General features: G+C 39.0%; 1 protein-coding gene across 2 annotated transcripts; it reads right to left on the reverse strand.

Moving 5' to 3' along the window:
• Positions 1-15,132: 15,132 nt before the first annotated feature.
• On the reverse strand, positions 15,133-55,399 carry LOC107831376 (ribulose-1,5 bisphosphate carboxylase/oxygenase large subunit N-methyltransferase, chloroplastic-like). Of its 2 annotated transcripts, none has more exons than XM_016659142.2 (12): positions 55,249-55,399; positions 51,106-51,219; positions 50,822-50,947; positions 50,114-50,408; positions 47,123-47,241; positions 31,215-31,347; positions 30,615-30,691; positions 16,702-16,899; positions 16,235-16,424; positions 15,966-16,147; positions 15,706-15,806; positions 15,133-15,627 (listed from the first exon to the last, which is right to left on the reverse strand). In XM_016659142.2, exons 1-12 carry the CDS (start codon positions 55,261-55,263, stop codon positions 15,492-15,494), a joined length of 1,686 nt encoding a protein of 561 aa, XP_016514628.1. In that variant the 5' UTR covers positions 55,264-55,399; the 3' UTR covers positions 15,133-15,491. The 2 variants fall into 2 exon arrangements, with proteins under 2 accessions (XP_016514628.1, XP_016514629.1); XM_016659143.2 differs by having other exon boundaries at positions 50,114-50,492; positions 55,249-55,297.
• Between the last annotated feature and the right edge of the window lie 16,690 nt (positions 55,400-72,089).

The following is a 72,089-nucleotide window of genomic DNA, read 5'->3' on the forward strand; positions in this document are numbered from 1 at the left end:
TTCGAATCAAGCCTTTTTATCATTGGTGGAGCCCCTGGGATTTGGTCGACCCTGGCATTGTACGTTTCCACCCTCTTGTCGTTTGCTTGGACTCGTTTTGTGAGTTCTTCGAGCAATTTAGTAATTCCGGGAGTAGTCCCCGATTCCTACTCGTTAGATTTCACTATGGCAGGCTCTGTTCTGGGGGTGATTTCTCGAAGTGGATTGGAAACCGGCCTGCTATGTGCACGAGTTTGCTCTGTAGCTGAGTTATCGCTACTTGTTGGGCTTGCAATATTTCGAAGATCATGCGTAAGCTTGCCCCGATTTCTCTTGGGCTTTGGGTGTCTTGGGCTATGGATCGAGCACCGCCCTAAATGCTTCTTTCTGGTTCGGAATGCTGGCTTGCTTCCAAAGAAATTTATGAATTGACATCCAGTGGTATTTCGGCTCGAATCTCGGGTGCTTAGATTCGAGCCTCGGGTGGTGCCAAGTTGTTGATTTCATCTTGAAGGCCGGCTTCATAATCAGTCGGTGAAGCCATTCGGTTGGTTGATATTCGTAGTCGACCCTGAATTGAAGATGTTTTCGGAAATGAGTGACCACTGTTATCCTCGGCCCCACGGTGGGCGCCAAACTGTTTACCCAAAAAATGGATAGAGTTGAATTTATACGCAGTTCCGAAGATATGTGGTGCAACTTAATACAAAATACAAGGATAAATAAAATGTGAATATAGACTGGGGAGAATGTAATCTAGACAAAGTAATCAAGAATAGTGAACCTTAGGATTTAACAAATAGAATCAATCTAAGAAACTGGAATAACCACTCTTTCTTGTAGAGGAAATAATACTTTCATTATAATGTAAATCTTAGAAAAAGATGTCCTCTACAGAAATGATAACCAAGCCCTTTTATAGTGAAGGGGTTTGGCTCCAAGCATAATAAAAATAAACATTCAGTGGGAGACCCATGATAAATCAGCTTTTCCATAATTTCTGCCAAGATTCCCTCTAGTGGGATTACAACGCCTTTTGTCTGCGAGATCGATCTTGCTTAGAATCCTCGATTTTGGTTCGAGCTTGATCAAGGCTCTTAACCTTGTGACCTTGGTTCGAGCCCGATAATGGTTCGAGCCCTCGAATTGATTCCAGGTCGATGTAGGTTGGTTTTTGGATTATCAGCTCGATAGATCTACCCGCGTCATGGTTCGATCCTTGTTCGAGTTTTATTATGATATCGATCTCAACACGGACCGGCCTCCCCGGGTTCTAGGTTAGTTCGTGCTCTCTTCGGGACCTTACTTTGATATACCACCCTTCGAACCGTACCGGACACGCCAAGGCTGAAATCTATTTCGACCGTATACACGTAAGTGAGACTTTACCTCTTGGATTACTTATTTTTCTTAAAAGGCATGTTATTTGTGATGTGGGTAATGGGCATGCCTTGGGGACTTCCAATAAAAAAAAAAGCTTTTATGATACCTTCAACAACGTATGATATTTGAGATATTTATTTAGTAGTTTGCATTTATAATCATATGCATAGCATCATTTATAGCTTGGGCATACTATGCGACCTGAGTTATTGTATATTTATATTATTAAGTGCTTATCGAGTAAAATATGTGGTTGATGCATCGCGCTAGGCATGCCAGAACAGGAAACTAGCACTCCGAAGATGGGTAAGACATATGGGCTAACGAACCCAATGGCGCCGGGAAGGGTAAAAAGAAGGATTTTTTTCCATTAGCCAAGGAAAGAAGTAGCAAAGAAATATCGGTATCGTGGGAAAAAAAGAAAAACGTAGGATCCATAGTAGTTTAACAGCAGCAACATCAGTTCATTACCAGCAGCAACATGACTTTATTCTTGTATTTGTATTCATGATACTTGTTTCAGTATCATACTTATTGTTTACCCATAAAATGGTACAGTTAAATTTATAACGTGATTTATAGAAAAGCAAATCAACTTGATCCCAAAATGATAAATAAAATATAAGACTTAGCGTTGAAATCGAGATAAGACAGCAAATGACTTGGTTCCGGGAGCAAGGCTTCCGAAGACAGCAAAACAAAAAATAAAGTATTATTGAGCTTAGAACAATGTGCAGCATAAGTTTGTCAGAACTTTCCTCCCTTAAAATGGATGTTGAAGTCACTATTTATAGCTACACCTAGGGAACAAGGTCCTAGGAACAAGCCTCTCTTAAATGACAATTATGGGGGTCATTGATGAATGTGTAACGGCAGGCTATGAATGCCAAAATTCTTTCTAACGGATTGTGTATTTAATGCTGAGAAATATTTTTCATTGAATGTCATCGAGTGGTAAATATTCGTTTGTCCTCGTTAGCAACATTCCATTCGTGGTCTGCCTGGTGCCAACCGAAGCTGTTGTCCCCGGTCTTGATTTCCACATGCCTCATTTTCCGTCTGTCTCTGGTTCTACGTATCGCTCTATTATTCAAGTATTTAATATGAACCGATTTTACTCTATACATATAGTTTCCTTACTTTCTGGTGGCACATCTTTGTGTCATCGGGAAGTTGGTGAAGATTCCTTTCTTGGCGGTAAATTTTCTGATCCCTTCTGAAAAATTTGTGACACTTGATTAGACGCACGTCTCTCCGCATTTAATGCCCCGAACACGCGTCACTCCACGATTTAGTAATATTTTCGCCGGTTCTCGAGGTAATCATGGCCACGATTTTAGCCGCCTATTTCTTTAACTATACGCCTCATTCTTCTTCTTTTACGCTTCACAGTTCTTCAAACTCTCTCAACTTCTTTGCATTTAACCCTTTCTTGCTTTCACTCTTCTTTAATCTTCTTCTTCAAATAACTCTTATTACCTTTTGCTAACCATGGCTTCCTCCTTCAAGAACTCAAGTTCTCTTAAAAATAAAGAAAACATTGATGATGTTGCCCACCCTACAGTGAGCACCATCATTCCAAGAAAACTCAACACGGTCAAGGAATTCGAAGAGAAGTTCCCTTCTACAAGTTCTCGTACATGGGATGTTGGTGTGTACCCTTCTTCCATCTGTCCCTCTAGCATTCCGAATTGAAGGAAGATTATAATTTCCATCATCTAAACATCATCGCTACCGATATGGTGGAGCGAATAACCTTCCCTAAGAAGGGCTTTACCTACGTTTATACGTACCCCTTCACTTTGGGCTCATTCTCATTGAGAGGGGAACTTGAACTCGTGATCTTAGAGTTCTGCCACCGGTATTAAGCCTGCTTGGCACAAGTAGGCCCCTCTGTGTGGTGGACGGTTGCCTGTCTACGGCGGTTGTGCCAGGAGACAAGGGAAGAGCTCACCTTGGCTCGCATGAAGTACCTCTACTCCCCCAAGAGTTTCCGTGGAGGAGTAATAAACTTTAGCAAACGTGGCCACCATGCTTTGCTCACCAGCATGGATGATGACAACGACCATGGATGGATAGAACGGTTTGTTGTTGTTGCCACCAGGGATATCATCCTGGCCACAACTCCATTTTTCCCTGAGTAATGGACTCGTACACGTAAGTTCAACGTATGTCTCTTCTCTAAAAAAGGTTGGTTCATGTTGTTACTGGTCCTTCTCTTTTCGTTATTTTAGCGACTCGGTGGATACCACCAAGGGTGGAAGGCTTGGACCAGTGGGTTCAGAAGTTTTTGAACATTACAATGCTTGAGACTCGCTGATGGAAAGAACTGGCCCCGAAATATGGGTGAAAGGCCAAAAATCATGGTAAGTTGACTCGTGAGATTGATCTTGCCCCCATTGTTTTTTGTTTTGTATAAGAAAATTGGTTAACTTCTTTTTCGTTGAATTCAGGTCTTCCGCAGGGCTCTCTTACAATCCCCGATGAGGACGTTTTGGCTGATCTTGTAGAGGCTACAAGGTTGCTGCAAGGTTGCTGAAGGAAGCCTTCACCCGAATAGGAGCCATCGGATCAGCTTCCAGTGCAAGTGCTTACTCTCGGAGTACCCGACCGGAGAGCAAGCAACCCTAAAGGCGGCGCTCCTCCTCGGCCGAGGGCAAAAATAAAAAGGTGAAGAACGTCGCGCCCGAGCCAGCCGCAACCACTGTGGTGATTGATGATGATGGGGAGACAACGACCTTTATCAGCTCAATAGAATGCTCAATCTGAAGAGATTATAACACCAACTGAGGATGACACCCAAGCACTCTAGGAAGAGTGTGACCTAGTGGAGAATGCCAATTCTCGCTTTCGAACCCCAGTTGCTGCTCACAGTACTATGAGGCTGAGCATCGGACCTCTTCCGACTTCAGTTGATGAGCAACCTATAACCAGCACTGCCTTTGCCGTAGCTGCTTCTCAACCCACAACACCATCGGCTTCATCTCCTTCCACGCCGGTCATACCTTCATCACCAACAACTGCTACATCACCCCCACCGCCGGCAAACACCCAAGAGGAGGATGTCCCTCCTCCCCAGTCCCTAGACCATGGGAATTTGGGGCACAACTATTCGCCCCCCTCTGCAGATCCCAGAGGAGGAGGAGTACCTCCCTCTCGGTTTTTACCGAGTGCCATCTGTTGTCCCGGCCGGTGAAAATCTCTAATTATCTTAAGCCGCTGGCTTCAGAGAAAGACAAGAAGAAGATACACTCTCTTTCGGGGGATTGTATGATAAATAATGCCATGTAAAATGCAGCAACGGTATGGTACTTGTTTTCTTTGTTGTCTTTTTACTCTTGATTTGTTACGAAATGATTTCTAACTTGGGCTTTTGCTTCGTAAGACAACTTCCTTGCTTCCGAGGGCCTTCAGAAGTTGATCCTTGATAAAGATTAGCTTACATCCGAGTGGGATCAACTGTTGGCCGAGAGGGACCAAGTTGTTGCTCGCCTCCCGGTATTGGAAGCACAAGCTGCTGAAGCCGGTGAGTTGGAGTCGGTTGCAGCATAGCGAGCAGGAAGTGATGGCCCTTAGCCAAGAGGCCTCCCAGTTAAGTGTATAATTTCAAAAAGCCAAGGCTAAATGGTGTGAGGTCCAAAATGTTGTACTTGTTGTTGCCGAGCGCGAGGCTGCCTCTACTGATATATTGAATAATTTAGAGGCAGCCTTGAACTATAAAGTTGAAGAGGTTGCTATTGCTGAGGAGAAGTGTGCCCATATGGAGGAGAAGTATAAGAGGGTCATTGAACATAATAAGGTTCATATCTCCACTATCTGTGACCTTGATCTCAGCCTTAGGGCCATGATATCCGAGCGGGATAGCCTTTCGATCGAGGTTGATCGGCTTAAATCAGAACTCCAGCACTGACCGGATTCCCTCACTATTGAGAAAACACATTCTATGTATAACATGAGGAGAAAAACCTTGGAAGAGGCCAAAGCGGGCATCACTGATTTTGATGCCAAGATCGCCAAGGCCCGAGAGCTGGACCCAATCGCCCGAAGGTGCCTCCCGGCTCGATCTGATGCAACTGACTCTTCTAGTTTCGATTCTGAGTTCTCGGGAATTGAGGAGGATTTTGAAGGGGATAATGACGAGGACCAAGATCCCAAGACGATGGTATATCCGTCTACTTCTCCTGGGGGCACAGATGTTTCTCTTCCCCCGAATTCTGGGGATGCAGTAGTTTAGTTTTTTCCTTTCTTTTCCCTTTGTTGTTTTCATTTCATACTTTTGTACTTGTTCTACTTAGCACATTTGTTATAAAAAAAAAGCTTTTTGTTTAAGCATTGCGCAAAGTTTTACTTTTTTGCGTCGAATTATGCAAGGCCTCGGGTGCATTTTTCCCCGATAGCATTTGGGTTTTGTGAGGGTTTCATAAGCTAGGGCCTTCTTATATTTACGGTGCTCTTGAAGAGGATGTCTCCTATTCATTCCAGCACTAGCATTTGAAGTACTTGATTAACTTTCAAATGATAAAATTAATTCAACGTTTGGACAAGAAATAAGATAAAAAAGGACTTTACTTTATTCCTTCCATTTTCAAAAGTATATAAGCATTCGTTTTGCTGAAACGAAATTGCCATTACTTGTGGCTAATTTGTACAACATATTTCTACGAGGCTGGCCGCGCAGTCCCCGATCTCGATGATATATCTTTGTTACCAAATTTCGTAGTCCCGGTTTCTGTGGCAATCAAGTTACCATATTCTCATATCACCACCAACCCCTCCCCCCTCCCCCCGTGTTCGAATGCGAAGAATGCGAATTGGAACACTGGAAGTCTTGTTCCGTTGAAGATTCCACTAGTGAATGGTTGGAGGATAATCTTTGGTCCGATAGCAAACTTTGCTTCCCATTAGGAACTTTGCTACCGAGCAAAAGATTATTTAACCACCTCCCTAGTGGCTTGTAGTGAAGGGGCACTCGTGAACGGTTATATAGCCTTTGGTCAGATAGCAAGCTTTGATTCATGTTAGGAACTTTGCTATCAAGCCAAAGACTATCTAACCATCCCGTAGTGGTTTGTTGTTTCCATGCCTTGTCGTTTAAAGGTCTTATTTCTGCTGATGGCATTTCCTTCGTAGTATGCTTTCCATTGGTATCTCGTTAAAAATCTTGCTAGAAAAACCCAATTGGAACAAAAACAGGACGAAGGGAAAAAGAATGCAGCACATACTTTCAATATAGGTGATGTTCATCAGCAAGAGTACCTTTTGAGGTGTGCCACATTCTAGTTGCTCGGCAATTTTACTCCATCTTGATTTTTCAGTTCATATGATCCTTTCCCGGTGATAGCTGAAACCCGGTAGGGGCCTTCCCACGTCGGACCCAGATTTGCTACGTTGAGCTCTCGGGTGTTTTGAGTCACTTTTCTTAAAACTAAGTCTCCCACTTTGAAATAACGGAGATTGTCTCTTCGATTATAGTATCTTTCTATTCTTTGTTTCTGGGACACCATCCTTCTATGCGCCAAGTCCCTGCGTTCATTAAGCGGCTCCAATTTAACCAGCAATGCTTCGTTGTTTGCTTCTTCGTCCGCTCAAAAATATCTCATGGTAGGTTCTGCCACTTCCACTGCTTGACTTGGTCGTCGTTCGGTATGCCGATAGCACTCCCGGTAACTCTTCAGGCCATTTGCCTTTGGCTGCTTCCAATCTCTTTTTGAGATTTTAAATAATCACCTTATTTGTCGATTTCTCTTGGCCATTTGCGCTCGGGTGGTATGGCGAAGATGTGATTATTTTGATTTTCAAGTCTTCAGGAAGGTTTGTGACCTTTGCACCTATAAATTGTGGCATGTAGTCGCAGGCTATTTCCTTTGGTATTCTGAACTTGCAAATTATGTTATCCCATAAGAAATCGACCACTTCGCGCCTGCCGATTTTCTGATAAGGACTTGCTTCAACCCACTTAGAGAAGTAATCAGTTAGAATCAAAAGAAATCTTACCTTACCAGGAGCCGGCAGTAGCTGACCAACTATGTCCATCCCCCATTTCATGAATGGGCAAGGCGACAATACCGAATGCAATAGTTCTACCGGTTGATGTACTAACGGCGTGTGGCGTTGATACTTGTCGCATTTCTGAATAAACACCTTAGAGTCTTGCTCCATCTGGGGCCAGTAATATCCTTCCCTAACTAACTTTAACACTTACGAGTCCGCACCCGAGTGATTTCCACAGATACCTTCGTGAACTTCTTTCAAGATGTATTTAGCCTCAGCGGCTCCTAAATATTGGGCCTTGGAAAGACTTTCTATACAACTTGCCTCCTCAGAAGCTGTAACGAGATGCTTTAGTGCGGAGTGCCCGGGATGCCTTTGGATCTTCAGGTAGTTTTTCGTGCTCAAGATATCCGATGATTTTGTTTCTCCAGTCCCAGACCAAATTGGTCGCATTTACTTCATAATAACCGTCCACATCCAATACGGGATGCATGAGCTATACGACCGTACCGGAACCTGATCCCTTCATTTCCGTGGACGACCCCAGATTGGTCAGTGCTTCTGCTTCTGCATTTTTTTCACTCGGGATGTGGATGATTGACCATTCCCTGAACCGTGCAAGCAGAGTCTGAACCTTCACCACATATTGTTGCATGTGTTCCCCTTTGGTGTCGAAGATCACGTATAATTGATTTACTACCAGTTGGGAATCGCATTTGATTTCAACGACCTCAGTGTCTAGTCCTCGGGCCAGTTCAAATCCTGCAATCAAAGCCTCATACTCGGCTTCATTGTTAGTCAAAGAACAACTTTTATGGCCTGCCTCTGAGTTTCTCCCGAGTGTGTAATTAATACTACACCAAGCCCAAACCATTTCACGTTGTCGTTTCTGACACCATTGTCGCTTCTTTGGTGGCCAAAGGCAGTAGTTCGGGACTGAAATCGGCAACGAAGTCAGTCAAAACTTGCGATTTGATAGCAGTCCTGGGTTTATACTCTATGTCAAGTTCACTCATTTTGACTGCCCAGTTGGCCAGTCGACCATATAATTTAGGTTTGTGAAGGATATTTCGCAGCAAAAAAGTTGTCACCACGGCTATCGGGTGGCATTGAAAATAAGATCTAAGATTTTGAGCGGCGACTACGAGAGATAAGGCCAATTTTTCGAGGTGTGGGTAGCGAGTTTCCTCACCCGTTAAAATTTTACTAACATAATAGATAGGATATTGCTTACCTTCATCTTCGCGGACTAAAATGGCACTTACCGCTACCTCCGAGACCACTAAGTAAATTAGCAATTGTTCGCCTTTCTCCGGCTTCGATAGTAACAGAGGGCTTGATAAATACCTTTTTAAATCTTTCAGGGCCTACTGGCATTTCAGAGTCCATTCAAAGTTGTTCTTCTTCTTTGGAAGTGAGAAGAAGTGATGGCATTTTTCTGAAGACCGAAAAATGAACCTCCTTAGAGTGGTCAGTCTTCTAGTTAACCTTTGGACCTCTTTCACATTTGACAGCTGGTCGGGAATGTCCTCGATGGCTTTAATGTTATCGGGATTGACTTCGATCCCCCTTTGTGACACCAGGAAACCCAAAAATTTACCGGAGCTGACTCTGAATGCACATTTTTCGGGGTTAAGCTTCATGTTATGCTTCCTTAGGATGTCAAAAGTTTCTTAAAGGTGTTTCAAATGGTTACCTACATTCAAAGACTTAACCAGCATATCATCTATGTAAACTTCCATTGTTTTCCCTATTTTCTTTTCAAACATTTTGTTCACGAGCCTCTGGTAAGTGGCTCCGATGTTCTTAAGTCCTAAAGTCATCATATTGTAGCAATATGTGCCAATGGGAACGAGTCTTTTGGGAATGCCTTATTCAGATCCTTATAATCTACGCATATGCGAAATTTATTATTCTTTTTTGGAACTATTACTACGTTAGCTAGCCAGTCCGGATACTTTACCTCCCGGATTGAACCGATATCAAGAAATCGAGTTACCTCTTCTTTGACAAACATGTTTCTGACCTCGGCAATCGGGTGTTTCTTTTGCCTTACCGGAGGGATGTTAGGGTCCGGACTTAACTTGTGCACGACCAACTCTAGCGGAATACATGTCATATCCGCATGCGACCTTGCAAAATAATCAACATTAATTTTAAGAAATTCTATAAATCTTGACCTAAGCTTGGGGTTTAACCCTGTCCCTAGGTGTAACTTCCTCTCTAAGAACTTCTCGAACAACTCTTGTTCGAGTTCTTCCGCCATGGATTTGGTTGCATCTGTTTATTCCAGTACCTAAAAATATCTTGGTACCTGATAGGATTCTGATGGCTGCCTTTTGTCGACTTTGTCTTGTTCGAGAGAAGTCGTCGGTTCATGTAATTGCAATGTCACAGGTTCCTTCCCTTTATTGCTGGAAATCGAGACCGCGTTCATCTCCCTTTCTACCGATTGATCTTCTCTTATTTGTTTAGTTCTCTCCAGAGTTGGGAATTTCAGGAGTTGATGGTATGTTGATAGCACAACCTTCATCTTGTGTAGCCATGGTCTGCCAAGAATAATCTTTTAGCCCATGTCACCATCTACTACTTCAAATAAGGTAGTTTTCATGACTCCTTCGACGTTTGTGGGCAGCAAAATCTCCCCTCAAGTTGTCACACTTGCTAAGTTAAACCCGATGAGAAGCTTTGTGGACGGAATAATGCTTTCGGTTAGCTTGGCTTGATCCAACACTCTCTATTGCATCGTTGTGCGGTAGTAAGAGTCCATCGGCATCCTCCTCCGTGAAGGTGATATCGTCCTCGGCAACTTCTCGGAGTCTCTTGCTATGATTCACCGATACCTTTGTCTTTTTTGCTGCCAAAAAGGTTACATCATTAATATTGCTCCCCCGAAGATCATGTTGATCGTTAGTCGAGGAGCGTCTTCTCCTATCTTTGAGGGTTCCGCCTTATCCCGGTTGCTACCGTAATTACTTGTTGCCCGGTCGCTTAAGAATTCTATGAGATAACTTTTTTTCAGCAACGTCGCCACCTCCTCGCGCAGGTGTCGGCAGTCCCCAGTCTGATGGCCGTTAGTCCCATGACACTCACAATATAGATTAGGATCCCTCTGACTGGGATCAGATCTCATTGACCTCGGAAACCGTGCTTCCTTAATATTCTTCATCACCGATACCAGCTCCATCACGTTGATATTGAAATTATACTCGGAAAGTCTGGGGTAGGTGGAATCCCAAGAGCCTGATATCTCTTCGTCCTGCAATGACCTGTTATTTCGACCACAGTCAGCTCTCCTATCGGTAGTGAACCTGTCCATCGACCAAAACCTTTTCTACGTCCTTTGACCCTTTCGTAGGGTAGAAACCGACCCTTAGAAGATCGCCGATCTGTGTTGAAATCATCCTTCGACTTCTCCTTGTTCTTTTCTCGATCCCGACCCTTGGTTGATGCTCGGAATCCGAGTTGGTCTTCTTCTATTCTTATCTTTGATTCATAGCGATTGTGGACATCTGCCCATGTAGTTGCTTGGAACTCGAGCAGACTTTCTTTCAGTTTCTGGGAAGCGTCGAGCTCCTCGGGCTCAGCCCCTTAGTAAATGCCCCAGCTGCCCATTCATCTGGCACGGCCGGTAGCAGCATCCTTTTCTTCTAAAATCTGGTCACGAACTCTCGTAGTAATTCGGATTTGACCTTTCGGGTCTGTACCTTCCTGGCCCCGGCATGGGCCTTGATGAAAGAACTCGCGAGCATCTCAAATGAGTCTATTGAGTGCTCGGGTAGAAGTGAATACCATGTCAGGTCCCCTTCGTGAGGGTTTCCCCAAACTTCTTCAGCAGGTTTGACTCAATCTCGTGCGGAGCTAAGTCATTTCCTTTCACCGTCGTTGTGTAGGTGGTGATGTGCTCCTGAGGATCTGAAGTCCTATCATATTTTGGCACGTCTGGCATTTTGAACCGCTTCGGGATTAGCTCTGGTGTCGCACTTGGTTTGATCGACAACTGGGTGTATTTCTTCGAGTCCAAAACTTTCAACACTAGCGGTGCGCCCATAATTTGGTCCATTCGGGTGTTTATTTCCCTCATAAACCGCATGAGCTTGGTTTTAAATGGATTATTTCCGTTATTGTTACCAGATCCGGTGCCATTCCCCCCGGCCCCGTCGAAGACGACCTCACCCCCCGGGGTGTTGTTATCAACCCTTTGTGTTGTTTGATTTACGGGAGCACTGGGAGGAACTGGACCTCTTCCATTCGCGTTGTTGGAAGCACCCGACAATGCTTGCCTCAATTCTGTCATGACCTGGTCTTGTCGCGAGAGATAGCCCATAATAGCCTTTTGTTGTTCTCTCAGGATTTTTACCATTTCCGCAACGTGCTCGTCTTCAGCGTCGTCAGGAGGTGCCTCGCGTACGTGTCATGGATCACCATGACCGGCGTGGCTACGTCCTCCTCGTTACAGGTGTCACTAATCGAATCTTCTTGTTGAGGCGGAGTTCCTTGTGCCTCAACGTTATGTGCGATGTTGACATCATTATCTGCCATCTTTTACGATTTTTTCTAAGAAACAAAGAATCAAACGGATTAGCAATAGATGCAAGGATCAATTCAATTACTCAACTGTCTAAGCCCCACGGTAGGCGCCAAACTATTTAACCGTAAAACGGTACAGTTAAATTTGTAACGTGATTTATAGACAAGCGAATCAATTTGATTCCAAAATGATAAATAAATTAAATAAGATGTAAGACTTAGCATTGAAATCAAGATAAGACAGCAATAAGAATATCAAAAGATAGAAAATAAAGTATTATTGAGCTTAGAACAATGTGCAGCATAAGTTTGTCAGAAATTTTCTCCCTTACAATGGCTGTTGAAGTTACTATTTATAGCTACACCTAGAGAACAAAGACCTAGGATCAAGCCCCTCTTAAATGACAATTGTGGGGGCCATTGATGAATGTGTAATGGAAGGCTATGAATGCCAAAATTTTCTGTAACGGATTGTGTATTTAATACAGAGGAATAGACTTCAATGAATGTCATCGAGTGAAAAATATTTGTTTGTCCTCGTTAGCAATATTTCCTTCGGGGTCTGCCCGGTGCCAACCGAAGATACTATCTCCGGTCTTAGTTTCCACTTGCCTCATTTTCCGTTTGTCTCTGGTTCCACGTGTCGCTCCAGTATTTAATATGAACCGATTTTACCCTATACACTTATATATTATTTTATACTACCTTCGTTCCAGTTTATGTGAACCTATTTTCTTTTTGGTCCATTCCAAAAAGAATGACCCATTTCTAAATTTGGAAATAATTTTGCTTAAACTTACAATTCTACCCTTAATAAGAAGCTTTTATAACCATACAAATACTCTGGACCCCTTTTTGAATTGTTTAGGACCACAAATTTCAAAAGTCTTCATTTTTTCTTAAACTCCGTGCCCAATCAAACAGGTTCACATAAATTGAAACGGAGGAAGAACATGTTTATGCTGTAAATGCTATTTATGCACCACAACAATTTCTAAAAGACTTGTCCCGTGGCTAAGATAAGAGGGTGAGTCAATAATATTGCTGTATCTTTTTGACTCGTTATTTACTGTTTCGTGCAGATCCTGTTAAGGGTGATCCACCAGTTGAGTAGTGAATCTAGCCAGTCCTATCAGTTGAGGTGTGTCATCCACTAGTTAGCGGATGCAGCATCAGCTACTATCTTACATTCAATGTTTTTAATCTCTTTTTGAGTAGCGTCTCATATTAGCTCAGATACTTAGCTGCTCCATGACTTATAGCCTGTTTGGTCAAGCTAGAGAAATCAGATTATTTGAAATGTGTTTTTTTAAAAGTGTTTTTAGAAAAAATAATTTTGGAGAGAAGCAATTTGTGTTTGGATAATCACTCTGAAAAATACATTTGAGCAATAATTTGTGTTTGGCCAAGCTTTTCAGAAAGTGCTTTTAAATATCAAATTATGAATAAGGATATGAATTGATTTACTTAATAGTTAATATTATAAGTAAATAAATAATCTTAAAAATTTGTTATTACAGGCAGTAATTAAATCATTTCATTTTATTTAAGTAAAATATAAAAATAAAATTTAAAAGTACTTAATTCTTTCAATATAAGTTAAATATATTAAAAAGCATTCACCCCTAAAGTCATTATATATTAGAAAGCTATCCTAAAAATAATAAAAAATATTTATACATTAATATCCTAAGTATTAGGTTTAACGGTTATTTTAGTATATACTATATTTTGTTAAGGGTATTTTTGGTAAGAAGAAAAGTCAAAACTGCTTCTGCTTCTACTTTTGGGAAGAAGCTACTTTTTTTTGCTTCTCAAAAACTGCTTCTGCTTCTTCCCAAAAGCACTTTTTCCGCCAAAAAGGCTTGGCCAAACACCTCAAGTTAGGAAAAAAAGTGTTTTTGAGAAAGAAAAAAAAACACTTTTGACCTCTTGAGAAGCTTGGCCAAACATGCTATTAATCTATTTTGAGTTTATGGGATATTGTGTCTAAATAGTTGTATTATCATTTTCGCATTTATCTAGCATGAGACTTCTTTATTACTATTGTGATTTTGTTCATATCATCATTGTGTACGGATAAAAATCGGGCTCATGATACACTCCGACCTCCAACAGGGTAAAACAAACTCGAAATATAATTGCGAAAGATCGAAATCGAAGCAAGGATATCCTCGAGTCAGAGTACGGGGGGGAGGGGGGCGATCATCGACCCTCGATAATAGCGGGGTCATGATTCGAGATCGACCTAAAACCTGAAGGACTTCGGAGAGCGTCGCCGGGCAATCAAGCACGGCCAACAGGAGGTCGTAATATCCGTGACCGGCCGGATAATACGGCATAGATCTCGGCATGTATCTATGTAGAATCGGCAATCAATTAAACAGAAGATTTTTTACTTTTTATAAAGTTATACTAAGAGTAGAATTCTCCTACTATATAAAGGAGCTAAAGTTTGTTTACTATTTGCTAAACTTCAACTCCTAGAGGATGCACTTCAATTCAATAATTGCTGAACTGCAGCAATTTTGGCTCAAGTTTTTGTTTTGTAATTGCTGAACTTCAACATTCTAGGAGCTGAAGTTTGTTTAGTATATGCTAAACTTCAGCATTTTAGGAGCTGAAGTTTGTTTAATATTTGCTGAACTTCAGCTCCTAGAGGATGCACTTCAGTGCTTGGGTCCTTTTGGGTAATATTCCAAGCAGTCAACTTGAACTTCACGTCGTCCATCCTCATACCAGGAAGGAAGGTATCAGTGGGTTCATCAAAACTTTGCCATAGTGGCTTCCCAGACAAATCATCAATTAAACCAAGTTTCCTGAATCCAAGAGCTTCGCTTTATGTGAAAAATAATAATAGAAATAATAATATTATCTAGAAGAAAGAATAATATCACCCGAAGAAAGAGGAGGAGAAAGAGGCATGAAGTTGTTTAAAAAGTGGATACAAGTTAAAACTTTTTTAAAAAGTAAGTATACCCCGCGCAATTTTTACAACCAAACATGAAAAAATTGAAAAATATTTTCCTTCATACCAAACACACCCTAAATCTAATAAAAACATTAATGCTACTTGAGTTGAAAGGCACTAGAAGGGAGTAGTGCCTAAAAATAACCAGTTCTGCCTCCTCTCCTAAGTTTACTTTCTTGTTAAACCTTTACAAGCTAAAAGGTAGAATTAAACATATACCATTACAAATTGAAATATTTTTCTCATAAACATACCACGATTCCAAATAGAGCCGATGAGAAAACTAAGAATCACTGAGATGATAGCAGGTAAACTCTGAAAATTGTGAGAGGATTAAAAAATTTCTACTGGCTCTGTCGCCTAAAAATAAGACAAATAAGAGCTTAAATTTAACCAGCTGGTAGTAAGAAAAGATGGTTACAAACCACTTGCCTAGGTTTCTTGTTAGAGAAAACTATATCATTGTTAGAGAAAACTATATCATTGTTCCATTGGTACGACAGAAAAGGCTAATGTCGCCTTTTACTTGAGCTTCAGTCCGACCTTTGGTGCGGAAACTAGAATGGATGTATACAACAAAACTCTATGAAGCCAAACCTCATATACTTAGCACCGCCTGTCCCTTTCCGTAACGAAACTACAATCTATATCTTTGCAGTTCACTTTCTACCAACTCACAACCTGCCTGGCACGAAGCAACAATGGAGGAGAAAATCCTCCTCTGTAAATATTTGAAATCCAGTGCAAGCTTTGTATCCCAACTTGTGGTTTCCCTGAAATGTAAAAATAAACTATTGCTTAGGTCAATGGAGTTCGTCTCTCTAGAATGACATGTTCATCATGTCTGTTACCTGTCATCAAGTTGACCATCTCCTAGTGCATCCGTCATATCTTGGAACATAGAACAAAGGTCTCTAAGTATTTCGAGTTCAATTTCCAAGTTCTCTGGTGTCTGTAAAGAGTATATGTATGTCAGGTGAAGCATATTCATGGACAATATATAGTTGACATTAGCAAGTGGAAAAAGAACTTGTAAAAACTGAGAAGAAAGTAAGACATAAGGGATACAGGGTAAAGAAAAGTGGTAACATAGAAACTTATGAGGGATTACAAGGTTCATTGTTTGCGAAAAAGGATTCCGAGATCTACGCATATGATCCAGTAGAGGAGGTGGTAAACCATAACGGAAGATGCCAAGATTCTTTGAGAACCAGGTTCCACGAATCATATGGGAGGTCCAATCAGATGTAGGGCCAGTGTCCGCAAAACCTTCATTACTTTCAACATCAATATCTGCCACACAAACAGGCCCTTGTTCAATACTCACCAACGAATTTATTGTACTTAGGTACGAAGAGATTTCACCATAGAGAAATTTACCTAGAGGAATCACATCGTAGTAGTTGTCTAGTTGTGGGAGAAAGCCATAGAACGTCAGTAAATGAGAACTACTGAAGTTCCCATAGCCAAGAAAACATTGCTCTCCTGCATTGCACGGTCTTGACAAAGGAAATTTAATAGAATTCGTCGTGAAATCTACTTTTCCATAGTGCACTATGTGCGGACAACTCTGAAGGAAAGAGAAATGAGCAAAATCCAGAAAGACATCAAAATTTATGTGAAGAAACTGATTTTCAATGTGTTTTGATACCCTTCGAAACTCTCAACACAAGAAGATATTCCAACTTATTGATATTTAAACTTTTGGGGACATGGATGGTATGTCACAAGAGCTTAAATCAGTAAGCAAAGGTACAGCTCCATATACATCAAGCAATTTCACAAGATTAGACTTCACAGTTACCACATAAGGGAGGAATAAAGATTGTCGGGAGGAATACGCTTACCGAGTGATTAAGAAACCCTGCAATCGGAACCAAGCAGGTCCTTAGTTTTCCGTCATTAAACATAATTTTCATGCTATTAGAGTACCAAAGTTCACAAGCCCATAAGAACTGCTCCCAGGTGTACAGCTCTGGAGGAAATACATCCGGGTGATCATTGCATAGGGCTGGAAATAATTCATCATACTGTGCACGCAAGTGCTGCAAGAACATTATTCAAGTCATGCTGGGAGAATGGGACATGGAATAAACAAAATACAAGTTCAGAAATATAGTGCTAAAATAGTGTCACCAAGTCAACTTGCATTGCTCTAGGTTCTCACGTTTTCTGGTAACTTTCAAATAAGTAGAGGAAATTAATATACTAATCGTAAACCAAATTGTTAGTTAGTTAGTTGTTATGTAAAGGCCAAATACATCGACAGCCCCCTAAAGTTGAGACCACTTTCCACTTTACTACTTATTCTTTAGTCCGTTCCATTTAAACATTTTAACCAGCCCTTTAATGTGCCACTTAAACACTAAAATCCCGACCCATATTAAAACAAAAGCTCGTGTGCAAGCGTTGTCCATGTGTAATTTCAGCCCAATAAATGTATGCCATGTGGATCTGTTGTCCACGTAATTTACCTGGGTATCGGGTTGACCCGTCACAAAGTTATTATACCTAATAACTAATAACTCATCCCCATTTTTTACCTCAATCAGTCCGTAAAAAAAAAAAAAAAAAAAAAAACCCTAACCCGACGATTTTTCATCGGCTGAATCGCTTGTTCATGCTCCCACATCCATCGGCTTCCATTCGTTTGTCTTCCTTTTGATACCGGCTAAGTTGCTCGGACACGGCAATTTGGGCGCCGTACCCGTGTCGACACGACACTGACACGGGTAAGGGTGTGGGATCTGTGTCGGATTCGGTCAGACAAGATCGGGTGCGTTGACCAAACAGAGAAGGAAAAGGTTTTATACATAAAAAAAACAGAGACATGGAAAAGGTTTTGTTGGGGAAGAAGACTAAGGAAAGAAGAAGAGGCGAGTGCAGATAGACGAAGAAGACAGAGACAAATTAGGATATGCTTTTTGAAAAGTGATATACTTTCTTCTTGAAAAGTGATATGCTTTCTTGAAGAGTGATATGCTTTCTAGCTGTCATGACCGTGTGCAAACCTTTTTGTCTCGTGCCCACCACTATCTAACTTTTTATATTTGATTTACTCTTATTTATTTGTCTCGGGCCCACCACTATCTAACTTTTTATATTTGATTTACTCTTATTTATACATTTCAATTGACCATAAAAGGACAAGTTTTTCTTTATCCCAAAAAACTATACGTGGAGCTTGCTTTGAAATCTTTTAAGCTTTTGATTCTTTTGACTATGTAAAATAAGAGAACAGTAGCAAAAACACGAATAAAGAAGAAATTCACATTTAACAAGTTATAGGTAAGTACTCCACATAATTTAGAGATATATTTATTTTTATTTTTGAATTATTTTTAGCCGGATCCCCGCACCCGTGTCGGTTCTAGGATCCGTATCCCCGAATTTTAAAATTTCCATCTTAAAGGATCTGACCTCTAGATCCGCACCCGTGTCGGAGCAACTTAGGATACCGGTAAGCAACATTTGTTGTTTATCCTCAGTTATTTGTTGTTTATTTTGGGTGCATGTTAGTAATTTGGGTTTTGAAATGTCACCCATATTCGAGTTTTTTCTCTCTTTTTTTTACGAATCTTTCTGACTTGCCTTTGTTTTTTCTTGCTTCGTCTTTGTCAATGTAGGGTAAAGTATGTCTGGGGACACCTTTATTCTTGTACGCTTTCATCATGATGGAACCTTTACCGATCCTCCAGACGCAAAATATGTCACCAATATAGAGGTGAACGAATTTTCTATTAACCAGGACCACTTTTCCCTTTATGAATTTGGTTATCATACAAGGGGGCCGGGGTACCACACTATTGGGGGCTTTTATGTCTTTAACCCTAATAGTAAAGAATTTGTATTGGTGAAAAATGACGAACAATTATATAATATTGGTTGCCACTGTACTAATGGGGAATTAAATGTGTATATTTTACATGTTATTGATGAGGTTGTTGAGACAGTTGTCCAAGCTGGCTATTTATGTGAGCCAGAAATTACTAAAGATAGTAGTGACTCATTAAATAAGTCATCTAGGGCAACAAGTGAAGGTGGTCCAGATAATATAAATACAGAACAGCCTTTTGAAGAGCCTCCACTTGAAGAGTCACAGGCTGGTGTTTCTGATGAAATTCCTGATGAGGATGATAGTCGGGTTGATGAAGAGTTGAGAGTCATAAAAATGAGACGAGAAATAAAAAGAAGGCTAGCAAAAGAAAGAAACAACCTGAAACTACTGGAGTACCAATAGGAGAAGCTGGAATTGATAGAGGTTTTGAAGATATAGGGGTGAACAAACGACAGAAATATGTTGGCAGATTAGGAGGTGATGAGGAATTCATAGATAGTTCAGATGCTGGAAGTGATAACACTAGTGAAGAGCTGGATGTGGACTTTGAGCCAGGTGCTGACATTCCAAGTAGAAGGAAGAGCACAAAGATTAGATATGACCCAGACAGTGTAGTTTCAATATTTGAATTGGGCATGATATTTGAGAATGCTAAGGTATTTAGGAAGGCAGTGACTGATTATGCAGTTGAGTACAAGGTTCAATTAAAGCTTAGACCCAATGAGAAGCATAGAGTAAGGGTAAGGTGTAAACATAAAAGATGCAGATAGGAGTTGTTTGCTAGTATTGATAGGGATTCTAATGACTTTATGGTGAAAAAATATTATCCTATTCACAAGTGTCAACCATTGAACACAAACAAGTTGTGCAATTCCAAGTACATTGCTAACAAATTCAAAAAAGAGCTAACTGTTGCACCTTATATGAGGATCTGGGAAATTCAGGAACTTGTTAGAGAGAATTTGGGATTGTATGTAGGAAGAACAATTGCTTATAGGGCCAAACAAATAGTTCTTAGAAAGTTTATGGGGGATTTGAAGTTGGATTTTGCTAGACTTTGGGACTATGTTGACAATATACCCGAGCCTCCTTTCCGCATAGTGTTGAAAGTCATGCAGAGTCTGTTTTCTTTTTAGTTCATTCTGATATATTCAAAAAAGAGCTAACTGTTGCACCTTATATGAGGATCTGGGAAATTCAGGAACTTGTTAGAGAGAATTTGGGATTGTATGTAGGAAGAACAATTGCTTATAGGGCCAAACAAATAGTTCTTAGAAAGTTTATGGGGGATTTGAAGTTGGATTTTGCTAGACTTTGGGACTATGTTGACAATATACCCGAGCCTCCTTTCCGCATAGTGTTGAAAGTCATGCAGAGTCTGTTTTCTTTTTAGTTCATTCTGATATATGGGGTCCTAGTAGAGTCAGTCCAACCTTGGGATTTTGTTATTTTGTTAGTTTTATGGCACAATAGCCTAATAAATACCTCCACTAGTCCTATTTTGTCATCCCGATCCTTATACTCCACGAGGTTTCATCTAGACACTCGTAGTTGTTAAAACACACTACTGTAAACCTCTCTAACCTCGCGTGTTCTTCAAACGCACGATGTGGATGACACATCATCCTCCACATCAGATTTATTATGACACATCATCATTTTTTCTCTTTAATTTAAAAAAATTTAATTTCTTTTTCTTTTTCTTTTTCACTCCACTCATCCCCTACCCTTGACCACCTCTCTCTATTTTCCACAACAGAAACAACACCTCAGCTTTCTGCCTGTACCAGTGACACTACAGCCATGGACAACTAAAAACCACCATTCTTCAATTTTACATCTTTCACATCTCCCCTTCAGAGATTTTTGTCCAACGCCATCACTCACTACTGCAATCAACCATGTGAACCACCTTGAACTCCTTTCCTCCATTGATGCTAATGAATCACCACTGAAATTCCTCAATATCCTCATATGTCCATATAATTTTACAGTACACCCCACCTAATTCTACAAAGACCTTTGTCAACCACTCTTTACCCTCCAAAACCGCCGCATCTCCGGCACCTCACCTTAAACTGCCAAAAAAAATTTAGATATTCAGCGTCTCTCCATCAAATAAATCCACTATTAAATATCAACTCCACCACCTGAAAATCCGTTAGTCATGAGACGATCCTTACCCAAAACAGATTAAACACTACAATAGCCATAGATCTAATTTATCTCAAAAACACTAATGTTGGTTGCTCTTCATAAAAGGGTTCTTAATAATATTTTTTTCAAATATTGATTCGAGGTTTATGAAAATGGAAAGGAGGAAGAACGGGAAAGGAAAAAGGGGAGAAAACGATGGAGGAGGGGTGGGAAAAGAAGGGGAAAGAGGAACGGTAGAAATATAAAAAGAAATGGGGGAGAGGATGGAGAAAGGGGTGTAAGAAAGCACGAGAGAAAATATATTATTGATATTAGATACTCGATACAATACAAGAGGTTATTATTTGTAGTTATACTTTACAAGGACATATTACTCATATTGCAATGTGGGACAAAACTACATTATGTACATATGTGTAAACTAACACTCCCCCTCAAGTCGGTGCACACAAATCATATGTACCGAGCTTGTTACATATATAACCAATACGAGGACCAGTGAGGGACTTGGTGAAAATATCTGCAAGTTGATCATTCGACCTCACAAACTTTGTAGCAACCTCTCTAGCAATCTCTCCTGAAAGTATCTTTTCTCTGATGAAGTGACAATCAATCTCAATGTGTTTAGTTCTCTCATGTAACACCGAATTTGATGCAATATGAAAGGCAGCTTGATTATCGCACATAAGTTTCATCCGACTGATTTCACCAAATTTCAACTCCTTGAGCAATTGTTTGGTCCAGACTAGCTCACAAGTTGCCATAGCCATTGCTCGATATTCTGCTTCTGCACTAGACCGAGCAACTACATTTTGTTTCTTGCTCTTCCAAGACACCAAATTTCCTCCTACTAAAACACAATATCCAGACGTAAGAACGTTTATCAGAAGGTGATCTTGCCCAATCAGCATCTGAGTATCCAACGATCTGCTCATGACCTCGATCCTCAAACAGTAATTGCCTGGAGCCGATTTTATATACCGAATAATGCGGACAACTGCATCCCAATGACTATCACAAGGAGAATTCATAAACTGACCTACAACACTCGCAAGATAAGAAATGTCGGGTCTAGTCACTGTGAGATAATTTAATTTACCAACCAGCCGCCTATAGCTTCCAGGATCGCTAAACGGCTCCCCCTGCCCTGGCAGAAGTTTAGAATTCGGATCCATCGGAGTGTCAACAGGTCTGCAACCTATCATCCATGTCTCCCCAAGAATGTCTAAAGCATATTTTCTTTGAGAAATAACAATACCTGAGCTAGATTGAGCAACCTCAATACCTAGAAAGTACTTCAATCTGCCTAGATCCTTAGTTTGAGGTGCTGGAAGAGATGCTGCTTCAGATTGGTAATATTATCCTGATCATTGCCAGTAATAACAATATCAACATAGACTACCAGATAAATACAGAGACTTGAAGCAGAGTGCCGATAAAACACAGAGTGATCAGCTTCACTATGAGTCATGACAAACTCCTGGATAACCGTGCTGAACTTACCAAACCAGGCTCGAGGAGACTGCTTTAGACCATAAAGTGACAGACGCAAGCGACATACAAGGTCACAAGACCCCCCCTGAGCAACAAAACCAAGTGGTTGCTCCATATAAACCTCATCCTCAAGATCACCGTGAAGAAAGGCATTCTTAATGTCCAGCTGATAGAGAGGCCAATGACGAACCGCAGCCATGGATAGAAAAAGGCGGACTGATGCTACTTTAGCCATGGGAGAGAAGGTATCACTGTAATTGAACCCAAATATCTGAGTATATCTTTTGGCAACAAGACGGGCCTTAAGTCGATCAACCTGGCAATCGGGACCAACTTTGACTGCATAAACCTAACGACAACCAACAGTAGATTTACCTGAAGGAAGAGGAACAAGCTCCCAAGTACCACTTGTATGTAAAGCAGATATCTCGTCACTCATAGCATGTCGCCATCCTGGATGAGACGACGCTTCACCTGTAGACTTAGGGATGGAAACCGAGGACAAGAAGATATAAAAGCATAATTGGGAGATGACGGACGATGATAACTTAAACCGACATAATGGGGATTAGGATTAAGTGTGGTCTGTATACCTTTCCGAAGTGCAATTGGTGTACTAGGAAGAGACAAGCCCGCAGTAGGAGCAAGGTCAGGTGCAGAACGAGAACCAGTTGGGCCTTATGTAGGGCGCGGACGACGATGATAAGTCAAGAGTGGTGTTCCTGTGGCTGGGGATCTAGGAGGAACAACACTAGACTCCTCAACGGTTGGTATGGGTGAAACTTCTGTGGTCGAAGGTGGAGGAGGAGCTATAGTAAACTCCTCAAAGGTCGGTATAGGGAAGACCTCAGATATATCATGGTGGTCAGCAGAGGTAAAGAAAGGTTTAGACTCAAAAAATGTGACTTCAGCTGACATAAGGTACCTACGAAGATCAGGGGAATAACAACGATATCCCTTCTGAACACGAGAATAACCAAGGAAGACACACTTTAGAGCACGAGGAGCTAACTTATCTTTCCCAGGAGCTAAGTTATGAACAAAACACGTGCTCCCAAAAACACGAGGTGGAAGAGAGTATAAGGGTGACTGGGGAAACAATATTGAATGCGGAATCTGATCCTTGATGGGAGATGAAGGCATCCGATTAATCAAATAACAAGTTGTGAGAACTGCATCGCCCCAAAAATGCAACGGAACACGAGATTCAATTAGAAGTGTGCGAGCAGTCTCAATAAGGTGCCTATTCTTTTTCTCTGCAACCCCATTTTGCTGAAGGGTATAAGGACAAGATGTCTGATGAATAATTCCTTGAGAAGTCATAAACTGCTGAAACTGAGAAGATAAATATTCTAAGGCATTATCACTGCGAAAAATGCGAATAGAAACACCAAATTGGTTTTTGATTTCAGCACAGAAACTTTGGAATATAGAAAATAACTCAGAACGATCTTTCATTAAGAAAAGCAAGTACATCTTGAATAATCAATCAATAAAACTAACAAAATAACGAAATCCCAAGGTTGAACCGACTCTACTAGGACTCCATATATCAGAATGAACTAAGTATCTGTGATGAGATCACTGGGTGACTTGGTGCTGCAGCAAGACGGAGTAATCAAGAGAATAATTCATCAACTGTGGGGACAGTCGCACAAGCAAAAATCTGGTCGCGTACTGAATCAAGATCATTAGGAAGTCCAGCGAGGGTAAGAACTAGAAACATCTTCTGTCGTTGCTCTTGTTGTTTTTCAACACTAGCAGAAACTGGCATCAACTTCTCAAATTCCTCCATGACTGCCTGTACTTGACCCAAGTAAGTAGACATATCTAATTCCTGCTTCTTTAAGTTTGTCATCCGCGATATCACATCATAGAAGCGAGATATGTCATTAGTGTATAAGGTACGAGCCTTTGCCCAAACCAAATAAAATGTCTGGAATGGACGAAACAAGGGCATCAACTTAGAATCAATAGATCGCCACAAGATGCTACATAATTGAGCATCGATCTTTGCCCAAAGTGTTATCGCCTTTTCATCTCCTTCGCTAGACTGTTTGATTAGATAATCTTGAACACCTTGACCTTTACACCACAACTCGACAGATGAAGCCCAAGCTAAGTAGTTTGAACTTCCCATTAAAGGTTCCAAGGTAATTATAACACTAGAGCTTCCAGAACTCATGTTTTTAGACCCAAAAACATCAAATCTCAAAGACATCGTTGCAAATTATTACCAAATAAGAGAAAGAATCAACTGTAATCCACTGAAACAAAGTAAAAAAATACTATAGTCGTAGGAATCTTATTGTAGCTGCCGGAAAAAAATACTGTTCACGCCGGAAAAATATAAAAGTGGTCGGAATTTGGTGTAACCTGGATTGGTAGGCTCGGAATTCCCTTGCGAACAATCTGTCCCAAAGAAATTTTTTTCCAAAAAGTAACCGGAAAGGGCCCCATGCGCCGGTGCGCGTGACGTCTTCTAACGGAGATATTTTTATGGGTTGGTCGCCGGAGGCCGATCTACTTCGTGGTGGTGTTGGTTTTTGCACAACACTGACGAAAAATGGCTTTTTTTTTTCTGCGACAAACCTGTGTTTTCCAGAAAAAAAGACTTCCGGTTGACTGATTTCTCTTCCCGGAGTTGCTGGAATTTATGCACAGCGATAAATCTCTCACGATTGCTCTGATACCATGTGAGAAAGCACGGGAGAAAATATGTTATTGATATTAGATACTCAATACAATACAAGAGGTCCTTATTTATAGCTATACTCTACAAGGACATATTACTCCTATTTCAATGTGGGACAAGACTACATTATGTACATATATGTAAACTAACAGGGACATATTTTGTTTTTTATTATTTTATTTTTTTATATTTTACTCTTCCTTTTTTTGTTCTTATTTTAATTATTTTTAGTTTAACTTTTTATATTTACGCTCATTATACGCGTGAAGTTCACGTATTTTGTCCAACTCGGTCATCAAGTTGTCACATATGCTCGGTCAACGGTCAGAGGGGTTTAAAGTAGTGTGTTTTAATATTAACGGTCAGAACCTCAAATGAAACTTGCTTTTACCACCATATTAATGCTTGTTGATATGTACTAATCAATACTCATCAACCATTATAAAATGAGTCCATTAGAATTGTTGAATGCTAGAAAACTTCCAGGAAGATATTCTCCATATCAAGATCAGATCCTCCAAGATTCTAGGGGTAATTGTAATCTAGAATATTAGATTTCACATTCTTTTTGTATTTTATATGATTCTGTAAAATCCTAATCCCAAATTTTATGGGATTTAGGTGATTCTGCTTCTCAACCTCTCATGTATATAAAGCCATGTACATGACATTTAAAGATATGAATGAAATTATTCAAGAACCTTACTCTTTCCACATGGTATCAGAGCTTTAGGCTTATTCCTGACCTATTTTTTCATTCATCGGGTTATATTTTCTTCTGAAATCACATTTGTCCTCTTTATCCGCCCAAAGGTCGAAACCATTTGAAAATCATGTCCACAAAGAGTATTGTTGCAAATATTCCAGCCTCTGAAAATGTTTCTGCCACTATAGAGCATAGCTCTGCAGTTTCAACCGGAGATTTGCAAAATATTCACGCCTCTTATCGGTTGAATGGGAAAAATTACCTAAAACGGTCACAGCTTGTTCGTACCTTTCTAAAACGTAAAGGAAGCAAGCACATATAGCTGCCCTCAGATTGATGAAAAAAGTCCACAAGTCCCAGAATTCAATAATGGAGATATTGACAAACTGAAGGCATTGTTGAAATCTTTGGAGATATCATCTTCGGCAGGTACTTGTTCATTGGCCTTTGCGGGTATTTCTTCCACTTTTGTTACTAATATCATAGATAAATTTTCTCCAATGTGGGTGGTTGATTCCGGGGCAACTGATCATATGACTTGTTCCTTTCATCTCTTTATATCATATTCACATTGCCCTAGCTATAAAGAAATAACTATAGTCGATGGTTCAGTTATTACTGTAGCTAGCCAAGGAGATATACAATTGGGAAAGTCTTTGATACTTAAGAATGTTCTTCACATCCAAAATTATTTGCAAATCTCATTTTTGTACACAAAGTTACCAAAGATTCCAAATGCCAAGTAACTTTCTTCTCTTCATATTGTGCAATTTCAGGAAGAGAACACGAAGGAGATGATTGGACGTGCTAGTGAGAAAGGTGGTCTTTATTTTCTAGATTTTCACATTGGTGGAGATACAACTAAGAATTCCTTATCTAGTTCATTCGTGTCTGAATCTGTCATGTCCAATAAAGAGAAAGTTTGGCTCTATCATCGTCGCTTAGGTCATCCGTCCTTTCGTGTAATCAAGTTGACGTTTCCATCTTTGTTCAAAGATTTGGTTGTTGAGTCTTTTCATTGTGAAGACTGTGAAATTGCAAAACATAAATGTGTTTTCTTTCCAATAAGTAACAAAAGATGTCAGACTCCGTTTTCTCTTATTTATAGTGATGTTTGGGGACCTTGTTCCATTCCTAATATTTCTAGTGCTAGATGGTTTGTCATTCATCGATGATTGTAAGAGAGAAACGTGGATCTATTTGTTAAAGCAAAAATCAAATGCCAGCCGGCAACCATATCCTTCCCACCTTTTTTAATCTGGTTGAACGATAATGCCAAGTTCTACTTCAATCAAAGCCTCTCTGTTTTCTTCCAAAAAGAGGGAATTATTCATAAATCTTCATGTGTCAATACTCCTCAACAAAATGGGATAGCGGAGAGAAGTAACAGAATACCATCAAGAATTCTGAATTTTAAACGCCCACTTGATACTCTTAGGAGTTTCTTCCCGAATTTTGAAGTTTCCAGCAAATTGGTTCCTAGAATCTTCGGGAGTGTTACCTATGTTCACATTCATTCTGATAATAGAGGCAAATTAGATCCACGTGCTCTTAAGTGTATTCATAGAATATTCTCCTACTCAAAAAGGCTATAAGTGTTACCAACCATCAACCAAGAGATTCTTTGTTTCAGCCGATGTCACATTTGATGAAAATGAATCTGTTTTTAATAATGTTTTCATTCAGGGGGAGTCACTGAATGTAGGGATGGCAATGGGACAGGGCAGGGCGGGTGTAGCTCTTATGCGGGGCGGGGTGGGGTGGGGCGGAGCGGGTTACAATTTCTGAAATGTTATTGTGGGGCGAGGCGGGGCGAGTTGCTATAGAAAACTTTTGGTTTCCCGTAATAGCTATCGAACTAAATAACAAACGAATGTGAAACAAATCCACCCCACCCGTATTGGAGTTCAATCCTTATCTTGTTGGTTATTCTCTCTTTTTGACGAATTGATCTAGGTTTTCCTTCTTTCCTTTTTTAATTTCTTTTTGTTCTCCTGTGTGATTATAAGTGTATTTTGACAAGTGGATTCTTTTTTGAATCAAGGTTAATTGCAAGAAAATTTTACAAAACATCAGATATTTTTATAAAATAATTACAACCAGTTAATGTAACTTTTTACTAAAATAAGTGGATGTTCCTAGTTTCAGTTTTATGAAACAGTACAATAAACTGTTACTGGAATAAAACTATTATATTGGAAAAGTAACGAACTCCCAATATAATTAAATTTTCCACAAAAATACTGAAACGTTAAACTTTTTTATTTTAGCAAAATAACAAATGGAAAAAAACTAAAGAAAACTTAAATGGTGCGGGGCGGGGCGGGTTGAAAATAGGAAAAATTTCTATGCGGGGCGGGGCGGGTTGAAATTTTGTGGGGTAAGCCTCAAACCGCCCCGCCCCACTGCCATCCCTAATTGAATGGAGAAGGATTTCTAGACTTATCACTACTTGATTTGTCTATTCCTAGCCGTGTCGAATCCTTATCTAAGTCCTTGCATGAGTCACCATCTCTTCAGTCACCTGAGCCTCTAAATCCCAATGAACACATTGAGTCTCCTAATCCTGATATAGACAAAGGAATTCAAGAAAATAATCCACCATTACAGGTTTATTCCAGAAGAAAGAGGCTACTGATCAAACTACTCAAGCGCAATTATCTCCTCGGATTACTTCTCCTAATACCTACCCTGAACCTGTTGAGCCATCAGAAACACCAAACTAAACTGATCATGAAGAACCTAACCAATCAAATGACCAACCAAATGACCTTGACCTTCCCATTGCAGTCAGAAACCAGAACCTGCACACAACACCCTTTGTGCCTTTCCTTGACATATCAAAACCCATCCACAAGTCATAAAGCTTTTCTCAGCAACCTCCACACAATTCCTATTCCAAAAAATATTGTCTGAAGCGTTAGGTACAAGGAGTGGGAACAAGTTATGAAGGTGGAATGGAAGCATTGGAGAAGAATAAAACTTGAGAAATGGTGGAATTACCAAAAGGGAAAAAGTCGGTAGGGTATAGATGGGTGTTTACAGTGAAATATAAGTCAGATGGGTCTATAGAAAGATTTAAAGCACGTTTGGTAGCAAAGGGTTACACACAGACCTATGGAATAGATTATTTCGAGACTCTTGACCTAGTGGCAAAAATTGAATACAGTGAGGATCTCATTGGCTGCAATTTTTAATTGGAAACTACAGCAATTTGATGTTAAAAGTGCTTTTCTACATGGAGATTTAGATGAGGAGATCTATATGGAGGTACCACCTGGTTTTGAAAGCAAGAAGGGAATGGTGTGTATACTGAAGAAGACGAAGGCACTCTACGGACTAAAGCAATCACCCTGTGCATGGTTTGGAAGATCTACAAAGGTTATGATCAAGCTAGGCTATCGGCAATGTCAAGGAGAACACACCTTGTTCATAAGGCACTCAAAAATAGGAAAGGTAACAGTGCTACTAGTCTATGTAGATGATATTATAGTAACAGGTGATGATTCAGAAGAGACACAAAATTTGAAGAATTGTTTACGCAAGAAATTTGATATCAAGGATCTTGGGAAGTTAAAGTATTTTTTGGAAATTGAAGTAGCACACTCAAAACAAGGAATCTTTATTTTCCAACAAAAATATGTGCTTGAATTGCCGGAAAAAAACAGGGAAATTAGGGTGTAAACCAGTAGCCACACCAATTGAATATAATCATGGATTGTGCAATGCTCCAGAAGATTCTCTGATAGATAAAGGCTCGTATCAAAGGCTTGTAGGGAAATTGATCTACTTGTCCCGTACAAGGCCGGACATTGCCTTTGTTGTAAGTGTCGTTAGCCAATTTATGCATGACCCTAGAAAAATGCATCTCCAAGCTATCAACAGGATTTTACAATATCTTAAAGGAAGTCCAGGAAAAGGAATACTCTTCAAAATAGGAGACATGGTTTTAGAGGCTTATATTGATGTGGATTATGCTAGTTCATTAGTGGATTGAAGGTCAAGTTCTGGATATTGCACTTTCTTAGGAGGAAATCTTATGACTTGGAGAAGTAAAAAACAAAATATTGTGCCCAGATCAAGTGCATAATCTGAGTTCAGATCTATGGCGATGGGAGTTTGTGAGTTGTTATGGTTACAGATAATCCTTGATGATTCGAAGATAAGATAGGAAGGACCTATGAGACTATATTGTGACAACAAATTAGCAATAAGTATAGCTCATACTCTTGTACAGCATGATCGCGCTAAGCATATTAAGGTAGATAGACACTTCATTAAGGAGAAACTAGATAGTGGACTCATCTATACGCCATATGTATCTACAAAAGATCAGTTGGCTGATATTTTAACAAAAGGACTGCCAAATAATGTGTTTCAAGACCTGATAAGCAAGCTAGGAATTGAAGATATCCATTCACCAGCTTGACCGGGAGTGTCGAATTTTAGAAAATTTCAGGAAAATATTCTTCATATCAAGATCTGATCCTCTAAGATTCTAGGGATAATTGTTGTAATCTAGAATATTAGATTTCTGATTCTTTTTGTATTTTATATGATTCTGTACAATCCCAATCACGGATTTTATGGGATTTAGGTGATTATGCTTCTCAACCTCTTTTGTATATAAAGCCATGTACATGACATTGAAAGATATGAATGAAATTATTCAAGAATCTTACTCTTTCCACAAGAATGAAATAGAACCACCTTACTTATATGTTATCACAATCAAATTATCGAAAAAAGAAGCAACAAGAACACCTGACCTTTTTCTACTGATTATGTTTATGCAATTTTTGGGGAACTTTACTGTTCGATGATTCAATCAGCATATCAACCTAAAACAAAATGGATTAAAGATTCAAACCTCTTTTGCTTGGACAATCTCTTCTAACAGCAAGGTTCCGTCTAAGGACATTATAGCTTCAATCCCAAAACTCAAACCTGTATAGTATACATGACCAAAAAAGGATGTCATAGAAGACATGAAGCTGAACAATAACTCACCCCTGAGGAAGATAAGAAAAGTGCAAGTACATTAAAATAGAGGAATATGGCTTCAAATAAGTAACAACGAGATATAGAGCATATTGTACTTTAATTAATCATGTCAAACTCTTGAAGAATTTTCTTTCTTTCCATTGGTTGGGTAAATAGACTGGATGGAAGGAGCAAGAGGTATACGTTAAATAATAAGAGGATGTTGGTAATCTGTACAACCAGAAGGATACATGCAATTTCAACCCAACTCTGCACCTAAAACACACACATACATATACATAAACATAATTACGTGTAAACACACACACGTAGATTATACACTTACGGGTTAGCGGGCTAAGGTCGATAAGTGATCACAAGACAGAGACAAGTACAGAGGAAGGATTAAACTCCATACTAAACGGGATTGCAAACCAGCAATACCTTATTCATTTCGAGAAAAAAACATCATTTCAAAGAGACAAACCTGTTTTAAATTTCTCTGGCAGTGTATCAAAGTACAACTTAAATTTGGAATCAGGATTGTGCTTCTCCTTCATGCTCCACAACAATAACATTGTTTCTGCTGACATACCCTCGACTTCTCCCAAAATGGAGTGCTGCCACATAAATAAGACGATTGTTAGCTACTCTTCTTATCAAGAATGTTAGTGGTATCAGTATAAATCAATACACTGTTATCAGCTTTTCATGCCAATAAAGCATGGGAAGAATGGTGTTTTGATCAACATAAGATGCAATTTCTGATGCAGGTTTGAGATATTTTATAATACAAGAAGATGAACTATTGCAGACATTACTTTCAGTGCTTTCAGATAGGATTTTATCTTGATCATTTCTCGAATTAAAGATGGAAGTTTTAAGGCAGCGACACTCATTGTGCATTAAGAATAGACAGATTTTTTATTTTAAATAGATGGGATGAATACTTCAAATTTATCAAGTAAATAGTGCCTTCGAAGAGTGGCTTCCGACCATTGCCCAATTTTATGGGAATGTGGTGACTAGAATAGAGGCAAGAATTATTTAAGTTTGAGAATATATGGTTTGAACATGCTGATTTTACTGAAGCATTGGTGGAACTCCTATGAAGTAGAGGGTCAGCCTGATGTTGTTTGGGCTAAAAAATTAATGCTGCTGAAGAATGATATCAAAAAGTCGAACCGTGAAGTGTTTGGCAGCCTTGAAGAAAGAAAGGGTAAGGCTATGGCAAGACTAGAACAGTTAGATCATAAAAATTTGGAGATACAAGGAGAAGAAGAGAATAACAACAAAAGAGACTCAGGGAACTTGAAGATATTGCTAAAGCTGAGGAAATTTCATGGAAATAAAAATCAAGATGCCTTTGGATAAAACGGGGAGATAAAAATACAAAATTCTTACATAAGCAAGACAATCCTCATAAGAGATATAACTGTATTGATAGAATTGAAATTGATGGAATATTGGTGGAAGAAGGATTCAGTATTATGGAATGCTAGTAATGACAGAAAGTTCTCAGTCAAAAGCTGTTATAATTTGTTAAGGAAAAATGCAAGTCACTGGGAATCTAATTGGCCTTGGAAAGTGATTTGGAGGAACAAAGCTCCTGTAAAGGTTGCATGTTTTGGTTGGACTGCAGCTTGGGAAGCTTGTCTTACCCAAAATAATCTTCAGAAGAGAGGCTTTGTTCTTTGTAGCAGATGTTATTTGTGTGAAGAAGAACTGGAGACTACTAATCACCTTCTCTTGCATTGTAGATATGCTAGAAAGTGCTGGGAGCTCTTTTTCAAGTTATGTGGGATTTCTTGGACCATGCCTCAGAATGTCAGGACCCTTTTGAATGGTTGGCAGCATCAGAAGACACATAAAGCACTTAAACAGATTTGGAGAACCATACCTCTGTGCGTATTCTGGACTATTTGGCTAGAGAGGAATAGAGTTTGCTTTGATGGGCAGAAAGATCATATTTTTAGAATAAAAAATAAGTGTTTGCATAATCTATTTCTTTGGTGTAATAGTAGTATGGTAGATAGTATGGATCATTACATGGACTTTATGGAGTTACTTAGAAAATGTTGTAATTAACTGCATGGATATTCCCAGCAGTTTTGTATTTCTTTCTGGTACCATCTTGGTATTCAGTTAATAAACCTTTACCTTTTCAAAAAAAAAAAAGCAAAATTTATCAGGGAGCATATTGTAGGTTTTTTATGAAAATCTTTTCTCGGAAAATGAAAGATGGAGACCAGTGTGGCAAGATGATGGTTTGGCCAGAGTCTCTGAAGAAGAAAGTGATTGGCTTTCCTTGATGGGTTCAACATGTATTTTTAAGAAACATATGATGCAGAAATTTCTTGAGATTTAAGAATATTTAATATTTATTTTCATATTTATATTTTAGATGTTATATTATGTTCAAATATTTTTCAATTAGATTATCCTTATCTTACCTTAGTTTGTTTATCTTATTTTTAATTATTAATTGTTTTAAGCGGAGTTGTCTGACCAACGTGCAGAGACCTCGACTAATCCAACAGGAGACTCCCCCCCCCCCCAAACCCCCCAAACAAATTTGCCAAAGTAATCCTGCCCATAAGCACAGGTTTCCAAGAGAATATTAAATATTATCCTTATCTTTTCATAGAAATGAAGTTCTAAATCTAGCTTGTTCAGGGTTCTCTACTCTATAAGTAGGTCACAGTGCACTTTGTTTTGACAAACGTAATGCTTAATGCATTTATCTCTCTTCCTCTTATTTTTCCCCCATATATCAGGTTGCGAGTTGGTGCATCAGACAAGGTTCCTACAAGACTATTGGAATAGAAACGATTCATTCCAAATGGACATGCAATTCTTTTTGATGAAGTAATGTGTTGTATTAAAGGCATCAAGAAGATGCAGAAAAAGTACAAACTCAAAAACCTTGGTTAACTCTAAATACAAAAAAAACCTATATAACTGGGAGTTAACCAAAACCAAAAACCAAAAATATTACTATTAAGCCATAGTAAGAGAGCTAATGAAATCTGAGAGGGGAATAACATCGTTTACATGGGAAAGGTTATTCCAAGTTTCCAACTAAACAGGTTCATCAGACACTTAGATTTCAGTAGGCTATTGGAAGTTGAAACGCAATCAAAACATCTGGTGTTCCTCTCTGTCCAAATACACCAAAAAATACATGCTGGGATCATTTGCCAGATCTTCTTGATGGTTTTGTCAACTTTCCATGAGCACCAGCATTCACCAGCTTCCTTAATATTCTGAGGAGTAGACCAACCGATACCAAAAACTGCTAAAAACATATTCCATATATCTGTTGCCACTGGACAGTGCAAAAGAAGATGATTTACTGATTCCTAGTTGTTGTGGCACATGTAACATCTATTTACTAGCTGAAAGTTTCTTCTGCATAAGTTGTCTTGGGTCAAGATAGCATCTCTAAGGGCAGTCCAAGAGAAGCACATTACTTTTGTAGGTAATTTTGACCTCCATATATGCTTCCATGGCCAATTCTCAATCATTCCATTTGATGCACACAATTTGCTATATCCTGCCTTCATTGTATATGTACCCTTGCAAAATTACCCCACTTTACGCTATCTGAGATTTGGGGGTTTATTGTGAAGCCTTCAAGAATTCTAAATAGGTCAAAGAGTTCATCAAGTTCCCAGTCCTGCATGTTTCTCCTGAAATGAGGTTCCCATATGCTCCCTGCTCTGTTCTGGGCTATTGTTGAGTTAGGTTCAATAGCTATCTGATATATGCCAGGGTGTGAGTCTTTTAGAGGTTGATTTTGGAGCCACCTATCCTTCCAGAATTTGACAGAGCTGCCATTCCCAACTTTGAAGGACACCTCTTGAAAGAATTCCTCTTTCAGATTGTTAATATGTTTCCATGGCCCCACTCCATGTGGAGCTCTGCTTTGCTTTGTGCTCCAACTGTCCAGCTTCCCATACTTTGTTGTGACCACCTTCTTCCATATGCTCGTGGTTTCTTGTGCATACCTCCACCACCACTTCATTAGAAGACTCTTGTTGTGCTTTTGTAAATCTCTAATACCCAGTCCATCTTGGTTCTTTGGCATAACTACTTTGGACCACTTAACTAGGTGGAATTTATGACCTTACCTTCCCATAGAAAAGATCATCTAATTTTGTCCAGTTGCTTCTGAACTTTGCTTGGCATAGGAAAAAGAGACATGATGTAAGTTGGAATACTGTCCAGAACACTATTGATCAGTGTCAATCTCCCTCCCATAGACAAATACTGCATTTTCCATGTTGCCAGTCTTTTCTCTACCTTCTCAATGACTCCATTCCAAACTTCAATTGCTTTGTACTTTGCTCCCAAAGGAAGGCCTAGATATGTTGTTGGGAAAGAGCCAATGCCACAACCCATAATGCCTGCCAATTCTTCCAAACTAGGCACCACATTCACAGGGTAAATTAAACTTTTCACCTAATTGATGTGCAACCTTGAGATAGCTTCAAAAAGTAATAGTGTCAGATTCAGATATTGCACTTGTAGCTTCTCTGCCCCGCTAAATATTATAGTGTCATCTACATATAATAAATGTGATACTGTGACTGAGGTAGCTGCACTATTGCCCACCTTAAACCCTTCAATCCACTGCATTTGTTTTGCCTTGTCAAGCATTTTGCTTATTCCCTCCATGGATAGGGGATCTCCTTGTTTTATCCCTTTTTGTGGAGAGAAAAACCAACTGGAGTTTTGTTGATTAAGATGGAGTATTTAACATTAGTGAGGCTAAATTTAATTCATCTAATCTGTTAGTTTAGAGATATGTATAGTGTAGTCTTGTCCCACATTGGAAGAGGAGTAATATCCCCTTGTAGTGTATAGCTATAAATTGGGACCTCTTGTATTGTATTTATCATCCAATATCAATAACATATTTTCTCCTGTGCCTTCTCACATGGTATCAGAGCATTAGTGAGAAAAGATCGTTGTGCGTCATTCCAGCGTTAACCGGGAAGAAAGAACTTAGTCATCGTGCAATTTTTCCGGTGATCTAAGGCTTGTCTAAGTGAAAGTCACTTTCTGTCGGTGTTGTGCTAAAACCAACACCACCACGAGGTAGATCACCTTCCTACGACCAACCCCTGAAATTTTATCCGGCAGAAAAGCCGCCACGCTCCTCCACGCGCCGGCAACAACTTTTCCGGCGAGGATTCTGGCCATTTTTTCGCGAAGCTTCTTCAGGACAGTGTGCTCTCCTCAAAATTCTGAGCATACCCATCTAATTCAAATCAAATTCCGACCACTTTTATATTTTTCCGGCATGAACAGTGACCTTTCCGGCCATATTTTGAAAACATTTCTTCAGGACAACTTGCTCGCAAAAGAATTCCGAGTCTATCCATCCTGGTTACGACAAATTCCGACAACTTTGGAATTTTCCAGCGAGCTACAGTGTTCCGGCGCAGAACAGCGTTCTGTTTTCCTGCTGTAAACAGTGTTTTTCAAGCTATTTCTTCAGTTTTCTCACAGGAGTTACATATTTCCACTATTTCAAGTTAACCCTACTACTTGGGAGCTTGTTCCTCTTCCTGCAGGTAAGTCTATTGTTGGTTGTCGTTGGGTTTATGCAGTCAAAGTCGGCCCGGATGGCCAGGTTGATCGGCTTAAGGCTCGTCTTGTTGCAAAAGGATATACTCAGATTTTTGGGCTTGATTATAGTGATACTTTCTCTCCCGTGGCAAAAGTAGCATATGTTCGTCTCTTTTTGTCCATGGCTGATGTACGTCATTGGCCTCTTTATCAGTTAGACATTAAGAATGTTTTTCTCCACGGTGATCTTGAGGAAGAAGTTTATATGGAGCAACCACCTGGTTTTGTTGCTCAGGGGGAGTTTAATGGTTGTGTGTGCAGATTGCGCAGGTCACTATAAACTATATAGTTTGAAACAGTCCCCTCGAGCTTGGTTTGGTAAGTTCAGCACAATTATTCGGGAGTTCGGCATGACTCGTAGTGAGGCTGATCACTCTGTGTTTTATCGGCATTCTGCTCCTAATCTGTGTATTTATCTAGTGGTTTATGTTGATAATATTGTTATTACTGGTAATGATCAGGATGGTATTACTAATCTGAAGTAACATTTCTTTCAGCACTTCCAGACTAAGGATCTGGGCAGATTGAAGTATTTTCTAGGTATTGAGGTCGCTCAGTCTAGCTCAGGTATTGTTATTTCACAGCAGAAGTATGCCTTAGACATTCTTGAGGAGACTGGAATGATTGGTTGCAGACCTATTGACTCTCCTATGGATCCGAATGCTAAGCTTCTGCCTGGACAGGGGGAGCCTCTTAGAGACCCTAAGAGATATAGGAGGTTGGTTGGCAAATTGAATTACCTCACAGTGACTAGACCTGACATTTCTTTTCCGGTGAGTGTTGTAAGTCAGTTTATGGATTCTCCCTGTGATAGTCACTGGGATGCAGTTGTTCGCATTCTTCGGTATATAAAGTCAGCTCCAGGCAAAGGATTACTATTCGAGGATCGAGGCCACGAGCAGATTGTTGGGTACACAGATGCTGATTGGGCAGGATCACCTTTTGATAGACGTTCTACGTCTGGATATTGTGTTCTAGTAGGAGGTAATTTGGTCTCGTGGAAGAGCAAGAAACATAATGTAGTTGCTCGATCTAGCGCCGAAGCCGAATATCGGGCCATGGCTATGGCGACGTGTGAGTTAGTTTGGGTCAAGCAGTTGCTCTAGGAGTTAAAGTTCGGAGAAATCAGCAAGATGGAACTAGTGTGTGATAACCAAGCTGCTCTTCATATTGCGTCAAATCTGGTGTTCCATGAGAGGACTAAACACATTGAGATCGACTGTCACTTTGTCAGAGAAAAAAATACTTTCAGGAGATATTGTTACAAAGTTTGTAAAGTCGAATGATCAACTAGCAGATATTTTCACTAAGTCTCTTACCGGTTCTCGTATTAGTTACATGTGTAACAAGCTCGGTACATATGATATGTATGCACCGGCTTGAGGAGGAGTGTTAGTTTAGAGATATGTATAGTGTAGTCTTGTCCCACATTGGAAGAGGAGTAATATCTCCTTATAGTGTATAGCTATAAATAGGGACCTCTTGTATTGTATTTATCATCCAATATCAATAACATATTTTCTCCCGTGTCTTAATCCATTAATCCATCTCTCACCAAACCCCATTCCCTTCAACATAGAGAGTAAATATGACCGGTTGACTTTATCAAATGCTTTCTCTACGTCAAGCTTGCAGAGAATACTTGGAACCCACTCTTGAATCTCCCATCCATTAGCTCATTAGCTACAAGTGATGCATCTGTGATCTGCCTGTTCTTCATAAATGTATTTTGTTCTCTTGACACCAACTTCAAGATGAAGAGATTCGGAGCAAAATTGAATAAAACGTGAAAGAAAAAGAAAGAAAAATAAAACAATTTAAAAGGATGAGACTGGGGGGAGGGGGGCACCCAAGTGGAAGACAAAATAAAGAGATACAATTCAAAGCCAACATTGAAGAAATTGAACGTGAAAATTTACTGGATTCAGCGCTAAGGCCAGCGCGAGGCGCTGGTCAGGACGCGGCGATTGCGGAATTTTCCTATTTTGCTGGGGACAAGGTTATTTCGGCTCTACACGGTCTCAACTCGTATAAAAGGGGTCCTAAAGCTAATTTGGAGGAGATCTAACATATTTTTGGAGGGGGAGAACATAAACCACGCTTGGAGGAAGCTTTCAACTATTTTTTCTTCTCTTCTCTTCCTTTAATTTTATAGTTTATTAGTTCTACAGTTGTGAGTGCTACATGAACGTTGTAGTTTGAAGCTTGAATTGTTCTTATTGTTTTATCATATTGGTTTATTTATTCAACCTTGCGCTTAATTATTTGATTGCTTGATCACCAATTGAATATTATCTACGAATCTAGGATTGAACTGGGAGAGGGAATTCTAGATTGCATATAAGATTGAGTAGAGCGAGATCTTGAACCTGATTAACGGGGAACGATTTGCGGTTAGGATAGGGATATACCTAATCGCCTTGCTTGGTTATTATACGTGAATTATTAATGCGTTCTTGTTAATCCTAATTCCATAGGAATATAGGCGTTAGGTTAACTTGAATAGGCGAGTAGTACTTCGAGAGAAGGCTACGAGTAATATTAATCCTGTCAACCAATAAACCAGATAAATTAATTAGACAATTTAAGTAGAAAACTCAACGAGATTGTTAGCTAACCCATAGCTCTAGAATATCGTCTCTCATTGAATTCGTCTCTAATATTCGCCAAATTGTTTCCTTTAATCTCTTAGTTTGCTACTCTAGATTAGCTGTAGTTAATAATCTTTAGAAAATAGCTTGAATAGATTAATTATCTTAGTTTAATTTAGTTGATAGTTAATCACAAGTCCCTGTGGGTACGATATCTGCACTTACAATCCTATATTACTTGTCGACCACGTATACTTGTGTATGCGTTTGGGTGCAACGAGTTTTTGGCGCCGTTGCCGAAGACTTTAAAATTGATTGTTTTGCTAGATTAGACTTTTACTTTTTTTCTATTCAAGTTTTTAATTTTAGTTTAGTGTAGTTAGTATTATATTTTTTGTTACATGGCATCATGGAATGAGAATTGGTTGAATATTGGTTATTCTTATTTTGGTGATCCTTGTCCATATTGTGGAGGACCACACTTGTGACAAAATTGTGAATCTCAATCTTATGAGTTGAATTTTTGTAATGTGTGTGGTTGTCAAGGTGGCCATTGGGATGGTTGTCCTAATTCTTTTTACCCTTCTCTGAGCCCTTATTATGATATTTCTAATAATGTTTATGAGTTTGATAGGAGCAATGAAGTGGAGGATGTAGAGCGTGTTGCCCGTATTATGGACATGATGAGGCAAGTAGCTAAGCAACAAGATGAAAATCAAAAGGCTATACAAAGAATTAGTGCAGCAATCATGAGAATGAAGGCCGAGGCGGACGAAGTGGCTAAAGAGAACGAGTTCTCACCAGAAGATAATTTTGAAGAAGCAGATATAGTGAGCCAATATTGGCTAGAGGAACAAGCTCAACTGATAAAATCTCATGAGTTTCTTCGTGATGGTCTTTCAAATATGACAGAACAACTGATAGAAGGAAGAACTGAGCTCAGGCAAGAGATAGACCAATTTGGCTTAGATATCCATGACTTGCGGGCTAAATTGAATAAAAAGGTTGAGGCGTCTGATGCCCTACAATCAATTGTTGTGGATACTGGTCAGCTTGTGGAGCAAAAAGAAGAGTTCCAACCATTCGACCAAAATATTATTAATGATGCCAAGGTTGACGAAGTGTGCAAAAGTGAGGATGTTAAAAGTGAAGCGATTTTAGAGTTGGAGCGTATTGGACCTCATTCTAACCATTTTTCAACATTGTGTTTGGTTGGTGACACGAGTATTGATCCATTCGAGCATATGGAAGAGTCAATGGATGAGGAACAAAGTTGCCACACCAAAAAGGCAAAATGACATCCCTCACTTAAAGGCCAAGAAGTGCAAGATGCGACATTGTTTACTTGGTTTTTTTGTATTCGTACCACCGCCCCAGGAACGTGACAGAAAAATTGATGCAAAATTGGGGACGCAATTCATATCCTCAAGGTGGAGGAAAAAGTGGTGAAAGTGATGGTGTCGTGCCGCAACGTTAAATCAAGCGCTTGTTGGGAGGCAACCCAATTTTATTTTTCTTTTTATTTTTTATTTTTTTTAATTATGTTATTTTTTGTAGTATTATTTTTGTATTTTGTAGGAGTAGGAGCATGGAGTCAAAGTCATTAGGCGAGTGCAAAAGCGAGCAGGTGGTTGAAACTGAGTGTGAGGTACCCGCACAAAGGATCATACCTAGGAGAAGTCTGAGCATCCCGTGAGCTGCTAATACTTCGGCCTTTGGCCTACCAGGGAGTCTCTGTTACCTTCTTGTTATTTATTGTATGCATTGAGGACATTGCACAATTTTAAGTGTGGGGTGAGGAGATTGTCTGGTGTGCTATCCTAGTTTAGTTGTAGTACTCTTTCTTAATGTACTAGTTTTTGTGTAAAGAAAAAAAAATATAAAACAAAAAACGAAATTTGAAAAAAGAAAAAAAATCTAAAAATTGGGACTTTTCCCGACTATGGATTTTGTGGACAGCTTTCTTGAGGGAGTAAAGTCCAATAAAAACCAAAAATATTTTCTTTTTATTCTAGTTAGTTTTGGTTAGATAATAATCCCCCTTGGTTTTTCTCTGTGCATCGGTTCTTTTCCAGGGGATGTAACTTGAACCGGGTAAGTTTTTTTATTTTTAGGATTAGATTTTTTTTAAAAGTAGCAAAAGAGAGAGAAGATAGACCCTTATGTGACTTGTTAGATACTAGCATATTTAGGCCTGAGTTTGAGTAGTACTTTCCTCTGAGTTCTTGAGTAGTGAATAAAATAGCAGACTTTCTGACACCTAAGCTCAGGGTTGTGACTCTGTATATAGCTTATTCTTATTTTGTCGTTCGCTATGATCCTGTCTTTCTTAGAGTATAATTGATCCATCTTGATTGATACTTGTGTCATGTGTGATGGAGATTTCTTACATATATTCCATGTTTTGCATCTTGGTCTAGAACTTGCCCTGCATGTTGAAGCGAAATAAAAGTGTTGCTTTGTTTAGAAGAAGATAATAGGCTTTCTTTGTTATGTCTTGTAAATTTTAGCCTTTTCAGATATTGTACCACTAGTTAGCCCTTTGAGCATGTAGCCTTTTGTTTGGAAGCCGTATTGTTGCCTTGATTCTTTTTTTGAATCCCTAGTTTTTGCACCCTACTTCTTTGAACATTGTTGCTTAGACTATGATATTAATTGATAAATTTGAAGAAAGGGATGATTAAGTGAAAAATGGTGACCAATGATAGTTGTGCAAAGTGATGAAAAGCCCCTCGTGAAAAGAATGTGATTAAAAAAAAAGAATGAAAAGAAAAAAAAAGTTTTTTGAAAAAAAAAAAGAAAAAGAAATGTTCTTGATACGAGGGAAATACTTGTGAAACAATTGATGAAGAGAGGGCTGAAAAATAAAATTAAGAGATGAAAATAACAGGTGATGAAGTCTAAAAGTGCAAAGTGTTTAGGGAAGTGTAAGTCACTATGATATAGTTCTCATACTCGCCCCCTAGCCAATATTACAACCCGTTAAAGTCCTATTTGATTCTATTCGAGCATACTTAATTAGTAAAGATGTACATAATGGGCAAGCCTATGGTTCTTTGTGCATACATGTGAATTCGTTTGTGAGTGAGTTTTTCTTTGATGCTAAGTCCTTAAATTATATTCATTCTTTGATTTGAGTGTATGGACTATTTATTCTTATAAGGGCACTCGTTTCATGATAGATAGGTGATGTTATTAGATTTCTTTGACATAGAAGGTGAGCGAGCTTAAATTTGATAAGTTAGAGTCCCTCTCTGAGGTTAGAAGGTTAGATGTTTGTTGTTTGTCTGTTTATGACTTGTATATCTTGTACCATGATCAGGAAGTGTATATTTGATGGTTTGAGTTGATATATGGCCTAATTGTTAGTATCAACCGAAGTGGCGGTGTTTCTAGGCTTGATTTATTGAGAGTGGTTTTAATGCTTACTCGAGGTCAAGCAAGAGTAAGTGTGGGGTGTTGATATTCGGTCAAAAATGCATATATTTAACCGATGTTGTCTCACATTCTAGTACTTTTAAGCATCTTTTGAGTATTAATTATATTGTTTTGTGCTTAATATTATATTTTAACTGTGTAGGAATAAAGCAGCGTGAAGATAAAGAGATTTGGAGCAAAATTGAAAAAAACGCGGAAGAAAAAGAAAGAAAAATAAAACAACTTAAAAGGATGAGACAAAGGGGAGCACCCTTTGGTGTTTGTCCCCCCAAGTGGAAGACAAAATAAAGAGATACAATTCAAAGCCAACATTGAAAGAATTGAACGTGAAAACTTACGGGATTCAGCGCCTCGCGCTGGTCTGGATGCAGCGATTGCGAAATTTTCCTATTTTGCTCGGGACAAGGTTATTCCGGCTCTACACAGTCTCAACTCGTATAAAAGGGGTCCTAAAGCTAATTTGGAGGAGATCTAACATATTTTTGGAGGGGGAACATAAACCACGCTTGGAGGAAGCTTTAAACTAGTTTTTCTTCTCTTCTTTTTCTTTAATTTTATAATTTATTAGTTCTAGAATTGTGGTGCTACATGAACGTTGTAGTTTTAAGCTTGAATTGTTCTTATTGTTTTATCATATTGGTTTATTTATTCAACCTTGCGCTTAATTATATGATTGCTTGATCATCAATTGAATACTATCTACGAATCTAGGATTGAACTCGGGAGAGGGAATTCTAGATTGCATATAAGATTGAGTAGAGCGAGATCTTGAACCTGATTAACGGGGAACGGATTTGCGGTTAGGATAGGGATATACCTAATCGTCTTGCTTGGTTACGGGAATTATTAATGCGTTCTTGTTAATCCTAATTCCATAAGAATATAGGCGTTAGGTTAACTTGAATAGGCGAGTAGTACTTCGAGAGAAGGCTACGAGTAATATTAACCCTGTCAACTAATAAACCAGATAAATTAATTAGATAATTTAAGTAGAAAACTCAACGGGATTGTTAGCTAACCCATAGCTCTAGAATATCGTCTCTCATTGAATTCGTCTCTAATATTCGCCAAATTGTTTCCTTTAATCTCTTAGTTTGCTACTCTAGATTAGTTGTAGTTAATAATCTTTAGAAAATCGCTTGAATAGATTAATTGTCTTAGTTTAATTTAGTTGATAGTTAATCACAAGTCCTTGTGGGTACGATATCTGCACTTACAATCCTTTATTACTTGTCGACCACGTATACTTGCGTGTGCGTTTGGGTGCAATACTCTACATCAAGCTTGCAGAGAATACCTGGAACCCCACTCTTGAATCTCCCATCCAGTAGCTCATTAGCTACAAGTGATGCATCTGTGATCGGTCTGTTCTTCATAAATGCATTTTGTTCTCTTGAAACCAACTTTCCAATTATTGTCTTCAACCTCTCTGCTAAGAGTTTGTCTATAATCTTGTACACACTTCCACTGAGACTTATGGGCCTAAAATCTCTGAGTTCAATTGCACCTTTCTTTTTGGGAACTAGTGTGATAAAAGAGGCATTACTGGATTTGACCATGTAACAATGCTGATGAAAGTGGTTAAGAGCACCCATAATGTCAACTTTAATTACATCCCAAGCTCCTTGATAGAAGGCCATTGTGTAACCATCGGGACCTGGACTTTTGTCTGGTGCACACGAGTTAATTGCTGCCATCACCTCGTCCTCTTCAAAAGCTCTTTCTAGCCATACCTTCTCATCTGATGTTCAGCTAGCTAGATATTCAAAGTTAGTTAGTACTAGGCCTCCATACTTCATTTTCAGTGTACAAATCTTGGTAGAATCTCAGGATTTCAGCTTTAATTTCCTCACTGTCTTCACTAATTTCCTCCCCAATGATCAGTTTGTCATCTGCATCTGATGGAGAATCGCATGCAAAGGACGGAATCTGCTGCTCTGTTATATGCTCTTCTGCAGCTTCTATTTCAACTGAGAGAGGGTCGAATCTATTTAACCGTGGGAGAGGGCTATTTCGTTTAGAGCATGGGTCGATGAGTGGCCCAATAGCCAGCCATTTTTGTCTATAGAAGTTACTAACACTAGGGGCTAGCACACGTTGCGGGTCACCCATTTTGTTTTGGGTCGCTTTTATTACGTTTGAATTAAAGTGACTTTGATGTCTGTGCACTGCACTATTACCCAGCGGGTTTTCCCCAGTCATCTTCGAGTTGCTTGAAGAAGCCACCACAGGCCTAACTTTCTGCCCTATCTCCACCGTCTTCCTTTTCTCCATCCCTGCAACTCTGTCTGCATCTTGGATTATCTTCATTATTTGGTCCTCTAAAATTGATACTTTGTATTTCAAATCATCAATCACCAGATCCAATTCCTTTGGGGGATCAACATTTTTTCTATGAACACAGATACGAGCCCAATAGAGATTAGATCTTTGTTTTGTATCTTCGTCTATCCCGACAAAGCCACCACATAAGTCACCGATGTAACGAAAAGTGTTTGTTGTCCATCCATGTAATGGAATACCAAATGCCTTCACCCATTTATGACCAGCTTCATTTTTCGCCGGAGATGAGCCAGCCTCCGGTGACCACCACTCTAAAGATAGGTGCCTTCCATTCCAATACCAATCCCCTGCTTTAACTCTGGCTGCTTCTTGTCTGGATGGGAGCTCAAAGAGGAATTTGTTGTGTGCTAAAGGAGTGATTCTGAGGCATGCCGTCACCTGCCATCTTGTAAGGAACCATTTCTAGATGACTTCAGGATTGGGGCTGGAGTGGAAAGGATCGTTGAAACAGTCAACCAAGCATTTCGCTAGAAATTGAGAGCTCTCTACAGTTGCTTTACAGGAGGTTTTTCCTTCCTCTTGTTGTGTGGGCCATTTTGTGATTGCCGCAGCAGTCAAGAAGGATCTTTCTTGCAAGTCTGCAATTTCCTTGTATTTGTAGTTAGAGGCTTCCTCAAAAAAATGTAATATCTTTCCTGCTATGTCACCCCATCCCCTGTTGTAATCAGCTTCCGGAATGATGATTGCTTTTTTCCGGTCCCCAACCAATGTTTCGATTCTGAGATATCTGCCATGAATGTTGTAATTTTGATAAACTCTGTAGATGTATGCTTGAATCTTCCTTAAAGATTTCCATAGCCCCGTGAAGCTTGCTGCATTTGTTCGCATACCCATCTCAAATTTTCTTCATCGATCTTAATCTGACTAGTGAATCTATGGCCATGCTCAATCCATACGAACCATCTGTCAAGACCCTCGCATTCTTCAATAAGTTCGAAAGATTTATCTCCTGCAATGAAAAAAGATTTCCCTCCTATAATAAAAAGAAAGTATACCGGAGAAAAGAATCACCGGAAAGAGAGAGTTAGGAAAGAATAAAGGTGGCACATTTCCCAAGTCAGAGCTCATGTCTTTCTTCTGAAACTACTTCTGGGCCTAAACTTTATGGACATGCAATTCTATCCTCCCTTCTAATCACAAATTCAACTATGATCTACTCCTGAAAATAAGTCCTTTTACTATACAAGAATTACGATCTAGAGGATAATATCAAGTCTTCATTCATAGACACTTCAATCAGTATTAGAGTTTAAACTGGACAATGCCCCACTCTGTTCGGGATTTTTTCCGTAGCTGGACAACAGCTAGGCTCAACAAGAAGGCATGCGAGATTTGGAACACTCAGGGTTGTGAAAAGCGGTCGCTTCCTCGCTTAAAGCGAGAAGCGAAGCGAGGCGACCCTACGACCGCTTCTGCTATATGAAGCGACTCAGGTAGGCAAAAGCGTGCGCTTCCCACTAAAAAGCGAGAAGCGCTGAAGCGAAGAGAGGCGACCGAAGCGAGCGCTTCTCTGTTTTAAACACCTGCCAACCTATTTAATTAAAAAAGAAAGGTGTTCTTTTATTAAAACATACGACCAACAAGAACAGAGAGAAAGAGGCGACTAGGGTTCCAAGTCTTGTACACTTTTCAACTTCAACATACGACCAGCAGCAACAGGTATGTGATTTCTTCTTCCTCATCCTCCTCCTCCTTCTTCTTCTTCTTCTTTCACTGTTTCAGCGTCCAAATAGCAACGAAATGCTGGCGAATTTTTTTTTCCCTTCGGTTCTTCTTTCTCTGTCTTCTCCTCTTCGTTGAAATGCTGCCCAGTTCTTCTTTCACTGTTTTTATGATGCTCAGGTTCTAACAGAATGGTATATTTTAATAGTCAAATGGTATATTTATTTTAATATTTTTTTTAAAATTCCACTTCACTTCAAAAAAGTGAGCGCTTCGCTTCTCGCTTTAAACGAAATGGGGGTTGTCACTTTTCCTCACTTCACGCTCTTCACAACACTGGGAACACTTTCCCTTTGGTCATTTGGTGGACAATTTAGACAGAAAGAAACAAAAAAAAAAATTGAAGGAAAAAGGAAAAATATCCTTAGCCTTAAACTTCGTTAGCTTTTTGGTGCAACTTGGCCTATGTAGATAATGTTGATTCTTTGCTAGATATGATTCGGGAGTTGCACAATATGTAAATTTAGAGGCAATTTCTTATTGTGGTTCTTTCCATTTATAAAATATACCCTTATAAAAAAAAAATATGACAAATGGCTAGGTACGCGAAACACCAAAATAGTACAATCTAATTGCTGAATTATTTGAGCGAGCCAAGGGAAAAGGCAAGAAAAAACCATAAACAATTTAACCAAGCAAATGCAATAACATTGACAAAATGTACCATCTGAGACGCATGCACAAGATTCTCTGAAATGACAATGGATAAAGGGATCTCCATGGCTATATCTCCAATTCTCATGTCTTGTCTTGCAACAGCTCCCCTTCCCGCTCCCTCAAAATCTGCATCATAAGATACACAAGTGTGAAAGGAAATGAAAATAGTATTTCCACCATTTTCAATCAAGAAGTTAGTTGTTGAAGGAGCTTGTTACAGTTTGTGAGGGACACAATGCCAGGAAATTTGACATAGAAAGTCTCAGATTAACCAGTAATGTCTGCATAACTAGTAAGGCTAGGAAAGTATGAGACTGGAAGAGTAGGAGTTTATAGGACTGCATATGGTTGAAATAATGGGAGAAGCATGACGGTTAGGATGTTGTAGAATAACCGGAGGATGGTGCGAGTTTTTGCAATCAAAAACAGAAAAAAAAAAAAAAGAAGAGAAATGTTTTAGCAATGTTGTTAGCAGGGTATCAACATTGGTAAAATACAAATTCGAGAGGCAAAGGATGACAATTGCTGTAGGAGTCTCACCAAAAATTTCACAGGAATACCCACCAAAGATATGCAGCATAAAGCATTATAGAAGCAACAATAGCTTCACTAGAAGGAATAGAACCGACTCATACTTTCCACCCTTGATTAGATGCAAATAGAGTAATCATTATCTTGTCAGCAAGCGTGTTTTGGATTACTACTTATAAATGTCATCACTAAAAACAAGATATTATTTTGTCTATTACAAAAGAAGAAGAAAAAGAGCATGTGCTAATTTGTTTTTGTTTCTTTTATCGGAGAAGGATCAAAAATACTTCTTTACTATGCGGAAAGGATCATTTATATCCTCCGTTATACTATTAGTTCATTACAGACCCTGACATTATAGAATTGGAACAAAAATACCCTTTTGCCGTTAGGGCCCTCCACTATGGCCAAAATCATCCCACGTGGCCTGATATTTTGCTTAGGTAGATGCGATGTGACATGTCATCTCACCGCTCCAATCCATTTCACTCCTCCCTTTTTTTTTCCTCTAACACCACCTCCCCTTTACATAACCACCGCCAAAAATAGACTGATAAGTCAATCAAAGACAACCGAGTTTCAGGAAAGGCAAGGCAAAAAAATAAGTGCTAGAGTGAAGTAAATATTGTTGCCGTTCAAGCAACTGGGACAAGTAAATAAAAGCTCCGATTTATTTCTACAAATTGCCCAATGTACAATAATTGATGAACAAATAAGAAAGACCTCATCTTTGAACTAACCCAGTAAAGAGTAAAGACAAATAGAGTACATGCGACTCCTTTCTTTTTCTTTTGGATGAGCACTGATTTTTTCGAACTTTAAACTTGGGGTTTTATTCTGGATAAGAATTTTGTTTGAACTGGACCAACGTCAGCCCGGCAACTGGTTTCCGATCTCCAAAGTACTCTCCAATGTTATATATCATAGTGGATGCATTTTCTTTTTTTAATTCAATTAATTCGTATTTTTGAGAATTTAACATAAATTTACAAGAAAAATATAGAAAACCCACACAGTATACAGGTATACCTATAAAAAACAAATATAGTGGACCTCATAAAAATTAAGTATATCTATACATTTTATAGTGGACCTCATAAAAATTAAGTATATCTATACAGAGAAATATTTTGAGTCTTGATGTTTTGTAAAATAAATAGATTTGCGGGGAAGGTAAGGGAACTATATAGTAATGTTCAGAATAAGGATATTCACGGTGGTGTTGGAGAAAAAAAAAGGGATTGGGTAGTGAGGTGGCATGCCACATGGGATCCACCTCAGCAAAATGTCAGGCCATGTGGGATGATATTGGCTATGGTGGAGGGCCATTTTTGTGCCTATTCTATAACATTGGGTATTTTTGTGCCTATTCTATAACGCCAGGGGCTGTGATGGACTGATAGTATAACGGAGGGTATAAATAATCCGGTTCACATAGTAGAGGGATATTTTTTACCCTTTTTCGTTCTTTTATTAACATTGGTCGAGCCCATGCCAGCTTGAATACACCTTGACTAATCCATTAGGCAGCATGTTTAGCCCACAAGCTCATTTTGCCTAGGTAATCCTGCCCATCAAGATTGAAATGGATGGGCTCACATGAAGTGTTCCAAGTTGCTACTCCCATACCTCAACCACAACACGTGTAATTGATACCATGTGCTAATTTGTTTCACTAACATCTTTTTATACAAAAAACAAAAGGAAAAACAAGTTTGATGGGCACAAAAATGCACTTGTAACAAGTTTAAAACTAGAAGCAGATGGCAAGAGGTTAGGACGAGGAGAGTATGGGTAAGAGGGCCTCCAGGGTGAAGAGGATGAAAGGAATAAGCAAAGAGAGCCCGGCAATGGAAGGCAGCAAGTTAGGGTGCAGAGAGGAAGAGGCAGCAAGTAGGGGAGGGGCTGCAATAAGTAGTGGCAATGGAGGTAGATTCGCATGGGAGGCTAGGTGTGAAATTGAGTTGGTAGTACTGGGAGGGGATACAATATGACAGGGTAGGAAGAAAAAAGGTTCTAATAATAAGTGAAAATACATTCTCATCTTACAAAATAGGCTTTGTCTTAAAACGTTTACAAATAAATGAAATTAAAACAGCAGCAAATGTTCTTCCTTTATGTGCGAAGTAGTTTCTGACGTCAATGACAAATACAACTCCGAACAAAAAAGAATGAAAGTTACAAGAGTCTTTAGTTTTTTTGATGAAGAAAATATTTGAAACAGAAAATTACAAGAGTCTTTAGTTACACCAACCAAAAGTTCATAACATAAAATTTCACGTAAACAGGGAAGTTACAAATGTAAAGGTAACGCTGAATTGCAGTTGTATAGTTCTTAGATTAAGCTCCAATGCATAGCCCAAAAAGGAATACGAGTTTTCTCTCTTTCTTCAGCATTTTCAATCAGGTATGCCAAGAATAAACAAGTTAACTTGACTTTTAGATTAATGGTTAGATAAGAACTTACAAGATATCTCCAATTGTGACTTCACACCTTCGTCCTCACCCCACTGTTGTAAACATTTCTCTTGCTCGCAGCTAGATTCAGTAACAACTTTTCTCTCCTCTTTGAAGTTCTTTGCCACCTCAGAGATCACATTGACAGTTGCAACCCGTAATTCTTGCAATGCAGTTGATGCAGAATGTTCTCCACCCAACTTCGCAATGGCTGTGAGAATTGAATTCAAAGCTTCCATCTCATTCCTTGGACTATTAAACTCTAACAGATCGGTGACATCTTCTCCACCAAAATAGAGTTCCAGCTGAACCAAGGACAATTTTTATCAGTGCAGCTCAACCTGGAGATGATTATCATTCTGTTGGTGGCAAATGAATGGTTCCTTCTTCTGATAAGTTGTGGCAAGCTATGTTATATTCAGAATTGAAATTCTAGTAGAAATCGTTCTTTTGGAAGATATACAACCGAGCTAGTAAGTAAGGAGCTCGTTAGAAAAGCAACTAATTGCATATCTTTTGCTTAAATAACATTTTGCAGGCAATTTATAATTATTCTATCAATGATAGGTTGTCCCCAAAATTCAAAGCATTTAAGAGGAAATCTCACAAAGTATCCCTGCTACTCTAAAAAAGCTACTCGAGGAAAGAAAAAAAAAGTGTTATTAGCAATTAAAAGTTACTCAACTACTTTTAGACATTAGTATTGAGAAAGCAATACCTCATCTAAGTTTATGATTCTAGAACTCTGATGCATCAAATTTAAGGAAGACTTCAGTTCAACGGGACTTGCAGAGCTCTGTATGTATACAGGTTTTGCATGAGAACCCATTTCTTCCAGCAATTTCTGTAGACAAGATTAGATGAGATACCACACCCAGGGAACATGAGAGAAACATAAAGACCAGACTTTGACGAGTTTCTATATGGACAATGTAACAAAACTAAGGGAGGTAGGCGGAAGGAATAAGGACTATCAAAGTAATCAGATTCAAAACCTCAAACCTTCTTTTTCTTGAAGAACTTGTCATTTTCAGGAAGCTCAAGTATCAACGAGATGTCGCCATCAGTACGAGCATCATGAGTACGAGCATCATGAGGCAACTTCTGCTTCAACAACTAAAAGGAAAATAAAATGGGAAGTACTTCAGCAGTAATTACACAAAATATAAATCTATAATTTAATCGTATTAACAACTATAGAAAATATACTACATTCATATTACAAGACATATATATCTAGCTTTTTTCTTAATTTTCATGATCAAGAAAATAGCTACATAAAATTTACTACATTGACACATTCAGCCCTTGATAGGAAGCTGTGGAGGTCGAGTATTAGGGTTGTAGTGTAGGGTCGTAACTATGTGAGGTTAGTCTGCTAGGTTAATGTTGTGTTCTCACTACTCTTTCGTTTTATAGTGTCGGGCCTATTTACTGGTTATTGCTATTGTTTTCATCTATTTTCTGGCTTTTATGTTGTGTTATTATTCATTTGGTTTCTGTTGATGGTACTGATATATTGTCTCTTCTCGTTTTCTTGAGCCAAGGGTCTTTCAGAAAAAGCATCTCTACCCTCTCGGGGTAGGGGAAAGGTCTGCGTACACACTACCCTCCCCAGACCCCACTAGTAGATTTCATTGGGTCGTTGTTGTTGTTGTTGTTGTTGACATATTCATCCCAAGGTCGAAACTTGGGGTTTCACAGTTCAGTAATTCTTGGAAAATTCACTGAAGCGTCCAATTCACTTGAAATTGTTATATGGATATATTTCATTTTTCCGATATATTTCAAGAATCCAATTCAGTTTTGGTGCTAAAGGTTGACGCAAAAGTCGATGCATAAACTTTACCATTCACAAATGCAAAGATGAAAGTTTATCTCTCTTTCTGTCCCCGGAAAACCCTATTAGTGTTACCACTCCCTCCAACAACCAGAAACTGCTGACAACGACCAGCTCCACTCTGCTGCTTTACCCTCTATCCCTAAAAGTTATTCCGCAGCGCGTTGTTCTCCTCTCTCTCCTCTATCTAGCACTCCCTATCTCCCCTCTTAAATTTCACCCTTGAACTGCCCTAGCAAGCCACGTTTGGTATTTGACATCTTATCCGTAAATATTCAAAATTGAAAACCTAAGACATCATATTCTAATCAAAATTTTGTAACACTAGGACAACAGGTATATATTAAAAAATTATATTCATGTTGTTTATGATCATCCAAACATAATTCGACCACAATGTTACAACAGTTCGCAGGATTGTATTCCTTTTAAATTTTACAGGCTTATACATGATTAGCTCTGTTTTTTATTGCATTATAATTGATATTTTCAACTTATTCTGCTTCCTAGGTTTTACTCTGTTTTCAAGGTTAACTAACTCACAATTGCTAAAATTTACTACAGTTTCACGTTATCCCAATTTCCCTGAAATGTGGCATCATCTAGAAAGAATCAAAAACAAAGATATTAAAAGGGTTGATGGAAAACGATAACTTCATTGTTATCACGTTCATCCTTGCAATGTACATATACAAGTCTTTTCCTGCATTGAATATCCTCCAAAATTAACCATACTACTCAGTAGTTTTACCTGTTAATGGTTATGGTCTTACTGTTGTAAACTTGTAATGTGGTTGCGCCTTTGAGCTTGAAGCGTTGGATTTTGGTAGTTTATAGTCATGAAGTCTTGTCATTCAAATTCTTATCTGTTGGATTGTGCAACTTAGTCAGTCCTATTTGGATTGGTTGTTTTTGAACTTGTAGTAGATTAGTATCAGGTTTGAAAATTTCTGTACTACAAAATTTTTAGTTTTTAGTAACGAAAGGACCATTTGGCAACCAGAAAGCCCTTCCATCATAATTTTGTTAACAAGTTTTCTTCCTCATTCGCAAAGCTTAAACTATATTGCCTCCCGTACCTGCTTTACTTATTTCTTAACTTACATCATCTCCTTACCTCAAACCCCTCCCCTGGTCCTCCCAGCAGACTTACAAACCCACTGGCTCGCAAACCACAACCCCCGTGGGACTTAGTGGATCTACAAAAGTCTAGCTCTTTTAGCTCTATATTATAACTTGGTGACTGTCTCAACTTCCTTCCTCACTTTATCCTCCCTCCACCCTTACAACCCTACCCTTCTCCCCACCCCTTAACCCTCTCTTCCCATACCACCCCCCCATCCCATTCCCTTCTCCTTCCCCTTCCCCATCCCCATCCTTATCCCCACTCTACGGTACCAAATCCCCAATTCTGTTATCATATTCACTTCCTACCAAAACTTGTTTTGAGAACATTTTTGTACTCATCATATTCATTCTTCTGTTATTTCAAAAATTAATATTTAACTAATGACACATACAAGCATTATGTTGTCATAGTGGAAACAAATATAAACAAATGAATATTATGGTTACTAAACAAGCCATAGGTTCTTATTTTCAAGTTCTAATTAAGCCTTTCATGTTTGACAGTTTGCCACTTTTTAATTGTCTTATGTTGGAATTTTATTTATTGACTGTTAGCTTTTTCACATTCGTAAGTTTTCGGTTACATTAATTTCGAGCTATTGAGCAAATCAATGTTTTGATCTTGCTTAGGACTAGGTTTCCTAATCGATGCACTATCCAAGTGCCAAACTACACTATTTTTGTATTATCGTAATATAGGGCTTGAAAATGCAACCGAAAAGGTTCAATACTTGGGCTCAGATCCCTATTCTTAAGCTAGTGCACTCTGCTATGCTCTGGTTCTTGAAATTGGATGACAGGAAATTTTGGAAATCAAACTGGCGGAATGACAAGCCCTATACACACCATTATCAGCAACAATATGAGCTGCCCAACCATTGGCAGACGAACACATTGAAAAGCGCTTCACTTTATGTTAAACTAGAATATCTCTAGAAGTTGCTTTTCCACTGAATTACTTGATATATTTCTATTTGGATCAAATCAGAATCTTTGATAGCAGTAGTTAAATGCACAAATCCAGTCCATAAACAAAAATGGAGTGCCTGGATACCTCCTTGGAGTATTAAGAAGAAAATGCAAAACCAGAAGAAAAAGAAGTTCAATCAATGGTCAAATAGAATGTTCTAAATGAAAATAAGAAAACCAACTAGATATCCAAATAAAAAGAGAACACTAACGAGATTTCAATGTGATACGCTGATATACTATGATACAAACAATTCAATCACTACAAATAGCTCCAAACTCTACATTAGCGGAACAAGCAGGTGTCTTTGCAGTTTGCACAATGAATGATGAGACAAAATGATGTTGGAAACCTTTTGCTGACACCATAATCATAATTAGAACTAGAAGTGCTCTGATAATTTGGAAGTGACTGATGATTTAGCTTACCTTAACTTGGTTAACACAAATGTTTCATGAATTAAGCAACCCCACCACTCCAAACCTTTAAACAATTATGAATAATGCAGTTTCTAGGCGGTTTCTGCTTTTCCTAATGACATTCGGTTTCTTGGTACTGATTTTCCTCAATAGCACTATTAGATTCATCTCTATCTACCATCCTATAAGTGGGGGTAAGGATGGAAAGGAGAAAGTTGTTGAACTTAAGACATGGAGTACACCAGCTGGATGTTTTGCTTTTAAAACAATAATAATTTTGATAACTACAGTATTCCATCAAAGAACCACGGAGGGTTATATAGAAGAAAATTTTACAGCAGAATATAAAAAATTCAGCTACATCTCTATTGGACAAAGCTTGAGCACTTACCTTCGCACAATCACATTCTGCATCTAAAAATGTACTGATTAAAAAATAAGACAATAGAACTGAATAGAAGACAAATTACATGTTAATTTTTTCCATATAAAGGATCCAAATACCTAAGAACTGTCTATAAAAACTAACAAAGGTTTTTAAGATATAATTAACACAACTATGTAGTTATTCCCAAAATCAATTCCCCTATTTTCCCGTCATTAATTGTCAACCATTACTCTAGAATATAAAAAACAATGGCATAAAGTAGCCCAAAGTTACTCAAGAGAAAACGAAACAGACAGGAAAAGGAACTGGCATAGCTATTGTTAAAAGAAAACCTCCAAAACTGCAACGGTCAAGCAGCAAACCAGTACTAAAGTGAAAGAGTAGGAAAGCTAAAGCTTACCTCAGGAGCTTCCATTGATAAAGGAAAATGGAAGAAAGAGTTGACTAAAGCAACTTCAACGTTGGAAGGTCCAATTTTTAAGGGAACAAATGACCAACTTTACCCCCTTGACTATTGAAAATAGAATAACTATGCCTTTAATGTTGGCACAAAGGGCACCCAAGTAGCCCACGCTAAGGCCATCTCCAAGGCACATTCATTTTTACCTCCAAACTCAAAAATAAGAAATTTTGCCTTAATCCAGTTGCAAATTTGCCTCCATTCGGAGAGTGAACAGATTTGGACTAATCCACTCCATCACTATTTCCTATTAATTTATTGTTATTTTTTATTATTTAACTATTTTAATTTATCATATTATATATACCTAATTATGTTTATGTAATATCTTTATAATATTAATAAGTTTGCGTACAAATTATATTATTTAAAAAATTATTATATAAAATAATTTTATTTTAAATGATTATATAAGAAAGAAATATGAATTATATGGGATGAATATGTAAAAAAGAAAAAAAGATAGGATTTGTTTAATTGAAATAAAAAAATAAAATTTAAATAAAAGATAATAATATAATATAAAAAAGAGAGAAGAATATAAAAAAGAATATTCTTTTTTGAGTAAAAAATGGAGTAATTGTTGGAGTTAGTTTACTCCATTTTGGAGTAAAGTTTGGAGTGAAGGGTTGGAGATGCCCGGAGGACTCTAAGTCCAATATAAATGGGTAAAATACATAAATAGCCAGATTTACAAGCGGTAATTGAAAAATAGCCACAGTTTCAAAAGTAATCGAAATTTAGTCACTTTTCATGTAAAGATAAATCTGAACAAAAACACTGTTCAAAATCCGAAAAATATTCCAGCATAATGTTCAAAATCCGGAAAATATACTGGAGTTCGAATTTTTTATATGTGAACTTCCAACATAATATACTGTAGTTCCAGTATAATATACTGGTCCAGCATAATATGCTGGAAGTTCATACACAGATGCTCCAATCTCCAGTATATTATGCTAGAACTTTTCGTGTGTTGGAGTTCTAGCATAATATGCCGGAAGTTCATATACAGGTGCATCAAAATCAAGAAAGGAAACAATTAGAGTGGATCTTATATCTTTAAGGATAAGAAAAATTAAATTTCTCCTTTGATCTTGTTCTAAAATCCTTTCTTTTTTGTTCAAGTCTTGTTTCAACTAAATCCTACTATTTCTATTATTTTTTCACTTTCTTTAGTGTCTCAAAATTTCTTATTTTACTACTAAGGGCTTTGATACGAGTTGGGTCTAATTATAAATCCACAAAGTATTTTTTTCAACGGTTAATTGAGGAGAAAAAGACAAGAGTGGGTAAGAAAAATTGAGGAAAAAAGTCAAAGTTTGATGATAACCATTAATTTTTTTAAAAGATGTCCAATACATGTGTGTGATGATGAATTAATCGCTCTTCAGGAAGCCGAGATCCGAGCAAGAAATAATTTCACTCTACAAGCTATGCACCAATAATTCGAGAGATGGAACTTGCAATTCTAAGAGATAGGGGTCACGACCCAAAATCCCACAAAAGGGGTTGTGATGACACCTAATCTTTAAGACTAGGTAAGCATATCACTTAATAATTTTAAATCAGTAAAACATGAATAATAAGGTAGAGTTTAATATAAAAATGGAAATATAGTCAATACAGGCCAAAATGGCAATATTCAATACATCTCCCCAGAACTACGTAGTACAGAGTCATGAGCTCTAGCTGGATACTTACAGAATATTTAAAATACAGTATTGTTCGAATGTAAAATCACCAGATTTACAAAGTGTTACAACTCCAAGGGTTTGCGATAACATGCAACTCTACCTTGAATCATCACGACCGATGCAAGCTCTTACTTTCAAGATTCATTGCCTCCAACACCTGGATCTGCACAAAAATATACAGAAGTGTAGTATGAGCACATCACATTTGGTATACAATAAGTATCCAAACTAAACTCAGTGATGTGGTGACGGGGTTCAAGCCATATGATACTCACTAGTCAATAACTTATGCAATATATTAATAAATGTCAATAGAATATATAAGGAAAAACAATATCAACCATCTTGTAGAACATGTGATAACAACTCAATGTAGAAAAAAAACCATTTTTGGCAATAAATAATCAAATAGAAGTAAATTCATATAATAGCATGCCAAATACCACTAACAACTCATTTTAAAAAAATATGATAATTTTAAGAAAACATGCATGTGATCAAAATATCAATCTCGTCGCAACACATAAACCACATAAAGAAAGATATCCCGAAATCATCACAGGACATCATCAACAATGCAACCCTTATTTTGCCGCATGCGCACATAACAATAAAATGCCCTCTTTATTTCGCCATATGCGCATATCACCACCCTTATTTCGCCACGTGGGCAGTCCGAGAAAATGCCACCCTTATTTCACCCCACGCGCACAACAATAATCACAATCGCACGGTAAAGACCTAGTGCTGACACCCCAATCAATCCGCTCAACATGTCCACATGTGCCACAATATCACAAAAAATAATACTAAAGTTTCATCAAAGATATAAGCTCACAACTTGTCAACAAAGTGCAAGAACATGACAATAACATAAAAATGCGCATGGGTGTTCAATGCATAAAGCATGACTATGGATAAGTCAAATGTAGTGATAATGATCATATAGTCACAAAGTGATTTAAGCATGTTTCATATAAAGTACATCATCAAATTAAGGCATATTAATAGCCTAAAGTCTAATCCGATCATAAGCCACACATAGCACCCGTGTACACGCTCGTCACCTCGTGTACACGTTGGTTTTCACATAAAACGAATAAACAATTAAGGCCAAATCCCAAGGGGTATTCCTCTACACAGGGTTAGACAAGATACTTACCTCACAAGCCAAATCAATACTCTAAAAAGTGCTTGCCTATCGAATTAGCCTTCGAACGGGCCAAATCTAGCCAAAAACAAATCAATAATATCAAACACGGTTATAGAAATTGATTTCAATTAAAAAAGCTCCAATCTTTATCAAATATAAAAAATTCAACCAAAAAGTCAGTCCGAGTCCGCCTCCCGAAACCTGATAAAAGTCACAAATCCTGAACACCCATTCAAATACGACTTCAACCATACAAGTTTCATCCATGTCCAACTCCAAATCGGGGTTCAAATCTCTATTTTTTATTTTAGAAAAGTTTTGCCAAAACCCTTAATTTTTCTCACTTAGATTCACCAATCAAATACCAAACTCAAAGATGGAATCATAAATAATGATCAAATCTAAGTCAAGAACACTTACCTCGATCCAAGTAATGAAAATCGCCTCAATCCGAGCTCCCAATCTCAAAATATGATAAAATGAGCTCAAAGTCCAAAAATAAGAACTTAAAATATCTGCCTAGCGATACCCGTCACGATCGCGGGAACTACTTCGCGATCGTGAAGAATAAAACCTCAACTTCCACCGGATGACCCTACGTGAACGCGGCCCTTGGATCGCGATCGCACTTCACCATCACCCAGGTCTACACGAATGCGGTGGTCTTCCGCGAATGCGAAGGCTAAACCACCTGCCTTCCTCAGGTTGGCACAAAGCTACGCAAATGCAATCCCCTGTCGTGAACGTGAAGCTTCAACTCCCCAACAGTCTGCGATCGCGATCGCGATCTTGACCTCCACTATGCGAATGCGAAGGAGAAAATCACTAGCCACCAGAACACACTTCGTGATTGATGTAGCACCAACACTAGAAAACCAGCCATTCCAAATATGAGAGAAATGGTCTGAAACCCATCCAAAACACACCCGAGGCCCTTGGGACCCCGTCTAAATATACCAACAAGTCTTACAACACAACACGGACCTACTCGAGGCTCCAAATCACACAAAATAACATCAAAACTATGAATTGAACCTCAATTCAAGCCTAATGAGCTAATCAACTTTCAAACATTCAAAACTCATGCCAAACCACGTCTAGCCAACTCGGAATAACCCCAAAATTTGTACACAAAGTCCCAAATGATATAATCAACCTATTCCAACTCTCGGAACAACAATCCGAACCCGATAGCCTCAAAGTCAACTCCTGGTCAAACCTATGAACTTTTAAACCTTCAAATTTCTAACTTTTGCCAAAAAGAACCAAATCAACCTAGGAACCTCCAAATCTAAATTTTGATATACGACTAAGTCCAAAATCACCATATGAACCTAATGGAACCATCAAAATAATATTCCAGGATCGTTTATAGAAAAGTCAAATTCCGGTCAACTCTTATAATTTAAGCTTCCAACCTTGAAACTAAGTATTCCATTACAATTCAAAATCTTCCCAAAACCAAACCAATCATCCCCGTAAGTCACATAACAACAAATACACATACGGGGAGCATTAAATAAGGAAACAGGGCTCAAATATACAAAATAATCGATTGGGTCGTTACATTTTCTTCTTCTTAAACAAACGTTCATCCTCGAACGAGTTTAGAATCTTACTTGGGATATCAAAAAGAAGAGGGTATCTACTCTGCATATCATGCTCGGTCTCCTAAGTCGCCTTCTCGAACGGTTGACCTCTCCACTAAACCTTCACCGATACAATATCCTTCGACATTAGTTTTCGAACCTGCCTATCCAAAATGGCCACTGGCTCCTCATCATAAGTCAAATCCTTGTCCAACTAAACTGAGCTGAAATCCAACACATGTAACGGATCCTCGTAGTACTTTCAAAGCATGGAAACATGGAACACCGGATGAATTCCCGATAAGCTGGGTGGCAAAGAAAGTCTGTAGGCCACCTGTCAAACTCTCTCCAACACCTCGAAAGCACCAATATACTGAGGGCTCAACTTGTCCTTTTTCTCGAACCTCATCACACCCTTCATGGGCAAAACTCTGAGTAGAAACCTCTCACCCACCATGAATGTCACATCACGAGCCTTCCTATCAGCATAACTCTTTTTCATGGACTACGCTGTACGAAGCCGCTCCTAAATCAATTTCACCTTCTCCAAAGCATCACGAACCAAATCAGTTCCCAACAACGTAGCCTCCCTAGGCTCAAACCAACCAACCAGAGAATGACATCATCTCCCATATAAGGTCTCATATGGATCCATCTGGATACTCGACAGATAGTTGTTATTGTAGGTGAACTCTGCTAACAACAAAAACTGATCCCACTGGCCTCCGAAATCAGTGACACAGGCTCTCAACATGTCCTCCAAGATCTGAATGGTTCACTCGGACTGCCCATTTGTCTGGGGATGAAATGTCGTACTCAACTCAACCTGTGTGCCCAATTCTCGTTGCACTGCTCTCCAAAAATGCGATGTAAACTGAGTGCCTCGACCCGAGATAATACACACATGCACACCATGTAGGCGAACAATCTCTCTAAGATAAATCCAAGCCAACTACTCTGAAGTATAGGAAGTCATGACGAGAATGAAGTGTCCAGACTTGGTCAGTTTGTCCACACTGACCCACATATCATCAAATCTCAAGTTCCATGGCAGCCCAACCACAAAATATATAGTGATATACTCCCACTTCCACTCCGGTATATCTAGCCTCTGAAGCAAACCACCAGGTCTTTGATGCTCATACTTAACCTGTTGATAGTTCAAACACCATGCAACATACTCAACAATGTCTTTCTTCATCCTCCGCCGCCAATAATGCTGCTTCAAATCATTGTACATCTTCACGGCACCCGGATGAATGGAATACCACGAACTATGGGGCTCCTCAAGAATAAGCTCCCGCAACCCATCCACATTACGCACACAAATCCGACCCTGAAGCCGCAACACACTATCATCACCAATAGTCACATCCTTAGCATCACTGCATCCTTAAGAACAAGTAAGTGGGGATAAACATATTACCGCATGTTAATGCGCTCAAACAAAGATGAGTGAGATACAACACATGCAAGAACTCTGCTCGGCTATGAAATATCCAATCTCACCAACCTATTGGCCAATGCCTAAACATCCATGGCCAAAGGCCTCTCCCCATACTCTCTGACTTCCCATTCAAGGTGTCGGCCACCACATTGACCTTCCCCGAATGATAAATAATGGTGATATCATAGTACTTAAATAGCTCTGACCACCTTCATTGCCTCAAGTTCAAATCCTTATGCTTGAATAGATGTTGAAGACTCTGGTTATCCATATGCACCTCACAAGACACGCCATATAAGTAGTGCCTCCAAATCTTGAGTGCATGCACAATGGCTGTTAACTCCAAATCATGCACTAGGTATTTCTTCTCATGGGGCTTTAACTGATGCGAAGCATAGGCAATCACCCTACCATCCTACATTAACACATACCCAATGCCAACCCGTGAAGGATCACAATAGACTGTATACAAATCTGATGTTGAAGGTAAAACCAGAACTGGAGTTGTAGTCAAGGCAGTCTTGAGCTTCTGAAAGCTCTCCTCACACTCGTTAGACCATCTAAATGGGGTACCCTTCTGAGTCAACCTAGTCAATGGAGTTACAATAGACTAGAAACCCTCCACGAAGTGGCGATAATACCCGGCCAAACCTAGGAAACTCCCAATCTCAATAGCGGTAGAATGTTTGGGCCAACTCTGAACTACCTCAATCCTTTTCAGATCCACTTAATCCCCTCACTGGACACCACTTGACCCAAAAATGCCATGAGTCTCACCAGAACTCGCACTTGGAAAACTTAGCATATAGTTTCTTCTCCCTCAAAGTCTGAGCACGATCCTCAAATATTGCTCATGCTCCTCCTAGCTGCAAGAATACACCAATATATCATCAATGAACATAATGACGAAGGAATCTAGATAAGGCTGAAACACGATGTTCATCAAGTGCACGAAAGTTGCTAGAGTATTGGTCAGCACAAAACACATCACCAAAAACTCATAATGCCCATAACGGGTCTTGAGCGCCATCTTAGGAATGTCCGAAGCCATGATCTTCAACTCATGGTACCCCAATCTCAAGTCAATCTTCGAGAATACCCTAGCACCCTTAAGCTGATCAAATAAATCATTAATACACGACATCGGATACTTGTTCTTGATAATAACCTTGTTCAATTGCCTGTAGTCAATGTACATTCTCATGAAACTGTCTTTCTTCTTCATAAATAGAACCAGAGCACCCTAAGGAAACACACTCGGCCTGATGAAACCTTTATCTACCAACTCTTGAAACTATTCCTTTAATTCTTTCAACTCATCTGGAGCCATGTGGTATAGTGGAATTGATATGAGCTGAGTACCCGATGCCAATATCCTTATCACGATAGGTCTGCAAGGAAGACATCTGAAAACTCCCTCACCATGGGGTCTAAATCAATTGTGGGAGTATTAGCACTCACATCCCTAACAAAGGCTAAGTACGCCAAGCACCACTTTTCAACCATCTGTTGAGCCTTTAGAAAAGAAACCACCCTGCTAGGAATATGACCCAAGGAACCTCTCCACTCCAACCTCGGCAACCCCGGCATAGCTAGCGTCACGGTCTTAGCGTGACAATCAAGAATAGTGTGATATGGTGACAACTAATCCAAGCCCAAAATCACATCAATATCCACCGTATTGAAAGTAACAGAAGATTAACCCTAGTCTCATAGCCCCCAATAGTGACGAAACAAGAATGATAGACCAATACACCATAATAGAATCCCCAACGGGTGTAGACATATAGACATGAGTATCCAAAGAATCACAAAACATATCCAAATATAAAGCAAAATAGGATGACACATACAAATAAGTAGATTCCGGATCAAGTAGAAATAATGCATCTCTTTATGAAAAAACAGAACAATACCTGTAATGACTGCATCTGATGCAACTGCCTTAGTCCTACCAGGAAAAGCATAACAACGAGCCTGGCCTCCCACTCTAGGACGATCGCTACTCGCCTGTCCTCCACCTCTAGATAGTTATGCAGGTGGAGTAGCAACTGGAGTGGGAACCATAGCCTGAGTACCTTGCTGAGGTCCTCCCATCCGAAGTCTGGAACAATCCCTCACAATGTGCCTAGTATCACCACACTCATAACAATCTCTCTACAAGCGTGGATATTGGTACTGAGTCTGCCCCGGACGACCAGAATAACCGCTGTAGGAACCCTGTGCAAAAGGTACACCAAAGGATGGTTGTCCGGTACAAGTGCTCTAAGATCCATGGCTAGTTGGAGCACTACGGGAAACCTGAAGTGCAGACTGAACTGGTCGACTGACAAAGCCTCTACCTTGATAGACCTTGCCCAAGAGTAGGAGCCACTAAATCCTCCAAAAACACGAGGCTTCTTAGCCTCCCTATCCTCCCTCTCCTGCCCGCAGATATGCTCTAAACTCCTAGCAATCTCCACCAGTGTTTTAAAAGGCGAGGTATTTTACATATGCCTCAGCGAGGCATAATCTCCGAGGCACGGGGCGTAAGCCCCATGGGTATTTAATTTTTAGTATTTCATAAAATAGTATAATTATAGGTAAAATTGTATAAAAATTGAAGAAAATTATAAATATGTGAAAAATATATATAAATGTACTCCATCCCCATAAAAAAACTAGTCAAAATAATCCATTATACGTTACTTAACGCACAAGTAACTTGAGTTGAAAATAATAAAAATTTCTACATGGAGGAACAAAAAGGATGGCTAACCTACAATTTGAACTTTGAACTTGCTGCTATGAAGGAGAATAGAGTTCTCTTTGTATTTTCCAAAAAACAAATTGACTATTCGTTGCTTTTGGGAGATAGTAGCAGACTAGCGGACAAGATAAAGAATTGGGAAAGACCATAAATTAGGACTTCTATCAATAAAAAAGGTCTTGGCTTTTAAATTTAATGTTTTAGTTCCTTTTTAAAACTTTTGAGTAATTACAAGGTGACTTTTGAGAATTTGGGTATTATATAAAGGACTTATTCAATAAATTTTATTTTCATTTGAAAAAGTCTCTAGGGCTTACGCCTCACTACAAAAATGTGCCTCAACACCCGGGCGTACACCCCGAATTGTTTTGCGCACGCCTTTTGAGACTTTTGTCCCCACCATCGCCTCAGGGTATTTTTGGTGCGCCTCGCCCCAAGGCTCACCCCAAAAATGCCTTTTAAAATATTGATCTCCACAACCTGATGAAATGCAGTCTTAGTCTCCAACTCCCGTTCCATCCCAAATCTGAGTCTAATGGCGAGTCCCTCAATAGATCTGTGGAATCTCTCTCTATTAATGGAATCCAAGGAAGGTGCATGACAAGATAACTCTATAAACCTCATACATACTCGGACACAGTCATTCTTCCCTTGCGCAACTCGTCCCTATGGGTCTGTGGAATAAACTCCCTCAAGAAAAGATTAGAGAACTGGGACCAAGTAAGTGGTACTGTGCTAGATGGTCTACTCGCCTCATAAGTCTTCCACAATCTATATGCCGATCCCGTCAACTGAAAAGTATTAAGGTCGACCCCACTAGGCTCCACCAAACTCATAGTATGCAAAATGCGGTGACACTAATCCAAGAAACCTTGTGCATCCTCAGAAGCCCCTCAACTCAATTGGGGAGGATGAAATTTATGAAACCTCTCCAAACTCCTCTGTCCCTCAGCCGACACAACTGGCCTTACCTCGTGCTGAACTGCAACTACTGGTTGCACCGGCACAAGACTCGGTGTCTGATAAGCATGAGCCGACTGCTCTGGTGTATGGGCGGCAGGAGTCTGAGCTCCTCCCCCAGCTTGTGAAGTGGCCGGTGCAACAAGAATCAACCCTGCCTGGGCCAAACTCCCGAACATACTCATGAAGTGCGCCAAGGTCTCCTGGAGCCCCAGTGTAGCAATAGGCTGCTCAAGTGCACGCTCAACATGCTCGGACTCCTGATCATCAACTGGAGCCACTAGAGGCTCCACAACTGCGTCTCTAGCAGGTGCTCTAGCTGTAACACGTGCCCCTCCTCGGCTTCTACCTCGGCCCCAGCCTCTTGTGGCTCTGGCAGGGGCACTGTTGTATGCTCAGCTGACCTGGTAGAGCATGTCCTCAACATCTATGAGATAATAGAAGAGTAAAGATTCAAGCTTTTGAATAAACATAACCGCACGATAAAGAATGAAAGAAAGTGAAGTTTCCTAGCAATTCGGTAGCCTCTCGAAGATAAGTACAGACGTCTCCGTACCAATTCGAAAGACTCTACTAAACTTGCACATGACTCGCAGAAACTATGAACCTAGGGATTTAATACCAACTTGTCACGACCCAAAATTCTACCAAAGGGGTCGTGATGGTACCTAATCTCTAAGACTAGGTAAGCCTATCACTTAACAACATTAAATCAGTAAAATAAGATATAATAAGGCAGAGTTTAATATAAAAACAGAAATAGAGTCAATACAAGCCAAAGTGGCAATACTTAATACATCTCCCCAGAAATAGGTAGTATAGAATCATGAGCTCTAACTGAATACATGCAGAATAATTAAAATACAATACTGTTCAAATGTAAAATCAATTGTATCAACATATAGGATTAGACTCCAAGGGACTGCGACATCATCCAACTCTATCTTGAATCCTCACGAATGATGCAAGCTCTCACTCTCAAGATCTGCTGCCTCTAACACCAGGATCTACACAAAAATATGCAGAAGTGTAGTATGAGTACACCACATTCGGTACCCAGTAAGTATCAATACTAAACTCGGTGAGGTAATGACGATGTTCGAGCCATATGATACTCACTAGTCAATAACCTGTGCAATATATCAATAACTGGCAACAAAATATGTAAGGGAAAACAATATCAACCATCTCGTAGAACATGTGATAACAACTCAATGTAGAAAAAACCCATCTTTGTCAACAAATAATCAAATAGAAGTGAAGTCATAGGATAGCATGTCAAATTCCACTAGCAACTCATTAAAAAAAATACGATACAAAATTTTAAGAAAATATGTATGTGATCAAAATATTAGCCCCATTGTAACATATAAACAACATCAAGAAAAATACCCCCAAATCATCACAGAACATCATCAACAATGCCACCCTAATTTCGCTGCATGTTCGCATAATAATAAAATTCCCTCCCTATTTCGCCATATACGCATATCACCACCCTTATTTTGCCACGTGGGCAACCCAAAAAAATGCCACCCTTATTTCGCCCCACGTGCACAACAATAATTACAATCGCACGATAAAGACCTCATGCTGACACCTTCAATCAATCCGCTCAATATGTCCACATGTGCCACAATATCACAAAACAATAATACCAAAGTTTCATCAAAGATATAAGCTCACAACTTGTCAACGAAGTGCACGAGGACATGACAATAACATAATAATACGGATGTGTGTTCAACACATAAAGCATGACTATGGCTAAGTCAAATAGAAAACATAATCATGTAGTCACAAAGTGATTTAAGCATGTTTCATATAAAGTACATCATCAAATTAAGGCATATTAATAGTCTAAGGTCTAAGCCACACATGGCATCTGCGTACGCACTCGTCACCTCGTTTACACGTCGCTTCTCACATAACACGAATAAATAATTAAGGTCAAATCCTAAGGGGTATTCCCCTACATAAGGTTATACAAGATAATTACCTCAAACAAGCCAAATCAATACTCTACAAAGTCGTTGCCTCTCGACTCGGCCCTCGAACGGGTCAATGCTAGCAAAAAACAACTCAATAACATCAAACATGACTATAGAAATCGATTCCAATTAATAAAGCTCTGATCTTTATAAAATATCAAAAAGTCAACCCGGGATTTTCTCTCGGATCCGACAAAAGTCTCAAATCCTAAACACCCATTCAAATACGAGTCCAACCATACAAGTTTCATCCAAGTTCGACTCCGAATCGGGGTACAAATCTCTATTTTTTCATTTTAGAAATTTTTTGCCAAAACTCTTAAGTTTTCTCACTTTGATTCACCAATAAAAAGCCAAATTCAAGGATGGAATCATGAATAATAATTAAATCCGATTCAAGAACACTTACCCCAATCCAAGTAGTGAAAATTGCCTAACAAATCGCCTCAATCCGATCTCCCAATCTCAAACTATGATAAAATGAGCTCAAAGTCCAAACATAAGAACTTAAAATATTTGCCCAGCGATACCCTTCGCTATTGCGAGAACTGCTTCGCGATTGCGAAGAACAAAACCTTAGTTGCCACCGGATGACCCTAGGCGAATGTGGCCCCTGGATCACGACCGCACTTCACCAGCACCCAGGCCTATGTTAACCCGGTGGCCTTCCGTGAACCCGAAGGCTAAACCACATGCCTTCCCCAGCCTAACACAAAGATACGCGAACGCGATCCCCTATCGCGAACAGGAAGCTTCAGCTCCCCAATAGCCCGTGATCGGGACCTCCACTATGCGAATGCAAAGAAGAAAATCACCAGCTACCAAATCACACTCCGTGATTGCGTGGCTACTTCCGCGATTGCGATGTAGGCACCAACACCAGAAAACCAGCAATTCCAAACATGAGAGGAGTGTCCTAAAACCCATCCGAAACATACCCGAGGCCCCGTCCAAATATACTAACAAGTCAACAACAAAACACAGACCTTCTCAAGGCCCCTAATCAGACAAAATAACATCAAAACTATGAATCACACGTCATTTCAAGCCTAATGAACTAATAGACATTCAAACAACTCATACTGAACCACATCGTCAACTTGAAATAACCCGAAATTTTGCACTCAAATCCCAAATTATATAATGAACCTATTCTAACTCCCGGAACAACAATTTGAACACGATAGCCTCAAAGTTAACTCTTTGGTCAAACCTATGAACTTCTAAACCTTCAAATTCTAACTTTTTCCAAAAAGAACCAAATCAACCTAGGAAATTCCAAATCCAAATCCGGACATACGCCTAAGTCCAAAATTACCAAACAAACCTAATGGGACCATCAACAAACCATTCCGGGGTTGTTTCCACAAAAGTCAAATAACATTTAACTATTATAACTTAATCTTCCAACTTGGGAACTAAGTATTCCATTTCAATCCAAAACCTTCCTGAAACCAAACCAATCATCCCGCAAGTCAGATAACAACAAATACACATATGAGGAGTATCAAATGGGGAAACGAGGCTCAAATACATAAAACGAATGACCGAGTCATTACAATAGGGGATACTATTGCTGAACAAAATGAGACAATAACTACACTTAGGATGGGAAATCAATTGATTACAACCATGAAGTAATCCTAGGCCTCGTAATAGAAGAATATACCCCATGACCCCATTGTAAATCAATAAAACCCTATAGATGATCTTGATGTAAATCTAGATAGGGTGAGAAAGGATATGAGGTGACAAGGAGACAAAGCAGAAGATGATGATATTAGTAGTGTAAAACTGAAGATGCCAGCTTTCAAGGTCGCAAGAGATCCAGACTTATACCTTGATTGGGAGCGGAAAATTGAGACCATCTTTGATCGTCACAACTATTCTGAAAGTAAGAAGGTTAAGCTTGTTGTTGTTAAATTTTTTGATTATGCTGCTATTTGGTGGAAAAAGCTTACAAGGGACAGATAACAAGATGGAGAATAACTTATTGCTACTTGGACTGAGATGAAAAGAGTCATGAAAAAGAGGTTTGTGCCTTCCCACTTTCAAAGAGGCCTGAAACTACGTCTTCAGACCTTGAAGCAAGAAACCATGATTGTTGATGAATATTTTAAAGCTATGGATATGGCTATGATCCAAGCTAATTGTATGGAAGAAGAAGATGCCACTATTGCTAGATTTCTTAATGGTTTGAATAGAGAAGTAACTAATGTAGTAGAGATACAACAATATATAACTATAGATGAGTTAGTATATTTGGATGTAAAAATAGAAAAGCAAAGTAAAAAAAGGCAACAAGCTAGCTTATGGAGAAAACAGACAAACATCAACTCCAAGAAACCATGGCCAAAACAAGAAGTTATTTCTAGACCTCAAGAAGATAAGGAGAAAGTTAAAATTGATGAGAAAGAGGGAGGTAAAACTTTCAAATCTTAATCTTCTAAACCTTCTATTTCCATTCAATGTCACAAATGTCATGCAAGAGGTCATATGATGCATGAATTTCCAAATAGAAGAAATATTCTTTTGAGAGTGAAAAAAGTGAGGAAGAGAAAGAAGAGGGAAGAGTGAGTGAAGATGACGTAGAACTGCCAATGATGGTTTGGTTGGGGGTACTTAGGAGGATTATAGATGGAGAATATGAGGCTGAAAAAGGTGAGGAAGAAGAAGAAGACGAAGGTGTGAGTGAAGATAATATAGAACTACCTTTTCATGATAGTTTGGTTGGGGTAGTTAGGTGTCACGCCCCGACCTTGGGGAGCGCGACTGATGCTCAACCGAGATATTCCAGTCAAGCAAGCCTACTCGATGCCTTCTACCCGACCTTACCCATGAATAAAGTGAAGATGTATATAATTAGTTAGACAATGAGAGGATTTTATGTACAACACTGATTTCATTACCATTAGTTACTTCATTCATGATTTCCAAAATATATTATACATTCATAGATTAGAAGTGGAAACATGTGTTACAAGTACAACATTTCTAGTTTAACTTACCCAAATAAAAATACAATCCACACCATGTCTACAGAGCTTCTAATTGATACAAAAGAGTGATATGATAGTGCCGGCGACAAGGCCCCCGCTATACCTCAAAACACTATACACATGAAGTAAAATACACAAGACCCTGATATGAAGTGTGGCTCACCAAGTTAGCTGAGAAGAGGGTGGACCGCTATCACTGATCGATGCCACCTGTTATAGAACCACTCGCATCCATTAAAGATGCAGCGTCCCCAACAAAAGGGACATTAATACACATGGAATAGTACTAGTATGTAAGACTGAACACCCTCTCAAGAAATGGAGTAAGAGTACAAAGGAGAGGAACATAAAATCAATGAGAAAAACCAAATAATAATACAATACTAAGTCAAGAGTAGGGGTAAATCTTCAAGTAAATTCAATGTTTTAGGTTGGGAGATTTTTAGTACCGATAAACCACCGTGCTTATAGCATGGAATCTGATCTCTGTCTGATCAACTAATCTGTCTCACCCCAAAGTATGAGGCTCGACATCTAACACAACACCACCATGTGCGCGGCATGGCGTCGGATCTCTGCCCGATCGGCTAAGCCGTCTCACCACAATGCCGTGTGGGTCGACACCATCTTTCGCTAGTAATCATCTCATCCCAATTATAGGGAATAATCTCAACACATCAATCTCGTCCCAATTAAGCGGAAACAATCTCAACACATCAGCACATGGACTTACCCCTCAATCACACCTACACCGGCATGTGTAGTTTCAGGGCTAGGTTAGTTCAACCTACCCTTCCTCGATGACTAAACGATACTCCCAAGACATTTATTATATAAAGGAGTTACAATTCATTTCATAATCTTTCACACAACCTTTCATTTCATTGGCACTATTGGCCACAAGTGAAATTTTCATTCTTGGCACGATGACCGCATTTTATATCTCATACTCACTTCTTTAACTTTTAAGTACCATCATAGGTTATCAACAATAAGAGCAATTGAAATCAAGACTTTAAATATGTATATGAGCAATAAGAGTCTTAAACACATTGAGTTTTCCTTCCAAAAATAAGGCATAATAAATTTGCAATTGAAATATGATGTAAGGCCCCGTAAAAGTTTGCCATTCTGCTGGCCACATATCTGTTCTGCTACCACAGAATTGCACCACATAATTGACATCGGGGGATTATTTTTGGAAATTTTCTTATCCGACCCTATTTTGGTATAAGTCTTAAGGAGTCATTTTATAAGATATAACTTGATGTTTTAGAGTGAGGGTATCAATTTAGAGAGAGAGGGAGAAGCTCTATCAAATTATATTCCCCAATTCTTGCTCAAACCTTGGAAATTGAAGCGGAAAACTCACAAGACCTTCTACTTACAAGGTAAGACTTCATCCCTAGCTTTAATGTAATGTTTAATAATGAGTTTAAGTAGTATGTTATCGTGGTGGGGATTGCGGGATGGTGACCAAAAGTCATAAGCCCTCAATCTCGAATTTGGGAGTATGTGAAGACTAGGAAATATGATTTTGGTGGGTTTGAAGTAAATGGTTGGTCATGCATGTGACTAATGATGGTTGATGGGTGTTGTAGGGATATTGTGTATTGGTTGGCTACTTGAAAATTCTTGGTGAGGGTAGAGGAATTTCTATTATGGGACCTTGTAATCGATTTCGCATATTAGATGTTTGATGAAATGTCAGAAAGGGCTAAATCTAAGAACACCTTCCTACCTATGGTTAAATTTGGTTATGTTTCTATAGATTGAGGTTGCTAGGAGTGTGGGTTGTTGTAGTAATCTAAGGAAAGCTCAATCAAGGTATGTTGGCTAAACTCCCTCCGTAGAATCGGATTCCATGATCTCACTGTGAACTCTAAGCACGGTTGCCCAAAGTACCAATTCTTATCATGTTAGATCGCCTCAAACACATGATTTATCATATGCCAATATGCTCAAGCCTTGTTTCAATTTCTATCCTTATTCTCTCCTACAAAGATACTTCAAATGTGGTTGATTTAACGAATGTCTATGAATCCAATTTATGTTTCAAATGAAATGGGTATAATTTCCGTGTAATGTTTCCAATGTATTATAAGCTCTTACGTTCACATGAGTAGAAGCTATGGTGTTCCTAAATATTTTAAATGTTCTTAATGTTCTATGATCACCCATGGCAAGTAGACTAAA

The sequence above is a fragment of the Nicotiana tabacum genome, chromosome 23, assembly GCF_000715075.1.
Source record: "Nicotiana tabacum cultivar K326 chromosome 23, ASM71507v2, whole genome shotgun sequence".
NCBI classification, from domain to species: domain Eukaryota; kingdom Viridiplantae; phylum Streptophyta; class Magnoliopsida; order Solanales; family Solanaceae; genus Nicotiana; species Nicotiana tabacum.

Bases quoted from the DNA above. Each gene is read 5' to 3' on its own strand.
- LOC107831376 (XM_016659142.2), bottom strand. The intron at 16,425-16,701 runs GTAAGCGTATTC...TCTTTCCTTCAG, and splicing joins CAGGGTTTCTTAATCACTCG to AGTTGTCCGCACATAGTGCA. The intron at 15,807-15,965 runs GTAATCCCTCAT...TACTCTTTACAG, and splicing joins TTTCGCAAACAATGAACCTT to ACACCAGAGAACTTGGAAAT.